This window comes from Triticum urartu, chromosome 2 (assembly GCF_003073215.2).
Source record: "Triticum urartu cultivar G1812 chromosome 2, Tu2.1, whole genome shotgun sequence".
In the NCBI taxonomy this organism is placed as follows: Eukaryota; Viridiplantae; Streptophyta; class Magnoliopsida; order Poales; family Poaceae; genus Triticum; species Triticum urartu.
In genome coordinates this window covers 596,610,132-596,682,220 of record NC_053023.1, presented here as the reverse complement: position 1 = coordinate 596,682,220, position 72,089 = coordinate 596,610,132, and positions in this window count along the sequence as shown.

The window sequence follows — 72,089 nt, the reverse complement described above, 5'->3', positions numbered from 1 at the left end:
GATTTGTCACTCCGTATGACGGAGAGGTATCTCTGGGCCCACTCGGTAATGCATCATCATAATGAGCTCAAAGTGACCAAGTGTCTGGTCACGGGATCATGCATTACGGTACGAGTAAAGTGACTTGCCGGTAACGAGATTGAATGAGGTATTGGGATACCGACGATCGAATCTCGGGCAAGTAAAATACCGATTGACAAAGGGAATTGTATACGGGGTTGCTTGAATCCTCGACATTGTGGTTCATCTGATGAGATCATCGAGGAGCATGTGGGAGCCAACATGGGTATCTAGATCCTGCTGTTGGTTATTGACCGGAGAGCCGTCTCGGTCATGTCTACATGTCTCCCGAACCCGTAGGGTCTACACACTTAAGGTTCGGTGACGCTAGGGTTGTAGAGATATGAATATGCAGTAACCCGAAAGTTGTTCAGAGTCCCGGATGAGATCCCGGACGTCACGAGGAGTTCCGGAATGGTCCGGAGGTGAAGAATTATATATATGAAGTGCAGTTTCGGCCATCGGGAGAGTTTCGGGGGTCACCGGTATTGTACCGGGACCACCGGAAGGGTCCCGGGGGTCCACCGGGTGGGGCCACTCATCCCGGAGGGCCCCATGGGCTGAAGTGGGGAGGGGAACCAGCCCATAGTGGGCTGGTGCGCCCCCTTTGGCCCACCCCATGCGCCTAGGGTTGGGAACCCTAGGGTGGGGGGCGCCCCACCTGGCTTGGGGGGCACTCCACCCCTTGGCCGCCGCCCCCCTAGGAGATCCCATCTCCTAGGGTCGCCCCCCCCCTAGGAGAGCCTATATAAAGGGGGGGAGCGAGGGGCAGCCGCACCCTTGACTCTTGGCGCCTCCCTCTCCCCTGCTACACCTCTCCCTCTCGCAGAAGAATGGCGAAGCCCTGCTGCGGTGACTGCTGCATCCACCACCACGCCGTCGTGCTGCTGGATCTTCATCAACCTCTCCTTTCCCCTTTCTGGATCAAGAAGGAGGAGACGTCACGCTGACCGTACGTGTGTTGAACACAGAGGTGCCATCCGTTCGGCGCTAGGATCTCCGGTGATTTGGATCACGTCGAGTACGACTTCCTCATCCCCGTTCTTTGAACGCTTTCGCTCACGATCTACAAAGGTATGTAGATGCAATCCGATCACTCGTTGCTAGATGAACTCATAGATGGATCTTGGTGAAAACGTAGGAAATTTTTTGTTTTCTGCAACGTTCCCCAACAGATTGTGAGAGGCAAGGAGTTGTTTGTAAATAGGGAACAAGTGCGGGCATCTTTTTGCAAAAATGGAGAAGCTTGGTTTGTACGTGTCAGATCTAGATCCGACAACTATTGGTGAAAGATGGGAGGCACAACATCATCACCAACTCAGGACCTATTTGATTCACAGGATTTTGAAAACGCAGGAATAGGACACGGCAATATTACAAGTTTCAAACTGATATTACAAATGTTAGGAGTAATGCCGCACCTACGAAGAAGGAATTACTAGGAATTTTACGTAAGAACTTTCGTTACTTTAGGTGGATGCAGCATTATCGTACAAACTAAAATCCACCGCCCTGACAAGTCACTAATGGGAAAATAAGTTTTCGAGTCTCTGGCCACTTGATGTTTCAAAAACAAATTCAGCTTCTGCGGAGAAATGAGCTCCACCGTGTACCCGCGCGGGTGTGGCTGGGCATGAAGCATGAGTACGTGCACGGTGCACCTATTCTTTTCTTGTATACGTACACCACCTACGTGGGGTTGTGTGAGAGAGATACAAACCTAGAGAGATATAGTGTGTGGGTTCTTGAGAGTTTTTTTTGTGGGTGGGGGGTCAATCAAAAAATTTAACATATGCAATGTGTGTGAAATAGAGTCCTGGATATAACATATATATAGAGGGGGCGATCCATGAGAAGAGAGTCGAGGTATTATTGGCTTGAGGTGTCCATCGAATCGAAGAGAGGGATGATGTGTGTGTGTGTGTGTGACCACGCGCGCGATCGATAAAGAGTGCCATCGAATTTGTGTGTGCCCACGTCAAAGATATAGAGTGGCTAGCCTACTGGAACGTGAGATGGGACATGTGCAGTTTGTCTCTGTGGCATGGATACCTACCTGCAGCGCTCGACTATCGGTGTGTGGTGGGGGAAGAGGGAGGCCCAATTAACTATAGAGGTACAATGGCTGGTATATGTGTGGTGGAGGAGAGAGGCCTACCTCATGTATTAAGGAGATTGATCTGCCTCATGTATTAAGGGAGATCGATCGGCATCCATGCATATGTGCAGGACATGAATAAGGTTGGGAGATAGACAGAGCTAGAGTGTTGGAGGGGGTGGTAGTGGAGTTGCTTCTAACAAATGGTGTGATAGGCTTGCTAGACAAACAGAGGGCACGCCCACAATATCAATAAGAGAGGAGATGGTTGCTTGTTGTCTGTGCACGTGCGTGTGAGATACGGGTCAGGAGGCATGCACGAATGATCAGGGGGGACGATGTGGCTGTGGTAAGCATACGTAACTACATAGGAAGATCAATCGCCCTTTGTAAGAGAAAGGAGAGACACAACTTGTGAGGTACGTCGATCGATGGGGGGTAGTTAAAGTCGATCTAGGTATATGTTGGGAGATCGATCGGTATACATGCATGTGTGTGTTAGAAGCAAATGAGGCACGAGAAGAAGGATAGAGAGAGAGGGATGCATGTAGGAGGTGGTACGAGAGGCATACTATATCGAGGGGGAGGAGTGTGCGAGTACGAGAACGATGAAAAGAGTGGTGCGAGTGAGGCATGGACGGTGACAAGAGAAGAGGGGAAGCTTGTGTTTGTGCTAGGCACACCTGGCTAGAGAGGCATATCGATCGATGTGTGCCGTAAAGAAGGAGTTGGGGGGCCTACACACACCGTGGGTGAACGACCTAAAGTGAAAAGACGAATTTGCGCGATGGAGCTAGAGAATGCTGAGGGAGGGTGAGAGGGATGCGGGCGTGTGCATGCACAAGAGAAAGTTAGCGCTAGCTACAAAGATAAGAGGGTTGTGTGGGTGTAAAAGACAAATAGAGATCATATATACTTCATTATAAAAAGCGAATTCGGATATTTGAAGAATTTATCATAGTGTTTCAAACCGACGGATGTGTGAATATATATAATGGTGATACACATGGTGTGGTTATGAACATGGTATACTACATTTAATATATTTTATCTCTACTCTTATAAAAAACGGAGTTGTTGATGATGGTGTGCCTGCCATCCTGCATTATAGGCCGTCTGCTTTATATCAGGTGGATAGCAAGGAAACTATGATCGTTGAAGTTGGCAACAATCATGATTGTAGATTCTTATTGAAATAGAGAAACGAATTCAAATTTAGTTCGAATTGCAGCGGTAGTATAGACATTTGGAATGCACTAAAATATTGGTATGAGTAGGTTACATGCATTATACACCAAGCGAAAAAATTTAATCGGACATAACATGGATTCATACTCCCTCCTTCCATCTATATAGGGCGTAATGAGATTTTTAAGACCGCCTTTGACTATTGAAAAGATTAATAGTACATAACATGCACAATGTGAAAATTATATATTGAAAGAACCTTTCACAGACGAATTTAACGGTGTGCTTTGTGTAAGTTGCATGTCATATATCATTGCTCTAATATTTGGTCAAAGTTAGCATCGAAAAACGCATTAGGCCCTATACAGATGGAAGGAGGGAGTAGCTTTGAATAGCATTTGTATAGTAAAACGGGGCAAGACTCTCTCTTTGTGTGGTGTGAATAGTTTTATTTTTTTCGTTTTCTTTTTGGTTGAGGGAAGTGCGAATTGATTTGGTACGTACAAGTACAATATTACTACACATTAGGCTTGTCCCTAAAATTCAACCCGCGTCTTGTTATATCCCGCAAATTCAGATATCGTGCTCCCAAAACTGGCACATTCACAACCCGCGCCTTGCTATTCTGAAATTACAACGCGCGCGAAACTCCCTCCAGCTGCCAAATCCCAACACGCGAAATCCCCCTTCTAACCCTGAGCCGAAAGGGCCGCTAGTTCAAATCGGTGGGGGGGTACTTTTGTAACACACCCTACATTTTGGACAAGCATGTTCCTAAGTCATGCTTCACCCCCTCCCATCGCCCCCTTTTCGCCATTCGAAATCCCAGGCCGCCATAACCTCTTCGCTCCAGCCGCGAAACCCCACCCTCCTCCGTCCGTCATGTCACCGCTGCCCAGCCGGAGCCTCTTCCCTGACAACGTCGTCCACCGCAACAACTCAACGTCCCTCATCCACCTCCCCGGATGAGGATCCGTCGTCCATCTCGTCGTCCCGCCGGTGCAGCCGCCCCATCATCCACCTCCAATGAGCTGCTCCGACGATTGCCTCATCTATCGCGGCTGCTCCATCCCCACAGCGCCGCCTTAACCTGCTCCACCGGAACCGCAACATTCTCACCGACTCCTCGGACGAAGCCGAGGCCTACTCGGCGCCACCAAAGAGGTTGTACAATCATCGCATCGCACCTTCTCCTAAACTCAACCTCCCGATGCTGACGGTGCTCCATCCCGCACCCCCATGGAGCGGCTACCTTGAAGCCAACGCCGCGGGCGACATCTCCACGGCGGCTCTCCCCCAGTGCGAGGCCCCTTCGGCGGCAGCGTCCATACGAGCCGGATCTGCTGCTGCTGCTCCGGCTCTCGCTCGATCGCTTGCTCGCCCAGCTGCTGCTGCTCTCCCCCTCGCTCGTGCTGCTGCTCTGCTCCGATTAAGCCACACTTCAGTCGACTGAATCGACTTTTGGGTTAGTCGATTTTCAGGGGTTAGGGGGCTCGCCGGAGTTAAGGAAGAACCACCCGCAGCGGGGACGGGGGCTCGCGGGAGAGGTACCCCACTATCTATCTTAGGGTCCAGGGTGGGGGCGGGGGGCCTAGAGGGCTGGCCGGGGCGGCGGTGGTGAGTTGTTTCGGGGCGGCGAGGCTGCACTGGGGCCGGCGGTTCGGCCGGTGGTGGCTGGCGGCTCAGGAGGGGTGCAGGTTGAAGATGAAATGCAGGCCCTCCCTAAACTACATGTCAAGTGCCTCTCTGCTACCATTGCGTTCAGTTTCGACAGTAGCATTCAGATTCCATAGTAAATTTCAGTTTTGACAATTAAGTTCAGAGTCAACAGTTTTTACCTCATCTTTTGTAGTCAGGTGGTTTATGGTGATGTTAATTTTACATCCATTTTACATCATCTATTGGAGATGCTATTAGAATCCCACTTGAGATTGACGATGTCTGTCTTGTGCTGCTTTAGCCTTGACGTCTTACGGCTCACCGGAGCTGCTCCAACGACAGAACGATCCATCACAACAGAGCAGTGCCTGGACGCCGTCTACAGATTCCTCAGATCTTCCTCCACACCTCCGACAGCCACCTCTGCCTCAACTGCTTCAGCGACCAACCCAATGATGCTGAGGTCGACACGGCTACGACAAAGAGGTTATACACTTGTTGCATCACTTATTACTATACATTCACGTCGATCCATTAGGGCTATTTTGGTTCAACGGAAAAACATCAATCCACTGGTTGTTACCATCACTCTAAATTTCTGCATGCTCTCCTTACATAATCTCACCATATTTTTTTCGCATGCATGTCAGATATTGTACACAGTCGTGCTGAACATGTAGAGAAAAAGAGAAGAGTTTTGCACGGCAATACAATGTCATGCAGACATCGCTCCATGGTGGGCTCAATGGCAAACCCTCCCCACCCCTCTCCAGATTGTAATCCAGAGGAAGATATCTATTCTGAGGCGGATTCGGACACCGCTGACCACTCCTATTTACCCCCCGAGGTGTTTGCTCTACCTTGGCATGATGATGTTAGTCATATCATGCATATGTTGCCTTGCAGTGCCTACTTTTGACATCATATATGTCATCTGCTTAGTTTAGACATGTTCTGTAATGCCACCTGTTTAGTTTCTATATCATATATGTGAATTATGCAGTCTTATGTCTGTTATCCAGCTATAATATATGTGAAATGTGCAATGCCATCCTGTTTAACCATGCATCATATATTTGAATGATATCTTGCCCATCCTTTTCTTCATTACATTTCCATTTGTCGACAATGTTTGTACATTAAACTACTCTTCCTGTGAATCAGCCATTTGGGTGGGAGATGGAAAAATCTGGAGTGAAAATAAGGCCTTCAGAGAAGACAGTGCTACCTGTCGAAGCAGATCTCTTGTTGGGTCCCGATAGCTCCTCAGAGATGGATTCAGCGGCCGATGACCAGTCCTATTCCCCCACTGAGGTGTATGCTCTAACTTGGCACGGTTATACTGCTCATATCATGCATACGGTGTCTTGCATTGCATAGTTTAGACATCATATACACAATATTCAACACCATGTTCTTAGTTCAGATATCATATCGAATGCCCTCTGTTTAGCATATAAATAACATATGTGAATTAAATGATGCAATCCTGATTACTTAAATAACATGTAGGTGAATTATGTCATGCGATCCTGTTTAGTTATTCATCATATCTTTGAATTATGTTATGCTATGCTATCCAGTTTAGATAGACATCATATATGTGAAATTATGTCATGCTATCCGTTTTAGTTAAACAATATAAATGTCAACTATTTCATGCCCTCTTTTTTCCACACTATCTATTGCATCTGTCTCTGATACAATGTCTGTACATTCAACTATGTTTCCTGTTTATCAGCCATTTGAATTGGAGCGGGTGATGCCAGTATCTAGCAGACTAAAAAGACGGTCTTCAAATAAAACAGTGCTACCTCTTGGTGGAGATAGCACCCCGGTTGTACATGCACAAGAACCAGCCCTACCACACATAACCCAAACTCTCACAGATTGTACCCCTACTACGATGGACAGAGAACTAGCTTCACCCAATCTAACCCCAACCCGAGCCGATAGTAACCCAGTTCCTATTGACACAGCACCATCTCCACCACAGAGCTCCCAAACAAGAGCAGTTAGTAAGGTATCTCCAGTGCCCAAAGGGCCAGTACTATCACGGCGAACCCCAACTCCACCAGTTAGTACGCCTATTCTTGTGGAGGAAGCACAACCAGCTAGTCGTAGTTTAGCATCTATCGCATTTGATGTTGTTAAATCGTATGTGCGTATCATCCCAACTTGGAAATATTATACTGAAGATGAAGGAAAATGCCAGTTGTAGGTGTTTGTCCAGGAGTTATGTGTAAGTAATGTTATTCATGGCAATTACTTTGCTTCTTCCCATACATCCTACCTCCATGATGGTTATAATACAACAAATTTTCCCATTTTTCTCTATAGAGAAGGACCGATTTGGAAACTCAGGATGAGGTAACCTGTGCTAATACCTCTGCTATCTTCGAGAATGCTTGGTGGTAGTATCGGAATTACCTGAAGAAAACGTACTTCACCGGCAAAGAAACTCATCAAATTCCCTTTCGTTCTCCTGAGACACATTTACTGGACGATGACTGGGAACGCCTTGTTCTGTACTGGTCCTGAACCAAGAATGTGGTATATGAGCTCATTTTCTATTTTTAAGTATTATATTCTTGCGTCTTATTGTACTCTGTTCATGTAGAACAAGTGCCTAAACCTAAAGAACAACTGTTCTAATTTAAAGATTCCATTGCTACCATAGGACATAGATATAAGTTTGTTTGATGCTTTTATTATGTACTAGTACTTGGCAATAGAAGACTTGGTAGTTTAATCATTTCCACCTTACTAATGAACTGGTTCACCAAAATGAGTTTCATATAGTAGTACATGCTAAACTTGTTATGTGTCTGCTTGTTTCTTCTTTTAGAATACCGACAGAATATTGGGGAAGAGTGCCTTATTAAGCAACGGTAAAGGAAGTAATGCAGATAAGGTTCAGGATAGTGACACATCCTGTCTTGGTTTAGTGTTGGAGTTACTGGCCACTACCGCTTGCACAAGCTATTCAAACTCACTGTCTGAACCAAATCGGTTTCTTGAGTCTCAACTACAAGCTGAAAGACATCGATCAGATGTGCTGCGACAAGAAGCGGAAGGACTGTGGAAGTCCCTAGAGCATCCAGATGCATACTTTTTGGTGCAACAGCAAGCGTTGGAGGATTTTAGTGCCAAACAGAACAAAGCTAATCAGCTTGCTAAGCTTATTGCCAGCATGATGGATACCCAGGATAACATTTCTTGAGCTCTTCTGAAGTTTTTTCAGTTATGCTCTTGTTTTGCTTCCGCATTTATTTGCACTGGTGGCCAATTTTGACGGCCAGTGTATATGATATGCTGCTTTGTTCCCTATATTTGCACTGGTGGCGAACTTTGATGCCCAGTGGATGTAATATGTGTAATAGCCGTGATAGCCTAGCGTTAGTTGCTTGCTTATTTATTTCCTTGTTGTCTTGTTTATTTGTTTGCTTGTAGCCATTGCATTTCTTTTTCGCGGTTAACTAGTGGCTGCAATAACCTATTTTTTAAAACTAGGCCACAATAACCATGGGCTAATATTTATTGTAGTGACACTGGGCCTCCTACGGGCCGTAGAAACAGTGGGCCTTCTACGGGCCGTAGAAACAGTAGGCCTTCTACGGGCCGTAGAAACAATCGGCCTTCTACGAGCCGTATCATCAATGGGCCTTATACGGGCCGTATGATCGATTGGCCAAACACGGGCCAATAACAGGCCGCATTATGGCCGTAAACGGGCTAGAGTTGGAATCGTCCGTTCATGGGCCGACCGTAATGGGCCATCGTTAATAGGCCGTATTTGATGACGCTATGAAAATGTCCCAACTTATTAACGGACCACAAACGGGCCAACTGTAACCACAGGCTGAATTTGGCCCACAAGCAGAAAATGACAGTAATGGGCCGTAAGTAAACGAATGCTGGAAATGAGCTCAAGAATAAATGGGCTCTGAGAAGGCCGGAAGATAACACGGGCTGGAAACGGCCCAACGGAATAATGGGCCGTTAATGGGTATAAAGTGATACACTGTTCATTACGGGCCAGTTTCACCACGGGCCGTTAATGGGTGTAAAGTGATACACTGTTCATTACGGGCCAGTTTCACCACGGGCCATTAATAGGCCAAGAGTTACGTAGGGCCTCATATGGGCCGAAAGACGTCATGGGCCATACATGGGCCAGAAGTGAAAATAGGCTGGAATCATATTGGATGGCCCAGATGATGCTACTGGGCCTAATTCGGATAGGGCGTAACGGGCCTTGGGTTAGCGGGCTGTAAATGGGCTATATGCGAACAGGCCGTTCAGGCATTACATGGGTCGGCCCGCCACCTTTTGACCAAGTCAAACAAGCCGACCTTTTCACAGGAATGGGCCTCTGTTGGGCCACGCCACGTGTCGCCGTATCATAGGCGCCTATCTGACCCACTGATGAGCTGACACGTGTTTCGTCCGGCCAATTAGAATTTTACACGTGGAAATTTCCCATTGGTTGGGGCTGTTAACAGGTTATCGGATCCAAAACCCGACCCGATAGCTTAACGGCGTTCCGTTATGGTGGATGCCACGTGTCGGTTACCCTTGACGAAAGCACTTCTGTGACGCACGATTTATCGTCATGGAAGTGGACACTTCCATGATGATAATTTTGGTAATGTCATGGAACACTTCTACGATAGCACAGGTATGACTATCTTGATTTTGTCATAAATTTGTCATGGATGTACATACATGACAAAAAACGCGACCTACTGTGACAAACACGTATCATCACGGAAGTGTATTTTTTTGTAGTGGAGGTTCAGTCAACATTATTGAGAATGATTCGAGAAGCTCAGAAGGATGACAAAGAAATTGCTGCAATAAAGGAGAAGATGAGTGATGGAAAAGCCAAAGGTTTTCGTGAGGATGAGCACGGCACCTTGTGGTTTGAGGATCGTGTTTATGTGCCTAATAATGCAGAGATAAGGAAGTTGATACTTCAGGAAGCTCATGACTCGCCATACTCGATACACCCCGGAAACACCAAGATGTATTTGGATTTGAAGGAGCGTTTCTGGTGGACTGGAATGAAGAAGGATATTGCCGAGTATGTAGCCGTATGTGATGTATGTCAGAGAGTGAAGGCAGAACATCAGAAGCCAGCAGGATTACTGCAGCCTATGCCGATACCCGAATGGAAGTGGGACAAGCTTGGCATGGATTTTATCACCGGATTGCCCAGGACCCGATCAGGATATGATTCTATCTGGGTAGTAGTGGATCGTTTGACCAAAGTAGCTTACTTTATCCCAGTGAAAACCACTTATACAAGTGCGAAGTTGGCCAAGATATACATGACCAGGATCGTATGTCTGCATGGAGTTTCGAGGACCATCATATCAGATAGAGGAACACAGTTTACTTCAAAGTTTTGGCACCAGCTGCACCTGACTTGGGGTACCAGGCTGGAGTTTAGTATAGCTTTTCACCCGCAGATAGATGGACAGACCGAGAGAGTCAATCAGATTCTAGAGGACATGTTAAGATCTTGTGCATTAGATTATGGATCTAGTTGGGACGATAATTTGCCCTACGCAGAGTTCTCATACAACAACAGTTACCAGGCCAGTTTAAAGATGGCACCGTTTGAAGCCATGTATGGAAGAAGATGCCGAACACCGTTGATGTGGGATGAGGTTGGAGACTGTCAGTTGGTCCGGATTTGATTAAAGAGTCAGAAGAGAAGGTTAAGCTGATTTGAGATAGACTGGAGGTAGCTCAGTCCAGACAGAAGAGTTATGCAGACTCGAAACGCAAGGAGGTAGTCTATGAAATCGGAGACAGAGCTTATCTGCGAGTGTCAACCTTGCGAGGAGTTAAATGTTTTGGAGTTAAGGGAAAGTTAGCCCCGAGATTTGTAGGACCGTACCGTGTCTTGGAACGCATAGGAGAGGTTGCCTACAAGTTGGAGTTACCCGAAGGACTGTTGGGAGTTCATGATGTGACATATGAGGAGAAGCCTGTCTAGATTCTCGAATTTGCCAGCCGAGTTACTCGCAGCATGGTTACCAAGTTTTGCAAAGTTCAGTGAAGCCACCATACCGAGGATGAAACCACTTGGGAATGAGAGGATGATCTACTTAAGGACCACCCACACATATTTTCTAGCCAATCCGAATCTTGGGGACGAGATTCATTTTAAGGGGGGTAGGTTTGTAACATCCCAAATTTTCAATTAGGAATGTTATACATAGGTCATTCATGCATATCATATTTCATTGCATTTCGTTTCGAGATCCTCGAAATTCTAAGCAACTCAAGGACCCACGGAGAGAGTTGGGGATTTCACGTTTTTCATATTTGAATTTTATCAAATATTGAAACAAGGATCATTTTGGTTTTAAATAATTTTTCTCTCCGAAAATATTTCGTATTAAAATATATGAGAGGAGATCATATGACTTCTCCAAAATAAATGAAATATTGGAGGAAAAATATTAAAATCAATAAATAAATTTTATTTGGAGTTTATTGCAATTTTATTTGAATTAGGAAAAATATGCGTTTTTCAAAATTGCATTAGAGGCCCAAATAAATGTTCACTTTGTCCACTTTGTTCACCGTCGGCAGCGGCAGCGTCCGCAGCCCCAAGCCGTTGCCGACGCCGCCGCCTCGCGTCGCCCGCCACCGACCCCGCCGCCGCCGCCGGAGCCGCCCCGTCGGAGTAGCCCGCCGCCCCGCCGGAGTTCCTGCCGCCGCCGCTGACGCGTTTGCCGAGGTAGCCGCCGGTTTTATTTAAAAACCGTTCGGTTTTATTTTGAAAACCCTAGATCTCGTTTTTTATTTTAGATCAATTTTGTTTCGGTTTTTCCTGGTTTAGTTAAATATCGGACGTTTGTCCGTACATTCGTTTTACCGAACAGTGTTCATCCGTTAGTCACAGACAGCGGACGTTTGTTCGTTAGCCTGTTCGTTAGTTTTTCTTTTTCCAGGGTTTTTCCGCGATTATTTTCGATCGGGATTTATGCCCTGAGCTTCGTTTTAGTTTATCTTTTCGCTCGTTTATCAGAATCAGGCCATTCAAGCGCCTAGATCTTCGTCTCGAAGCCCTCTTTCTGTTTAACCAACTTGAACAAGATTTTGGTACTGTAAAATTTGACTTTAGTCCTGATTAGTAATCGGATCTTGTTTGTTTCGCAGTTTGAGTTTCATTGCTCCATTTGATTTGATTATTTTTGCAAATCGGAGTTCTTCAGTTGAAATTTATGGTAGTTACTTATACATTATGCTTATATTGCTCTTTTATTATCAAACCCTATGAGTTACTTCTATGTTATGCTTATATTGCCCTTTTATTATCAAATCCTGGGAGTTACTTCTACGTTATGCTTATATTGCGATGTTATGCTCGTAGACGTGGATTGGGTTTGCGTGTATCCATGACAGATGTGAGTTGTTAATTAATGGTTCAAATTAAGGTGGCAACTTTAATACACATCTGGGTGGATTGCTTGTGGCACTACTAGGAAAAGGCCTACTAATGGCGCACCAGTTTTGCCTACTAATGGCGCACTACTGGTGCGCCATTAGTATCACGCCACTAGTATTTTTACTAATGGCACACCACTGGTGCGCCATTAGTATACCAGATACTAATGGTGCACCAGTAGTGCGCCATTAGTATGCCTAGAGGTGCGCCATTACTATCTGACTTAGTAATGGCGCACCACATAGAAGTGCGCCATTAGTAATAAAAAAATTTCAATTTTTTTTCATTTTTTTAAAATTAAGAAAAAATTCATTTTTTAAAAAAAATTCAATTTTTTTATTTTTTTCTTAATCTCGGGTCACTATGGCTTAATCTCGAGTCAATATGCTTAATCTCAAGTCAAATCACACTCTGTGGTCAAACTTCCCGAAAGGTCACCCATCCTCACACTACTCCAGCCCAAGCACACACTCTGTGGTCAAACTTCCCGAAAGGTCACCCATCCTCACACTACTCCAGCCCAAGCACGATTTACTTCATAGTTCTATCCAACCCCAGCACCACCTCACTTCACAGGCACTTGTTGATATATCTATCATATCAATCCTATTAAACCTTGCTGATGTCTAGGACTTTGTTCATGTTCATGAGTATGATGAAATTTTGAAAAAATATTTCAAACTTCCCGATCATATTACGTATCATATTTTGAAAAATAATTCAATTTTTTTTCAAAACCAATTTTTTTCTGTTACTAGTGGCGCACCTAGCATACGGTGTGCCACTAGTAAGTTTGAAATTTTTTGAATTTTTTTGCCTCCGGATCTTAGAAGCCCTGTAACTTTTTTTCTGTTAGGTTTTTGGGGATTTTGAAAATGTTTAACGAGGTTCCCCGAGTTAAATTCGGATGTAACTCTTCGAGTAGATGATTTTTCATATAAAAAACTTTTTCATCCGAGTTCGTATGCAAAAGTTATGCTCATTTTACAAATTCTCGAGAGATTTCGCAAATAAATTCGAAATTCATATTTGTAAATTTTCACAACAACTAGACCACATATCACATGGGAAACTTATTTTCTTTTATTTTTTTGACATTTCCATCATTTATTTTTATTTTTTTAACTGAAAAGGCGGTCCACAGGGGGGGTGTGTGCATTCGGTGGAAGTGCTGGCCAAGTTACTAATGGCGCACCGTGGGAGTGGTGCGCCATTACTAGTTCAACTAGTTCAACTAGTAATGGCGCACCACTCCCACGGTGCGCCATTAGTAGTTTCGAAAATTTTTAAAAAAAATTACTAATGGCGCACCGTGGGAGTGGCGCGCCATTACTAGTTCAACTAGTAATGGCGCACCACTCCCACGGTGCGCCATTAGTAGTTTTGAAAAAAATTTAAAATTTTTTTACTAAATTTTTACTAATGGCGCACCATGGGAGTGGTGCACCATTACTAGTTCAACTAGTAATGGCGCACCGCTCCCACGGTGCGCCATTAGTAGTTTTGAAAAAAAATTTACTAATGGCGCTAATGGCGCACCACTCCCACGGTGCGCCATTAGTAGTTTTGAAAAAAAATTAAAAAAATTTGTGTTACTAATGGCGCACCGTGGATGTGGTGCGCCATTAGTATTTGGACACTAATGGCGCACCAACACATGGTGTGCCATTAGTATATACTAATGGCGCACCACATGTCTGGTGCGCCATTAGTGTCATTTCCATCTATAGCCCTTTTCCTAGTAGTGTGGGCACCTGGAGAATCCAGTGTTGTCCTAGGATATCCCGGAGGACCCTTGTGATCATCCTACGGTCCGCCACCCAGGCTCAAAGGGATCATAAGATTATTGATGCTAGAAACTTACGTGTGTAGCCACAAGCCATTATGGGCTCTGGCATAGTTGAGTATGTTGCATGACCTCTTCTAGTGGTAGGCTAGCAGATGTAGGGGATGTAGGTTGGTACTGTCTACCCGGGGTTAGAGTTAATGCTTTTGAAAGACTGTGTCTCGGTCATCCGTTTCTCAAACACCATGCAGTGCGAGAAATCCAACGGAGGAGATCGAGTCTTGTGGGGAAAAGTGCTCAAACCTCTGCAGAGTGTATAAACTAATCATGGTTAGTCGTGTCCCCGGTTATGGACATCTTGAGTATCTGGTACTTGAATTATTGATTTGATCTCATCACTCTAAATTAATTTGTTGGGTTGTTAATGATTACTTTAATGGGGATTGAGTTGGAGGAATCTTCTCAGTGATGTTTAGGTTAGAGAATGTTCTTGATGACCCACTACCTATTGATAATAGCTTTCCCGATGAACAATTAGCTGTCATAAATGCTTCTCGTAAAGGACCCACACCTATATAAAGAAGGAGTAGATGGTGTTATTAGACATTGTGTACATCAGCATGAACAAGAACAGATCCTACGCAAGTGCCACTCCGAGTCTTACGGGGGGCACCACGCTGGAGATAGAACTGCACATAAGGTATTTCAATCTGGTTTGTATTGGCCTACTCTCTTCAAGGATGCTCGTAAGTTTGTATTGTCTTGTGATGAATGCCAGAGAATTGGTAATATTAGTAGACGTCAGGAAATTCCTATGAACTATACACTTGTTATTGAACCATTTGATGTTTCGGGCTTTGATTATATGGGACCTTTTCCTTCCTCTAATGGGTATACACATATTTTAGTTGATGTTGATTATGTTACTAAGTGGGTAGAAGCTATTCCAGCTAGTAGTGCTGATCATAACACTTCTATTAGGATGCTTAAAGAAGTTATTTTTGCAAGGTTTGGATTCCCAAGATATTTAATGACTGGTGGTGGTTCACATTTTATTCATGGTGCTTTTCCGTAAAATGCTTGCTAAATATGATGTCAACCATAGAATTGTATCTCCATATCATCCTCGGTCTAGTGGTCAAGTAGAATTGAGCAATAGAGAGATTAAATTAATTTTGCAAAAGACTGTTAATAGATCTAGAAAGAATTGGTCTAAGAAACTTGATGATGCATTATGGGCTTATAGAACTGCTTATAAGAATCCTATGGTATGTCTCCGTATAAAATGGTTTATGGAAAAGCATGCCACTTACCTCTGGAACTTGAACATAAGGCATATTGGGCTATTAAAGAGCTCAATTATGATTTCAAACTTGCTAGTGAGAAGAGGTTATTTGACATTAGCTCACTTGATGAATGGAGAACCCATGCCTATGAGAATGCCAAGTTGTTTAAACAAAAAGTTAAAAGATGGCATGACAAAAGGATACAAAAGTGTGAGTTTAATGTAGGTGATCATGTTTTGCTATACGACTCTCGTTTAAGATTTTTTGCAGGAACGCTTCTCTCTAAATGGGAAGGTCCTTACATTATCGTGGAGGTCTATCGTTTCGGTGCCATAAAAATCAACAATGCTGAAGGCACAAATCCGAAGGTGGTAAACGGTCAAAGAATCAAACATTATATCTCAGCTACTCCCATAAATGTTGAGACCAGTATTATTAACACCGTAACACCGGAGGACTACATAAGGGACATCTACCAGAACGTTTCACACTCCGAAAAGGAATAGGTACGTGGTACGGTAAGTAAACTGACTCCAAAATGTTTCTAGTAGCAAATTTTCTCTGTTTTGGCATATTTAAAAAATTAGGAAAACTAAAAGTATTCTGAAAGAGACACGAGGCCACCACAAGGGTGGAGGGCGCGCCCCCGTCCTTGTGGACACCTCATGTGCCCTACGGACTCTGTTTTCTTGAACGATACTTCTTTTGGTCGATAAAAATTCATTATATAACCTCCCGAAGGTTTTGACCAACGTACCACGACAATATCTCCTATTTTTGTTCCAAGCTATTTTTGCCAGAGTTTTCAAGGCTAGGCATCATGTCGTCCCCCTCCTCCAACAACATGGGTGATGATGCGTGGCTAATGAAGATAGCAATGAAGAGAGAAGAACTCGGGGAAATCAACAGGGGTGATAAGATCAATAAGGCCTCGTAAGATCAAATTCCGGCAGCAGAAGATGAATACATCCTTCAACCTTACTACAATCACCTTACTCCTACTGAAATTGAAGTTTTCAAGATAATTGAAATAGTTCATGTGCAAAACAAGTATCTCACTCGTGAAAATATTCTGTTGCAAGAGCATATCACCGCACTCAAGGGCATTATTCGTAAATTGGAGCATCTCCTGCGGTTGATGTGTGGCACTACTTCACCAACAACTCCTTCATCACCACCTCCGAGGAAAGAGGCATAATTACATGGGTATGGGCACTCCCCTTGGCAACTGCCAAGCTTGGGGGAGGTGTCCCGGTATCGTATCACCATCACATCTTTATCTTTATCATTTTTTAGTCCGATCCTTTTGGTTATATCTTGATCAAATAGAATAAAGTTTTTAGTTCTAGATTTGAGTTTTGATTCGATCTCTATCTATGTAATCAAGTCCATGAGTTATATAATAAAGAGGAGTTTCGAGTTGAGGGCTTTGCTTTCTTGCTATGATCTTGAGGGAATTAAATAAAAGAAAGAATAAAAAGGAATAAAAATATCATATATTGATCCTATGGAGCGTAATGACTTCACATATAAAGAGTATGATGAATAAAAGTTGTTGAGAGTTGACAAACATAGTTTTGGTCATTGTTGCAATTAATAGGAAGTAATAAAGAAAGAGAGGCTTCGCAGATAAATATACTATCTTGGACATCTTTTGAAATTGTGAGCACTCATTAAAATGTGACATGCTAAAAAGTTTGGACAAGAAAGACAACATAATAGGTTATGTTTTCTTATATCCGAAAGTTATATTGTCATGGATTATCCAACATATCGAGCTTGCCTTTCCCACTCATGCTAGCCAAATTCTTTGCACCAAGTAGAGATACTACTTGTGCTTCCAAACATCCCTAAACCCAGTTTTGCCATGAGAGTCCACCATACCTACCTATGGATTGAGCAAGATCCTTCAAGTAAGTTGTCATCGGTGCAAGCAATAAAAATTGCTCTCTAGATATGTATGATCTATTAATTTGAAGAAAATAAGCTTTATACGAACTTGTGATATGGAAGAAATAAAAGCAACGGACTGCATAATAAAGGTCTTTATCACAAGTGGCAATATAAAGTGACGTTCTTTTGCATTAAGATTTTGTGCATCCAACCATAAAAGTGCATGACAACCTCTGCTTCCCTCTGTGAACGGCCTATCTTTTACTTTTATCTTCTATCCTTATACAAGAGTCATGGTGATCATCACCTTTCCTTTTTACACTTTTTCCTTTGGCAAGCACTATGTGTTGGAGAGATCCGGATATATATATCCTCTCGGATGTAGGTTATCATAAAGTATTATTATTGACATTACACTTGAGGTAAAAGGTTGGGAGGCGAAACTATAAGCCCCTATCTTTCTCTGTGTCTGATTGAAGCTTTGAACCCATAAATATCACGTGAGTGTTAGCAATTATGAAAGATTAAATGATAGTTGAGTATGTGAACTTGCTGAAAAGCTCTTATATTGACTATTTCCGATGTTATGATAAATTGCAATTGCCTCAATGACTGAGATCATAGGTTGCTAGTTTTCAATGAAGTTTCTGATTTATACTTTACCTTATGAATGAATTGTTACTTTAACATAATAAATTATATGACAATATACGTTGCTGTTCTAAAGATGATCATGATGCCCTCATGTCCGTATTTTATTTTATTTTATCGACACCTCTATCTCTAAACATGCAGACATATTTTTTGATTTCGGCTTTCGCTTGAGGACAAGCGAGGTCTAAGCTTGGGGGAGTTGATACGTCCATTTTGCATCATGCTTTTATATTGATATTTATTGCATTATCGGTTGTTATTACACATTATATCACAATACTTATGCCTTTTCTCTCTTATTTTATAAGGTTTGCATGAAGAGGGAGAATGCCGACAGCTGGAATTCTGGCTTGGAAAAGGAGCAAATATTAGAGACCTATTCTACACAACTCCAAAAGTCCTGAAACTTCACGGAGAATGTTTTTAGAATATATAAAAAATATTGGGCGAAGAAAATACCAGAGGGGGCCACCAACCAGCCACAAGGGTGGAGGGCGCGCACTACCCCCTGGGCGCGCCCCCCATCCTTGTGGGCCCCCTTGCAGGCCTCTGACGCCCATCTTCTGCTATATGGTGTGTTTTGACCTGGAAAAAATCAGAAGGAAGTTTTCGGGACGAAGCACCGCCATCTTGAGGCAGAACCTGGGTAGAACCAATCTAGCGCTCTCGTGGAGCTGTTCTGCTGGGGAAACATCCCTCCGGGAGGGGGAAATCGAAGCCATCGTCATCACCAATGATTCTCTCATCGAGAGCGGGTCAATCTCCATCAACATCTTCACCAGCACCATCTCCTCTCACACCCTAGTTCATCTCTTGTACCCGATCTCTGTCCCAAAACCTCAGAGTGGTACCTGTGGGTTACTAGTAGTGTTGATTACTCCTTGTAGTTGATGCTAGTTGGTTTATCCAGTGGAAGATTATATTTTCAGATCCTTAGTGATAATTAATACTCCTCTAATCTTGATCATGAATATGCTTTGTGAGTAGTTATGTTTGTTCCTAAGGACATGGGAGAAGTCTTGTTATAAGTAATCGTGTGAATTTGGTATTCGTTCAATATTTTGATGAGATGTATGTTGTCTCTCCTCTAGGGGTGTTATCTGAACGTCGACTACATGAAACTTCACCATTAATTGGGCCTAGGGGAAGGCATTGGGAAGTAATAAGTAGATGATGGGTTGCTAGAGTGACAGAAGCTTAAACCCTACACTACAAAAAAAAGACACATCCGTGACATTTTGGGCTGAACGAAATTTTTTTCTGTCATGCTTATGACACTTTTATGACGATAATTGTGACAAAACCCGGTATCATCATAGATGTGGTGGGCTCCTACTTCTATGACAAAAAATCATGTTAGAAACCGGGCTTTTCGTCCTGGTTGGGCCGGAGACGCAGCTGCATGACATTCTTTGGGCCGTCCATGTCGGAAAAAACCATGGTAGAAGCGAGGGCGAGGAAAATATCGGGGAGTTCCCGGTTACAGTGGGTTGTTGGGGCCGAGCGATGCATGAAGGTTTGCGCGTTTCTCTCATACACGTACGCGCATGTGTGCGAGGTGTTGCGCTCTAACGCAACCCGAGCGAGGCGTTGGGCTCTAACTGAACCCGAGCGATTGCACTAGCTACGTTACTGAACCCAAGCGATCGATCCCTTGATGTTAACTGAACCCGAGTGATTCCTTCGCTACTACTGCTAACTGAAGCCGATCGAACCCAGCTCCCTCATTCCCTTGATGAACAGTGAGCGTTGTTCGGGGGGTGGATGAACAGTTCCTGGTTGGGGGTTGGATGAACAGAACCCCGTGGTGTTGCCGCTGGATGAACAAGACCCCGATCGATCAAGGCAGTTGGGGGTGGATGAACAGTACCCCGTGGAGGGCTGGATGAACAGGACGACCCCGTGGAGGGCTAGTTGAACAGTAGCCAGTGGAGGGTTGGATGAACAGTAGCCCAAGGAGGGGTGGTTGAACAGGACCCCATGGAGAGGGATGGTTGAATAGTAGCCGGTGGAGGAGCGGTGGAGGCTGGATGAACAGGAGCCCATGGATGAACAGTCGCATGTGGAGGCTGGAGGAGGTCGACGGTGGATGAACAGTAGCCGTGGAGGCAGTCGACGGTGGAGATGAACAATATCCCGTGGAGTCCCATTTTGCGGTACGCCTGTCATGCCTGATCTGCGACTCTATCCTAAAGCGACTCGAAGGTCCCACCAAGGATAGAACCGCATATTGACACGCTTTTGCAAGGTGGATATCATTACATCATACCATTACATAATAGTTGGAGATACATACAAAGGCATACAAATGCCACAAGAATACATCACACATCATACATGAGAAGAACATCCGACTATGGATGAAACACAAACAGAAACTCAAACGACATCCACCCTGCTAGCCCAGGCTGCCGACCAGGAACCTAACCCAAGATCGACGAAGAAGAAGAACTCCAAAACATGCAAAAATCGCTCTCACGTCATGACCATCGCATTACCTGTACCTACAACTATTGTTGTAGTAATCTGTGAGCCACGAGGACTCAGCAATCCCATTACCATGGGTATCAAGACTAGCAAAGCTTAAAGGGTGAGGAAGGGGTAAAGTGGTGACGTTGTAGCAAGCGACTAAGCAATGTATGGTGGCTAACTTACGAGAACAAGAGTAAGATGAGAAACTACGCAATGGTTGCAAACTAGTAATGATCAATAAGTGATCCTAAACTACTTACGTTCAAACATAACCCAACCGTGTTCTCCTCTCGAACTTCCCCGAAAAGAGGCAGTCACGGTTACGCATGCGGTCGGTGTATTTTAGTTGAGTTTACTTCAATTTCACTACAACCAGATATTAATAAATTCCCATCTGCCACATAACCGCGGGAACGGCTCTAAAAATTTTAAACCCTGCAGGGGTGTCCCAACTTAGCCCATGACAAGCTCATGATCCGCGGAGACAATCCTCCATCACGGGACCCTCCGATCAGACTCGGAATCCCAGTGCACAAGACATTTCGACAATGGTAAAACAAGTCCCGCAAGACCTCCCGGCATGTCGACACCCTGATAGTAGCCACGCGTATCTCGTCTCAGGCCACAACCGGATGGGACAAGCTACGAGTAAAACCAGCCCTCGAGTTTCCCCGAGGTGGCCCCGCAGGCTGCCCGTTTGGGACCAACACCATCAGCACTGACCCCATGTTATGTAGAAAGAATCCTCGGGTTCATGACGCCCTATACCAATTAATTATTTAGTTCAAGTATTATTATGGCAAATGTTAAAACCAATGTTGGGCCTTGCTAGAAGAGTTTTATTCAAAGCGAACTGTCAAGAGGGGCCCATAAACCCTCACCGTGTTAGGGATATAAAATCAAGGAACATAACACCGGTATGATAGAAACTATGGTGGCAAGAGTGGAACAAAACACCAGGCATAAGGCCGAGCCTTCCACCCTTTACCAAGTATATATGTGCATTAATTAAATAAGAGATATTGTGATATCCCATGATATCCATGTCCCAACATGGAACAACCTACAACTGCACCTGCAACTGGCAATTCTATAAGAGGGGCTGAGCAAAGCGGTAACATAGCCAAACAAAGGTTTGCTAGGAAGGGTGAAAAGGTTAGAGGCTATCATGGCAAATTGGGAGGCTTGATAAACAAGTGGTAGGTAGCGCGACATAGCGATAGCACCGAGACAACTAGCATAGCAAAGATAGTAGTGAGATCCAAGGTGACGGTCATGTTGCTTGAAATCTCGCTAGGCAGAAGAACGAGTCCATGAAGAAGATGAGGCCACGTAGACGAACCAAGCGTAGTCGAACAAATCCTCACGATCGCAACGAAACAGGAACTAACGAGAAGAAACACAATCGGAAAGAAGCAAACAACATGGTAAACACACAACACATAAACATGACATAATGCTCAACCAAGTATGATGCATGTCAAGTCTAAATGATGCTACTCATGGCAAGAGATGACACATACAAGAATGACACAACAAAGCAAGTTAATGAGGCCGTAAACAACATATAACAATTACGGTAAGTCCTCATATGCAAATTTCGAAATTGGTCCAGATCTGTATAAACCTTAAAGTTAAAGTTGTTAAACAGCAACTTAAGATGCACCATGATGATCTACGCGGTCTTCTAGTCAAGTTACATATAAAGTTCGTTTAGTTCGGAGCTACGGCCTGGAAGATATGAGCAAAACAAGTTAAACATGGCATTGATGCAAATGTAAGCAAAACAACATCACAAACACTTTAAAACATGGATGCAACAAGGTAAAATGAAACTACATGCAAAACTAAGCAAGTTTCATATAGAGCATGCTCCAAACCGAGCCACGGTTCAACACATACACACGAAACAAGTTTCAAACACAATCTGCGCAAAACAGCATCTAAGCACTTTGCAATCAAGGAAACAACATGCTACAGGAAACATATGAGCACAAACTTGATATGCACTTCAAGTACAGATGACATGCTTCAAATATCATTAAGGTTCAGGTTCATAGGCATCAAGATTAATCCAAGATGATCAATGCAAAAATCAACTTGATAACACAGATTATGACTTGGTGAAAAACAGAGCATATGCATGAGCAGACTTTATACGATGGCATGTTGGAGGCAACAAATAATTAAGCTACAATGCAAGAACATGGCAAGCAAAATCATGGCATGCTAGTACATATCATGGATCTCAAAACACACAACATGGCATAACCATATGAGCAACATGTTCATGAGAATCATCAAGACAAGATGCAAACATGACATAAGATAATTCTCAGACTTGGAGAAAATCTAGGAATGCAAAACAATAACATTATGATGCTGACTTTGGAGGCACATAACAACAAGCATATCAACTTTAGTAATATGCAAAAGGCATGGACATGTAGTACACATGGTATACTTCAACTTAGTCCATGGGCACAATTTCATATGGTGCATTGAGTAAATACTGTGATTTTTGCAAAATGGAACATACTGTTAACAGGTTGACAGATTTGGCAGGATGGCAACTTGAGAGCAAGAAAGAGACAAACTACAGAAAGTTATATGGCAACCAAGGGCATGGCATCAAAGTACACATAACAGGGAGCAAATAACATCAAGGCATCATAACCATATGGCTCATGGACTAGTGGGAACCATCAAGACAAGTTTGAATGTTGTAACAATTTCAGCAAGTGTAAAACAACAACATCAGCACAGCATGTTTGCAATCTTGGAAAAAAGGTCATATGAAGGCCAAAATTATCAAGCTTGGCATGTGGACAAAGTACTCATAGCATACTTCAATTCATGTAATTGGAGCATCTCCAAAAGAGGCATAGATTAATTAATAACAAGCTCACAACATGGCAACATGAAATTAACAAAAAACTGGAACATCATTTAGGCATGTTCATGGCAATGAAAACATATGCTACAGGACATATATGAGGCATCAAATGGTATGGCATGATAGGGCATAACATGGACATCAAAACATGTCAACTAGGCATCTCCAGATTATGCACGGAAATGATGGTAGCATCAAGTTAACACGGCAACATAATGTAACAGTTATAGACTTAGGAAAATCACAGTCTCAGAAAACAGCAAGCATCAAGTAACCTACTTTGCATGCTTGTGCTAGTCAACATAGGGCACATGAAAATACATGGATTGCACCACTATAAAGATGGCATGAATATGTTTCTAAAACATGCAGACATGATGCTCAAAAGATAAACACACAAAATGCTATGAAAAAGACAAATCAGCAAGTTACAGCAGTTTCCAGTAGATTATAACATTTAGCACTTTTGCAACAGAGATTAAGGCATCAAAATGAGCAGCAACATGCGTGCAAACTACACCACCACATAGAGCATTCAGAGGTGAACATTTGGACATATTATACACACAAACGGACAAGCATGCACAGAGTTATGACACGACAAACATGCATACATGAGATGGATTTCCAAGGACTTAGCCATATCTCTAAAAAACAGGTGAGCACTAGATAGCAAAATGCGCGTGGGTGGAGGATAGACGGGCTGCTCACCACGGGTCTGGCCTAGGTTGGTGGAGGAGGCGGCCTGGCAGGCCTGCGGGCTTGCTGGGCCTCGGGCGGGCCCACAGACGAACGAGGCATGCCCGAGCGGGCGCTCATCCTCTTCCTCCCGCTCGAGTAGGAGGGAGGTTGCCATGGCAGGGACGGTGGCGCAGCGGAGCTCTAGCTCCGGGCAACGGCAGGCGACGGTGAGCGAAGGAATGGACGGATCGGGCCTCGGGGGCGCTGGATCTGACCGGAGACGGGGCAGAGGCGACCAGTGGTGACTCCTGGACACGGGGTCGGGGAGAGATGGTGAGAGGGAGAGGGAGATCGGCAGACGAGGGGAAGAAGGACGCAAGCGGCGACGAGGGGCTGGCCTAGTCACCGCAGTTTGTCGCCGGCGGCGTGGTCCAGCGAAGATGACGGAATGGCGGGGGGCCAGGGAATCTCGGGATCGGGCTCCTCCCGATCCAGATCGAGTGGAGTAGGGGCGCGCGGGCTCGCGCGCTAGCGGCTCGGCCGTGCGGGCCTCCCACAGGCTGCGGCAGGCCTCGCGGCAGCAGAGGAGAGAGGAGGCCAACGGGGACCATGTGGTGGCTGCGGAATGGATGAGGGAGGTGGTAGACATGTCCGGCGGCGGCACCGACGCGTCCGATGGCGCGAAGGAGGTAGGATCTAGGGTTGGACTGCGATTTGGACGGGAGAGGGCCTATTTATAGGTAGAGAGAGCTAGGAGAGGGCTATTGAGGTGCGGTTTGCGCCCACACGATCGTGATCCAACGACGGCGAGCATGGAGGGGGGTTTAGATGGGATAGCGGGCTGTTGTGGAGGGGTATTGGGCTGCAAAGAAAAAGGAGGGTTTCGATTAACGCGGTTAACCGTTGGGGCATCAAACGACCTCCAAATGGAACGAAATTTGACAGGCGGCCTACCAGTGATGTACCAAGGCCACTTGACAAATCTCAACCCATTCCGAGAATGTTTTTATCCCACTCACGAAACTAGATCTGGGAGGTGCAGCGGGTGCATGTGAGAGTGTCCGATACCGAAACAGACAACTGAGAGAATTACCGGATGCAAGTTTTGAAAAAAATGAGGATGCAATGCACATGATGACATGGCAAAATGCAACACGCAAGAAAATGACATGGCAATGACAGGGAATAACTGGAAGACACCTGGCGCATCAGACTCGGGGCGTTACAACGCCACACCCCTCCTGATGAACAGGACCCCGTTTCGACCGTAGCGCTCCAACACAAGTCCGTTTCCTCCATTTTGTGGTACGCCACACCCGTCCCGATCAACAGGACCCCGTTTCGACCGTAGGAGGTCCAAGAGAAGTTCGTTTCCTCCGTTTCGCGGTATGCTAGACCCCTCCCGATGAACAGGATCCCGTTTCGACCGTGGCTGGTCAAACACAGGGCCATTTCCTCCGTTCTATGGTACGCTAGGCCTCATTTCGATCGGATGTCCATCCAAGCCGGTTGGCTCCTGATGAACACGACAATGACGTGGTTTCTCCGTTTTGACCCAGCCATGTACACGAGCCCTGGCCGTACGTATGCGCGAGTAGGCGTTCGAGACCCCGCCCGGATGTACATATGTGGCTGTATTTACTTTCTTGCACCCTAGCCGCTATACGTACGTGTACACGATATTAATGGGACTGCGTGACACACTATGTGTGCGCCTCTACTATGACACGTGCGCGCGTCTACTATGACACGTGCCCTTCCTTACACGGCCATGGTTCATCACTGCAGCCTGCAGACAGACCGATTGACCAGTATGTACGTACATGTTCGCGACCAGAATGACAACGCTATGTACGCTTCGACTAGGTGGGTCCCGACTGTCAGGTACTTCCTTGCATGCGAAGATGTAGCTAGTGGGTCCCAGCAGTTAGGGGGGAAACATTTTTTTGCGAAATATGGTGGCCCGTCCAGTGGGTCCCTGCTGCCAGGTGGAGGAATCATTATTTTCCGTGTAATAAGGAGGCACTTCCTTGCTGTTGCCATGGACCTAGCTGTCAGCCTCTCCACATACAGTACTCTTCCGATGGAAGTCATTCCTTGACCACGTTCACCACGCCACGCCGAGAGCACCAGGGCAGTGGACAACGGCAAGGCCTAGGAAGGGGACAACGCGGAGCCGGGGAAGACGCAGTAGTGGAAGCCCACGTGGAGAGGAGTACGAGGTTTCCCTGGTTCGACTGCGGTGTGAGGTTGTCGTCGGTGCAGAATAACAGGGGGTGTGGGTGAGTGGATGTCCTGGCCAACGATGGGAGTAGTAGGGGCGGTGAGGCCTCCGCGGCATCACAGCCAGCCACGGGAGGCAGGAGCACGCGTCACGACCGGTGCTGGTTTGGGCGGCTGGAGCAAGAAGACCAGAGGTTGAAGAATCACTACGGCCATTGGATGGACATCATATGGTCACTGGAGCTGGAATTATTCATATTGACTAATTTGACAAAGCCCTCCATCTGCGTCAACTTAGTAGGCCCACAAGTCAGCCTCCCATATGGTAGGTCCCAGCTAGTAGGGGGAGTATTCATTTTCTGTGCGTAACAAGGAAGCACTTCCTTGCGTGCGAAGATATAGCTGGTGGGTCCGAGCTATCAGCGGCAGGGACGTTTTTCTTCGCGAAATATAGAGGCCCTTCCGATGGGTCCCAGATGTCAGGTGGAGGAATCATTATTTTGCGCGTAATAAGGAGGCATTTCCTTGTGTGCGGCTGTGGACCCAGCTGTTAGCCTCTCCATGTACAGTCCACTTCTGATGGATGTCGTTCGTTGACCATGTTGACCATGCCGCGCCGAGAGCACCAGGGCGGTGGACGACGGCGAGGACTACGACGGGAACGACACGGAGCTGGGGAAGACACGACAATGGCTGCCCACGCGGTGGGGAGTACGAGGGTTGACTGGCTCGGCTGCCGTCGCCGGAAAATAATAGGAGGTATGGGTGAGTAGGGGGACAGACAGGCCAGGGATGCGAGTATGGTGGGGCTGTGAGGCCTACCCGGTAGCACAGCCAGCCATGCGAGGCGGGAGCAGGTGGTTCCACCGGCTCTGGTTTGGGAGAGCAGGAAGATCAGAGACTAAAGAAGCACGATTGCTGTTAGATTGACATCTAAAGGTCTGACGCTCGTAGAGTCAATTGTTGACTAAGTTTCTTTTTTTAGAAACCTTGTGTACGCATGAACTTAGTAGGCCCACAAGTCAGCCTCCAAATATGTGGCAGACAACATAGAGCCCATTTGCTATTTTTTTTAATAATTTTCAGCCCATTTGCTAATTCTTAAGTAATTTATCACAACCCATTTTCTGCCCAGGACCACGGTCAAAAAGTTCAACCTTGTTTCGCATATTTCGGTGGAGTCCGAACTGTTGTAATCCCGAAATGATAAACATTTTTTAAGAACTTATTGATTTGCCAAAAAAATCATTTTGTTTTTATAAGCAAATAAGACGTGGGACAATTGAGTTGGTTTAAGGGAAAACCAGTGGTAAAAAATCAGCGCTGGGAGGGAAAACAACAACAAAAATAAGGATGTAAATATGAAAAGGGAACTTTATGTATTTTTAATATAATGATACGTGTATATGAACTAGTAAAACAATAGGCAGAGATTAGAAAACGGAAGTAGGTCATGGCATTTCAAGAGGAAAATAGAACTGGGATGTGTGTTTGATTCAGTAAAAAACTGCCTGCGGATGTTGTAAGACAAAATATAACTAACGCTGGTGGGCCAGAGGACAGTAGATACCTGCTGGATCCTTGTGCCCCATTGTCGTCATGGGCTGGGCCTATTAAAAACAAAACCAAGCCTGGGCAGTCTACATCCCAGTTGAAACTTGCTTGACCTGCAAAACAATATACCTGTTCAATAAATGAGAGAATTCTGCAAGTACAGACTGATAACTGGGATGCAGCAGGTATATTGTTTTTCCATCGTGATAATAAGTGCATGCACTTGTTTCAAAAAAATTGGAGAACTGGGAATTCGAATGGCAGGTGGTTATGCTACCCATCAAATAAAAATTAGGTGCCTGAAAATTCGTTTCGAAACAAATGATTCAGCTTTATATCGATGTCGATCCTCGGCATGATGGTTGGAAGCAAATGCCAAGTTCATACCGAAAGATCGTTAAAAACAATACTAACTTGTGGACGACAAGGTAGTACAAGTACCAATACCAAACTAACTTATAATCTTTTTACTCCTAGCCCTAGTGTTCGTCTGGTAGAAAATCTTGCAGAGGACTAGCTCCCGCTCCTTCTCTTGCTCCATGTCCCCGAGGTGGTACTGGTGCATCACCCAGTTGGTCCTCTATTGGTCGAAGTTCTTGTTAGAGTGCAACACCAGAACCTTTTTGCTGCCCGTCTATCGGCCGTTGACCATCACCGGCAAGGTATTTCCGGTCTTGTGCCACATCGCGTGCATGACGCATTCCGACTGTATCTTGTGACGCGTCCACGTGCCCCTTTTGAACGCCCTGTAATTGCGCTGGAGGAAATGCTTGCTTAGGCCACTCAGTGTGATACCTGTAGTATTGTCGAATACAGGTTTTAGTGCACATAGTTGGCATTTTCATAACATCTTTGGCATGTTGCAGTCACTTGTTTCACTTTTTATGAACTGTCAAATTGCAATTGCTTCACTAGGTCTGCGTCTAAAATGAAAAATAAAGCTATAAACAAAGGAATATGTTTGTGCAAGTAGACGGCCAATCGGTGTCTTACCTGGAAGTTTCTCAAGATGGGTGTAGCATATGTTGTGCTCGTTGTCGATGGTTGGTATGAACAAATCGATGAGAGGGTGAGATCTTGCGCTGTCAGCACTCACTTTGGCCTCAAGGTGCTCGATCGGCTCCTGATCCATGGGATCGAACTTGGCGCCAGCCGGCAGCACCGGCCAATCCTTCTTGGAGTTGCATCGGTTTATTCCAGTTATATGGTACTCAATATATGATCAATCGACTGTTTTAAGTGAATGATGAAAGATTTCGACAGATAAGTGGTACTCCAAATCTGAAGTCCACAATACCCGAACACGCCGCCGGGATTCTTGTGTCACCTCACGCGTAGCGTGTTGTCACGTCAATTCAATGTGTGGACATGATGAATAATTTGACTGATGTATACTAGTACTGCTACTGTACTACTTACTGTTCATATTTTGTGTCACATTTTAACCATAGGTTTAACTAACAAGTACGCACTTGAAGCCTAATTGATATATGTGTGTGTGTGTGTGTGTCTATGTGTGTGTGTCTATATATATATGGCTTCTGCACAACATCTCCATCATCATTATCAGTACATCCTACGCGGGTGAGTTAGGATGCACTTGATCCCAGAAAGGTATCTATCCTTCAAACCAGAGAAGTGTTTCAAACTAACAACAGTACATAATATCCAATAAAAGAGGGTTGTGCGACAGCAGCAGGATACATGGCTCGTTCTAGATATCAGTACAAATCAAGTTGTGCATATTTGCTGTTGGCATGAACCACATCGGCGCATGTTGGGTTTGCAAAACCCATCCATCGCATGGAAGCTTGATGCCTTTCACACACTGAAGATTATCTGGCAACAAGCTATGTCGACGAATCTCTGGATATGGTGATTCATGAAACCCATGGTATGATGTGTAAACACAGTTCCCCCTAGCGAATGGAAGTTGCATAGCACGGTGATATGATCGATGATTGGTTGGATGATCGGATAATTGAGCCCGAGGAACATTGAGTGGTTGCCAAGGCTGTAAGCCCGTTGAATACACCTGGCCCAAAAGAGCTGGGATCTTTCTCGACCACGAAGCAGCCATAGCCATCAATGTCATGAACGCCCCAGGCATTGTACTGCATGTGGTTTGATGTAATGGTTTGGTCAATTTGTTATGTGCGAATGAGCATCAAATCACCGTCGTCAGCTGAACCAGCGATAAACCACCACCCATCAGCTGGTTTGATTCCAGGTCCTGGAATCATAAAGGCCAGCGCATTTGCATCTGCTACAACAATTCAAATTGGAGACCAAAGGACAAAAATAAACAATCATGTTTAGAGTATGTGTGGAATTAAGATTATTATAACAGTGACACATATCATAGACAGAGAATTGCAATGACATGGTCATAATCATACACCCAAGTTAAAAAATAAGGCAATCGCTTTCATATTCTAGCAATATGTCATGGTTAAAACATCATGTAACAATGAGAGGACAACAGCTATGACAGGGCCTACTCATATTCTACCATAGCACTTACTACTGTTCTCAAATCAACTCTAAGCAATAACGTGCGTTGTTATAAAAATCTTGGAAATGAGAGAAACATATAGCAATCATGAGGTTATGCTCATAATATCTATTCTAACAATCATTAGATGCCAATTGTTCTCATATCAACTCTAACAATAACATGTGTGGTCATAAAAATCTAGGAAATGAGAGGAACATATAGCAATGATGTGGTTATAGACATACTATCTATTCTACATTTGTTACAATGAACAAGCAGTCGTATTCATAAGGTAAAGACGAGATGAGATAGAACAATTACATGACGATAGATTACACTAGTATAGGCAACCAATTTGTGTGTCGACCGCGCAAACGATGCCATCGTGCACTATAACATCAGACAGAAATATTGCCTCAACAGGATTGACGATGAGCCATGACCATGTATGGCGACCGGATTCCAGATAGACTAATCCCATGTTGAACAAGGCAATGAGCTTGTAATCCATGTAGTCTTCTAATGGTGTGGGTACTTCGTAGATTACAACCTTCAGCATACAGAGGTCGAGCCAAAAGCTCGATGCATCCCGTGCATAGTAGGCAGGAGTGTACGGCAGGCCGCGAGGCTCGATGGCGGCGGTATCAAATGATGGAAGGGTGATCTCTCGCTGGGTGTAGATATCCACGAGACGCCACAGACTACCAGATTGGTGGATGAGGACGATCCAGTTGGCCTTCATGCCCGCCCAGTAATGGTCGTGCATGAAGGACAGGTGGACAGGTAGTGGTAGCATGTCGAGGGGCACCACGACAACCTCCGTAGGATCGTCAAGTCGGTGTCTGGGCCACCTGCGAGGATCGGGCATCAGTAAACAGGGTGCCTCAAAAAGAGTCGGTCGGTTGCAGACGAGTAGATGGTACAAAGACACCGAGCATGCGGCCAGATGGACGGTGCTGAGCAGGTCCATACGATTACAGATCTGCTCCAAGAGAACATCGGGGAGGGAATTCCAATCGCGGCTCTGCGTGTCAGTCGGTTCTGCCATAGGGTTTTTTAGGGCGCTGAGTGATTGGTTTTTTCGGTGCCTGCGAGCCAGCGGGGAAGTGTATTCGGGCTGGCGAGCGAAGAAGATGGCGTGTGTGGCCGAGCAGTGAGCAGGGGATATTGTACGCGCGAGCTACCAAGGAAGATGGCGCGGGCGGGCGAGCGAGCAGTGAGTGGGGGGAAATGGTGTGCGGCCGAGGAAGGGGAAGAGAGGAGGAAGAAGAGTGAAATACGGGGAAGAAAGTGCATTAAATATCAATTCTACTAGTACTACTACCCAGATATACCGTCCTTCGGAGTGTAAATAGTTACGCCAATGACATGTGGGTCTACCTCAAGAGGGCCCATATGTTAGTTAATGGAGGAGTGAGGTGCGTAGGCGTATTTGCGGAAGCGTGCTCCACTGGCAAACATGATGGCAGTACTGGATAAGTCTAATTTAGTAACACCAACACGCTGGTTCATCTTATTAATTAAGTGTCCCATCTGCTGCAGCATGTATTGTCACTCCACTATGAAGACTAGTTGAATAGTTCTCTCTGACCGAGATGGGGAATAATGGATCGCGAAGACTTCCTATCTACAGTATCCCTATGCCTCTACGCTCACTTCACTCATTTTGCTCCGTACGTAGTCACTTGTTGAAATCTCTAGAAAGACAAATACTCCCTATTTGGGAACAGAGGGAGGCTTTTACTTCGTATTTGGGAATATAGGGAGTATCACCATATGGAGGGAACAGAGGAAGCTTAAAATATGAACATGTCAATGGGAGGGAGTAAAAGCCTCATGCATGCATGCAAAATGCAACACTCACACGTACACATGGATGCACACAACACTCACGCACCCATGCGACACACAGCACACGACGCAACACACACACTCACGCTCAAGTGCTCAACCTACTCCCTTCGTCCGTGAAAGACTATACATTTAGAGATTTACACATTGACCAGGGCATAATTAACGCCCAAAAGTAGCACACTTATGTGTGCATGCTACCATTGAGAGATGAAGATTAAATGAAGGTTGTTGCATGCTGTAATTAAGGATAGACATGTAGCCTATAGCTAGAGCACAAGTTGGTGCATTAGTCAATCAATATCAATTTAGATTAAAGGCTAAATGCATTGTAAGTGTAGATGTACACTCTTTGTTTTTTAGCCGATGAACACTCTTTGTTGGAAGACCGAGGGAGTACATGTGCATGCACTTACATACACAACCATAGTGGTTCGCACGCAAGGGTTGGACTCCAGTCGCACCTGCGTAAACTTTTCTTTAACTAATTTCTTTGCTCTGCCAACTGACAGGTGGGACCCAGAAACCAGGTGACAATTTAACCAGTCAACAAAGTGCCACGTTGACTATGTGGCCGGTCAGTAGGGTGCAATATGGTGCTCTATGATGAGCTAGTGATCGTATAATCACCGCAAAACTGTATATAGTGACTGTAAAGGGCATATTGTTACATACGTTGACCGCCAGTGTATTTTCTCATTTCAAATTAAGCCATATTAACCGGAAAGGACGCACTATGGACTAGTACTAGTACTGCTTTGATGTGTCCCCTCAACTCGTCGAACGAGGAGAAGCTTGCTTACTACGCCTCTCCCTCGCCCACACGCGTGGTTGCTCGCAGGACGAGGAGAGGGTTTTGACCACAATGCCATCTCCCTCTCTCTCGCCGTCGCCCTCGCGGTGGACGTGTAGCAGTTCAATCAGTGTCAGATTGCCAGAAGCATATTGTACTATAGTATCATCAGTGTTGGACCTTTCGAAGAGGCGAAGAGCCAAGTGCAAGGTTCACACAAGTACGAAATGTTGAACCTCCCGAAGAGGCAAAGAGCCAAGCACAAGGTTTTATATGAGTTGTCGTCCTAGTAGGAGTATACTACAACTATAGTGAATGATGCTACTATATGATTCTGCCACATCACCTATATCCAAAGTTGTGCCACCTTTTTTTCTCAAAGAGCGCGTTGGAGCCCGTGCAACAACCACACAAGTTGCATGTACACATAACACATTTACTAGTAATAAATTCTAAAGGACAAATGCCAGTATGCCACACAAGTTCATCTCCAATTCATGTGATAAATTCAAGCACGGCTAGTCTACATATATTCACAGCGCTACCGTTCACAATTTTCCATACTCCACTTACACGTTATAGATGGGCTACATGTCCTCCTCCAGGTTCCAGTCCCAGGTGTTCTTCAAGAATGGCATGATCCATAGCGGTGGGCAACGGAATCATTGTCGCAGCCTTCTAGTCCGGTTCCACATGATGGAGACTCATCCAAGCTGAAGCGGCAGAAATCAGGGATAACGTGTCCCAGCATGTCGTTCATCCGGTGGTGCGCACTGAAGACACAACCATGCTTCACGAACGAAAGGCCTTCGGTGTCGTGCACGGAAGGTGGCATCCGCTTCACAATGGGGTAGTTGTCCCCAATGAAAAGCGAGTACACTCCAAGAGTGTTCCTCGGCACCCACGTAGCATCACGGGGGTCGAACTCGGCGTCGTTCATCTGGTACACGCGGCATCTCAGATCTGGACACATGGTGACATACATAGTCAAGGTCCATGCATAATAATGTTGTGCTCAAATATGGGGGTCAGTAATACTGTGCAGCAAATAGTACTACTCCGATATAGAGGAAGTAAAATAACTGAATTATTATATATATAGACACTCTTGGCTACATGGATGAGATAGTAAGACATGGAAAAACAAAAATGGTGGCAGCTAGTGGGTCCAAGTCTTCAAGGGCCTAGCTAGCTATATGTGTCCTCCAAGGTAAAAAGTACTCCTACTAGTACTAGTAAGTAGTACAACAATGAAAGAGAAGGTGAGAGGGTTAAAAAATATAATACTAAATGGAATACCTGGGTAGATGGTGACGGTCCGATCGTGGTAGATTGTGTGACCATGTTGCACATCAGTGGTACCATGGGTAACAACTGCTAAGATAGTTGATCCCAATATGCCAAAGTCAGCTACAAGGTTCTAGGTTAGACCGAATCACGGATGCAAATGCACATCCAGGATTGGCGATCTTATTTTGATCGGGGGATGACTGGTCCCTGCAAAATAATGGAGTACCATTAGGGATGCAAATGATGGTTTGTGCATTCCGTTTGTAATCTCGTACCGTAGGATGGCAACTAGATGAAACAAGTCCCCTGGCTTTTCACCGCGAAGATGCGGCCTAGATGGCGCATGGCGTCTTCGAACATGTAGGGGTACAAATCTGTCGCGACCAACATGCACCAGCCTCTGCCGTTATTGCCTCTTGCATTGATGGCAATCCTTATGTCGAACACTACGATGAGATAGTAATCATCGTAGCCGTGTTGCTTTATCGGCAAGTCCGCAATTTCTATCTTCTTCAATCTCATGTAGGAATCATCATACGTATTCAAGCCCAGCCAGTCCGGAAGGCCGATCCCAATGGTGGAGAAGGGGTCTACGGGAACGGCCGCACTGCTGTGGATGGTGTGCAAAATGATGGTGGTATCCGGCCGGAGGTATGCAAGCCAATCTTCGTTGGCACCGGCCTAGACCTATATATAAGATGGTGGGCAGCGGAGAAATTACGGGATGGAAATGGAATAACTAAGTACTACATGATCAAACTCCATGACTGACCTGCTCATCGGAAAAATCCGACTACCTCTCAACGTCGGCAACTCTAGCGGAGTCAACGTGCAACCATCGCCAGGGAGCGGTGGACTGTTCGAAGGATTGGCCCATAGAAGAACCTTCTCCTCGAGGATGCATGGAAGACCAACAAGCATGGCTTTTCCCAAGCCTGTTTAAGCACCATATTGAAAAAGTTGGTGCAGGAAGGATCGAGTCTTGCGCCGGTGAGGACATCGGAGCGGCGTGCGATTTCCCATAGAGGATCGTCGTCCAAGGTCTCCCAGCCCTGATGAGGAGGAGAACCACTTGGCGAATCCATAGTAGCAGCGACGAACTGCCTTCTCTTCGGGGGGAGGGGAACTAGCGAGGAGGAGATAAGAGCGTAGTAACCGCAGGGCCTCGTCCCTTCCAACTGTAGCTCATCGATCGTTCCTTAGCGAAGGGGTGAGGCTATTATTTACCACGTACTCATACTGTAGTAGTACCAGTACTACTTTCTCAACAAGTAGTGCGATGTACTATACTTCTAGTATAGTGCACCGGTTTTGAACTCTTGAATCTCAAGGCCAAGGAGCTACAGTTGGAAGTGGAGGGGAGTACTATTCTCTAGAACCATCTCTGTACTATCCATGCAGGGAAAGTACACCTGCATAGTGGGTACTCTCGGTGCTCTATTCAAGCGCGTAGCTGGCCTACTCAGCCGCTCCTCTCACGCACACACTAGCAGCCTGTTTATCAGCGACGGTTACTGCGGGGGCAGAACATTTGAGTTATTTGATATAGCAAGACTAGGCTTTTCGCTTCCATTTGTGGAGATGTAATGGATCACGTCGAACTTTGTTAGTAGTTCCTTCTTTATGAATGAGATGAGGCAAAGCTTTTGCCTCCGTTTCAAAACAAAAAAATCATATCAAGAGGAATTTCTTTTATAGAGCTGATAATGGAGTGAAGTCCATGCATGCAACACCACAAGCTACAGAGTAGTAGAGTACTAGCACTTTACGAACATAGCCATATTGCATAGTTCCCAATGTCGCGCCAGGCTTTTCCAGCTCCTCGAGCTTAATTGGGAGGCGCTAGTTCAAATATGCTACTAGCCGATGAGGAAGCTGCAAGTGAGGTGCGGCTAGGGCAAGAAAGCGAGCCACGAGATGATGGGAAGGAAAACTTGTTCACGTGGCTGGGCTATCCAGTGCACCCAGATTGTGATGCGACACGTCTGTTCGACTTCAAAACTCAAACTAACCATGTACAATATTGTCTTGCAATGAAGTTACTATTTAAAAAAAAGGCCAATGTGCGTTTGGTCGGGATCGAACCCACAAAACTAGGTATACACTCTCGCGACCACTAGTAGTACTCGTTGGAGTAGAACACAACCTAGAATCGCCTTTTGTCACTAGTAGTACATTATTCCTTACAAGAAACCACTAATGATGCCAAGAAACTACTACCACTTGCACACATGGCAGACTTAAGATAAGACTACCTTATCAACCATTGTACATGCCCTTACCAACCAGCCCTACCAAGAAACAACTACTCTACAAAGTGGCATTATAGGCACATTTCAACCCATGTCACCCCTTAAGTCAACGCCTTCTATTCGACCGACAACTTAGGCGTTATGACTTGTGGGACCTACATCCCAGTCGGCACAAAAATCCTCGAGTGACCTCCTACCTCCGGCCCATCCACCTAGTCATCCTCGGCCATGGGACACAGCTACCGCCGCCGGTAGAAGGCGAGGTCAAAACCGCCGGTGATGCGGAGCCCATCTTGCGGCAGCCCGGATGCCAGCTCCTTCCGGCGCTCGCGGCCGCTAGCTAGCCAAGATAGCTCCGTCCAGCTGCTTGCCTGCAAGGTTTGGTAGCTAGATTGGCATAACGGCTTGCTCGCGCGCGCCGCGCTAAGGCCAGCCATCTGGCTTGAGCGAAGGCAGTGCGGCGGCTTGCTCGCGCGTGAGTCACGCTCGGGCCAGCCTGCCAACCCGTGTGGAGGCTAGCGCGGTGTCTGGCCCGTCCGGCGGAGCGGCGGCCAACTCGCTCATCACTGGCGCCACCGACGAACGCGCATCAATACTGTTTGAAGTAATGTTCAGTAAAAATAATGATTTGAGGGGGAATAACAGGATAGAAGGTCAGATGTGGGTCCCTCATGTCAACGGTCAAACAAAATGTGTTGGTTAAAGTGCCTCGTCAGCATGGATTTGTGGGCCAACCCTGTGATAAAACGGGTTTAAACGAGCCTAATCGACACTAGGTAGTAGTTTTTGGCGCGGATTAAGAAATTTTGGGTATGTTTTGCTATTTTTTGTACAATAGTTTCTTCCTAGGGCTGGTTGAAAGTGTTAGTTTTTTGTTAAATACTCTACATATTGTAAGTAGGAGTGAAAGTTAAGCTTTGGAAGCCAATAAGCAAGGCTAGTTACATAGTGTCTATGTGTACGTGATTGAAAGTAAATATCAACCATGAGTCACTAATATCTTGATGGAAAACTTGAAACTATGGAAATACTAGCATTTTTTGCATGGTTGGAAATACTAGCAATGTTCACGTGTGTTGCAACGGATCATAATTAGAATAATACTTATTCACAAACTTGATACAAAACACTCTAATTTTGATATACATATATCACTAGAGATATATTATGTTTCAATCAGAATATATTCCTTGGGTTGTTTTGGTGAGGTGAGGGAGGGATGTGGTTGGTTTTAAGATACTAATTATGGGTTTTTCTGCAAATTGGTAGAGGAGTGGGATGTTGGTGAGAAAAGGCAATAACTTACCTCATAGTCGTTAGATGTAGATCTAATGGTTAGAAATGACGGATGGCAGACACACCATCATCACCAACTTAGTCTTCTGTGGGAGTACTAGCAAGATGTCCATGCATTGCACGGAACATCAAGATGCATTTTTTTTATAAAACACTTGTTGTGATTGACCCATGCGGGAGTAATCCCATGTGTAAAAAATAATGATATCTCGAGAAAGAGGAGATAAGGTGAAGAGGAGTGGGGTGTGGTGGTGATTGGTGGTTGGGCTGAGCGGAGGCATGGGGATGGACGACGCCGGCAGCGGCCACCAGGCCAGTTTGTTCCAGAGGCTTCCTTTTTTAATTGCTCAACAATGAGGTTGTCGGAGATAAGGATGAACGAGGGAAGGCCTTGTCTGCAAATGTGGAGAGAGGTGCGGGTATCTTTTAGTTTAATTTCCATCCGTCAGATATAGATCGGATGGTCTATATTGCAAGATGCCACACGTACCATCAGCACCAACTCGGTTTTTTATAAGAGAAGAAATATAAGTATGGAGATACAAATGTATTATCGATACTTGTTTCCGTAAACTAGGATCTACATTCTATTCAATGCCTCAGCATGTGGGGCCTTAGCACAATGACTTCTCGATTGTGTAAACCAAAGGTTTTCCCATCGCCGATAAGGAGGGGTGACGGCAGCGTGCTTTCGGCTTGCTCTAGTCCTAGTAGTCATACTAGGTGGTCTATGCACGTGTAGATTTATTCTTTTTCACGTCTCGTGTTCGCCGTGCTGCCACGACTGTTGATGAATAGATGGAAAGTTATTCACAGGGAAACCTTTGTTGAGTGTGTTTGAGAGAGAGCGTGCGTGTGTGCTATGTCTAGAGACTGAGGCAATGATAAGAGATTTTTTGTGTCTATGTGTGTGGAGGATAGAGAGAGACATGTACATGGGGCTTTGTGTTGTGTAACGAGGAGACACATAGACATAATCAGAGAGTGAGTGTGTGAGATACACATGCGGACATGGGGAGAGATGTGTGAGTTAGAGAGATGGAGAATTTTGCTGTGCATCTGAGCTAGAGACAGGGGGGATATATACATACCTAGAGCTGGAGAGAATATGCAAGGGTGTGTGTCTTAAAAGAAGGATCCAGATAGATGGGTGTTTGTGCGTGTCAGTGTGCATTTGTGCACGCGTTTTGTCTGTGAGAGGGAGTGTGTGTATGTGGAGTAGAGAGACCACTAATGATGTAAACCTAGTATAAGGGAAGGGGGAATGGTGTGACATGTGTGTCAAAGAGAGACAAAGGCATGTGTAGTAGCGGGATAGCATGGGTGCGGGCGGGGAGCAGACTATTGGAAGAGACATCGATTGTGTGTGGGATAGGGGTGTGAGAGAGAGCGAGAGAGAGAGAGAGATCTAGTGATGGAGAGAGAGAGGAAGAGAGGGGGAGAGAGGGGTCGTTTGTGTCCATAAGTGGCGTATAGATAGGGAGATAATGTTGATGTTGTTCAAAATTGACCTATGTACGGAGATGCAAGGGAAGCGAGTCATCATGTGTGTGATAGGGACTTCATGAGAGATCTAGAATAGATGGTGTAGAGAACAATGTGCGAGATTGAGAATGATGATACATTAGGGATCTATGGAAAGAGTCGTGGCATATATGTATACAGGGAAGGAGTTGGGGCGGGTCCGCATGTGGGAGAGATAGAAAGAGGAGAGTGGTGCACAAGGATACAAAGTGTGCTTGTTTGCAGTGGGGGTGGTGTGTGAGGTGAGTGTGCGACAACCACATAAATAGGGAGATAGATTTTTGGGGGCGACGTTTTGTGTGTATGGGAAAGATACACTCTACATAGTGTGTGTGCTTGGGAAAGAGAGATGCCGGGAGACCTAGAGAGTGGGGGAAGACATGTGTGCATGCCCGAGAGACAAAGTGATAGAGACCTATATTGGGGTCCGGACTTTAGAAGAGAGAGGAGTTAATGTGCTCGTGTGTTCGTGTCTGGGGGAGAGAACGACTTGTGTGTGGGGGAGTGGGGGCGACGGAGTGGGGGGGGGGGTTGGCTTCAGATAAAGAGTGAGGTGTCTATATTTGAGGGACTTCAGCGTAATTGAGATATATATGGTCAATAGTGTGTGCACTCATGGTTGATCAATTTGTTTTACAGTTTGATGTATGAGATAATGATACTTCTGAACATGCGTGATATACCTTGATGTACCAGAATTACAAACGTAAGATTGGAATTTTGGAATTCGACTCCATCAATAGCTTTTGTAATTCATTTAAATGGAGGTACATTTTTAAGCCGGGATTTCGTGATTTCAAATTCATATATCAAACCTAGAGATATACACATACGGGCATGTTCAAACTTTATAATCATCCACTTTATTCATACACATGCACATTTTTGCTTTTGTCATCATATTTATGATAAACACATTTGGAATTTCATTTGAATTGGACCATATGATGGTATTTGCTTGTACTAGCTCAATGATCCATATTTGAATTGTATGGGAAATCTAAGTTTTGAGTTGGAGACATTGATTTTCAAAACTTGCACTTTTTTACATGCAAAACAAATAAATTCTCAGCCATGATATCATAGTCCGTCGCACAAGAGTAGAACCCATATAATTTCAGGTGCCAAAAGCTTTCAAACTTCCCGCTCACGTCGAAATATCTCGTGCCCGAAAATTTAGCCCTATGATATTCATGTTTTACCCCTGCCACATGAACAGAAAAGGGTTGCTTTGGTAACTCCATTGTTTTCCCCTCTTTGCCCTCAACATTCTTCCTTAGATCTCACACCCCGTCGGATCTACCTTTCGCACCTTGGAACCCCCAACTTCCAATTCACCACTTCACCGGAGCCGCTTCAGCGACTGGCATGAACATCGCTCCTGATCTCCTTGACCGCCATCATGGTCCACCACACCGGATCTGCTTAACCAGCGTCCTCGTCCACCACAGTGTAGGCCCTTCACTGACTCCCTCGTCCGCCCCATCGCCGGCCCTTCATACAAGCCCTCGTCCGCCGCAATAGACCCGCCTCACCGAAAACACTGTACACCGCGCCCGCTGAAGCCTTCGTCCACCACACTGGACCCGCTCCACGGACGCCATATTCAACTCCACCGGCCCTGCTTTACTAACACCACAGCCACATTAGGTTATTTCGATTTGTACTCCTTCGGTTTTTCTCTTCTTTATCATGCAACTGTCCACTTACCATAGATGAGCTTTCTTGTATGTCGACAGGCGCCGCAACCCAAGCACCGGAGCCGCTTCAGCGATGGCGACAGCCGGCCCAAACTCAACCGCAACACGAGCACCATCGATGATCCTTAGCTATCATGTATGACAACGATACCCATATGCCGCCGAGAATCAGGTACTATTGTCCAACTGTCGGTGCCTACGTTCACTTTCTTAGCATAAGCACCGCACCTTTGAATTTCTTCAGGGCATCATTCAATTTTTCATGAGATGCATTATTCTGCTTGCACCTGTAGGGCCATACTTCTGTAAGTGAACATGTTACATGTGCTAAATTACATACTAGTGCACATATAGTTAATATGCTTTAGCTTTGTCCTAAGTATTACTATACTTCCTAGATATCACTGCCTACTACTTTACTTCTTGCGTGCTATATTTATGATAATGGTGTTGTTCTGAAGCCACATGTTGGTTCCATCAGACTGCTTCATGTTCTGTATGCTTAATTACACATCAGCAAACTAGCATGTGGTTCTGCTACTTTTCGTTCGTTTTACCCTACATTTTCTGATGCTAGCTATTACATCACTACTTCGAGCCTTTATTCATTACTTTTTTGTGTGTTCTTGATCTTCCCAAGTTGCATGACTAATTTGATGCTTCTATTAATTATGGAGCTGCCAACCCCATCAAGCAAAAAATGTGTTCTTTTGGGGTTGGCACCTCGAACAAGCATAAATATAGAGTGAAGCGGATATTTTGTCGTGTAAGCACACACCCTTCTTTCATTAGTTTAGATGAACCATTGATGATCAGTTCGAACCTATGCATGCGATTAAAATTAATTTTACCTAAATACATGGTGCAGAATAAACTACAACAACTAGATTTGCAACCACGGGATGCTGACGATATCTTCAAAGAACATTGCAACAGCAGTGAGGCTTCACAGCAACATATGGTATGCCAATGTGTTTTAGTACATGTGAAATGTAATGCGTGTGGGCTGCTTTCTTGGCTTGTGCCCTCAACCGGTAATCCTATAGAATTACAAATAGTTCAGTTGTCTGCTTTTGCTATATTGCTTGATTCGAATGCTTGTTTGTTACTTGTTAGGCTATACCTGAGTTGGCCAATATGTCAGCAGTGCCTGCTGTACTATCGTAAAGAAATGCATGCCTAGTTAATTTGAGTCCTTAACTTTTCCTCTGAACTACATCACAAGACTGTCTTCATAGTTTATATGAGGCCACACTGTTAATTGCTTTCTCAGATTATTTCAACTGCTTAGATGCTTTGGCAACTTAAATATAGCGGTGGTACACTCCCTTTCAACTAGGGATGTCAACTGGGTCCCGTTTAATCCCGATTAAAGTCCACTAGTGGTATGATAGTTCAAAAGAGTTTTTGTTTTTTGAGGAAAATGAACTAGGGAGCTAGCAAAAACTAACTAGATGGGACTGGCGGATGTCGTTTTTTTCCCACTTACATCTCTAGTTTCATCTTACCATTTTAATTTCTTTTCGGCTGATGCTACTTAGAACCATTTAAATATAGCTTGCCATGCTCGGCAATAATTCATATGTCGTTTACCATGTAAGCTTACTACCTGGATCATGCGATAACTATCTCTTACTTATGTCCAGCGAAAACCTTTCAGGATGCCGTTCACACTAGGACACAATGTACAACCCCAGAATCTACTTGTGGAAGCAGTGCACCATCCATGTTACCAGATGGTATCAGTTCAGAGGCAACACCGCCGGAGAGCAGTATGAGCACAAATATTATAGTTCTTGAGGCTCTACTAGAGGCAGAAAGAGATGGTGTGGCTGCCATGAATGAGGTAATCTTCAACCGCAAAAAAAAGAATGAGGTAATATTGAACTTGAGGCTGGAAATTATGCAATTAGCGGCATGCATTATGCAAGCAACCCAAGAATTGGAGGAAGTAAGAACGTTGTATTTCAAGACGGAGGAGGTCCTGCTGTTTCTGCTATCTGAAGCCCAGGGTAATCCCAGTTCTTCTTTAGATACCAGTTGAAATTGTCATTAGATTATTGTACTTGCATGTTGTGTCATGTCTCTGAATGGATTATGTTGTAAGACCCCCTATGTTGACCATGTGTTGTAATGATCTGAATTTTTTAGGTGAGGTAATCCTCAGTACTTGTATGATTAACATAAGGTGAACTGTTTTTCGTGTGAGCATATTGTATTGGATGAAATAACTGTTTGACTCAAAGTGTATCCAACCTACTGAATTAGAAGATCATGGAATTTATAAATCATAATCATATATAAAGGTGGAATACATATTTGTTGTGGTTTTGAAGAAATAAACAACAAAACGTATAATTATCTGTGGATATTCGTAATCGAATACAAATTGGATTTGAATTTAGTTGCCAGGGCCCAGGGCAAACGTGAATGCTAATTCTCATTTTGAATGAAGCGGCTAAACACCCACTATCATTTGTGGGCTGCCCGAACCAAGTGTTTGCGAGATGGAAATTACTGGCTACCCCTGACACTTGACATCCTTATCGACTGGATTTACACTGCTGTCGATTGGGGTAGACTAGTAACTTCAATCAGATGTGGCACGACCGCCTCTGAGCCCATTCAGACACGGTGGGCGGCAAAACACATTTGATTCAAGATCGTCTGAAATACATGTGTCTCTCCCTCCATTTCCCCATTCATACATGGTGGGCGGCAAAACAAACTCTCCTTGTCCGAAATCGATTTAGGCAAATATTTTAAATAGGGGCATACATGTAACTTCCATCAGTCATGACACAACCGCCCTACCTGTCAGCCCCTTTAATACACCATGGGCACAAACCGTGGGTGGCAAAACACCCTCTCCTCGCCCGAAATTGTTATCGGCAAATATTTGCGAGATGCGAGATTACCGTCCTATCCCCAACTGACGTGATGTCCGAAATTTTGAATGGGGGATAAGTTCGTAACTTTCCCACATTTCATACAAGCGCGACCCAAAGTTTGTGATCCCCCTCTCCCCTCCATTTCCCCATTCATACATCGTCAGAGCCACGACAACCTCCCCACTGCGGCCAGCCTCCTCCATCCGCCACCCCATCCTCCACCTTGCCGGAGCCGCTACCCATACCTCGTCATCCACTTCAAGATATGGACGTCTCTCATCCATGGCGCCGGATCAGGATCCTTTTATCACGTCCTCTCGCTTCATCGACGGCATCGTCCACGTTGTTGTTGCCGCTCCTACGAAACCTCGTCCACGGCAACAAGATTGATCCCCCGACCCGGACGTTTGCTGTCTAAAGTCTTCTTCCCCACCGCCGACAGCCATCGCACCCGCAGCACCCTCAATGTATCAGCAGGGGCCTACACAGCATCGCAAGAGACGTGGTACTCTTCCATATGTGCTTAAGTTATTGATCTCACCCAGAAAATAGATCGTAAATTGTTTACTGTACTTTTCTTGTCTGTACCAAATCATAGTGGCTAGTTGAAAGCAAACAGTGATTGCGAACTAGCTTTGTCCGGTTTGCACCTTCAGATCCGCCACGGCACGGTCACTATACTCGTAAAGCTTATGGTTTCCCCCCTTTATATTCACTACCATCATCGTAGGTGCTTCGAGTCGTGCTAGCGCTGCTCCTGAAGACCACAACCCATCAAGCGAAACAACATGCCACTCATAATTCCAAAGTTTAGGTGTTGAAATATGAATCTGATATGATGCTCATATCAGTACAACAGAGAACGTTTAATTTGTCACCTAATGTTCCTATATTCATTTAGAAAAGCATGTGCCCCACCCACTGGTCCAGCTAGTTCCACTTTCCTGATTTTACTCTTGATGCTTAGGGTTTTCCCCTTTTATCTACTCTACTATGATCTGCGTAGGTGCTTTCTGTCGTACTAGCATTACTCCACCCTTCAAGCTAAATAACACAACACTCAAAATTCCAAAGCTTAGTTCTTCAAATATGATTGTGATATGATACTGATATTAGTTAACAGACACATTTAATTGGTTAGCTAAAGGTCCCACTTGAGTTCCTAAATGCATGTCGCGACATATAGAGAGACAGCAAAATTGCATTTCTTTGTCACTTGTTGACTGTACTTTCTTGTCCATACCAAATCTTAGTTGTTATTTCAAGGAAAACATCGGTTGCTAACTACATGATAACACACAAGTATAGGGGATCAATTCTAGCCTCTTTCGATAAGTAAGAGTGTCTAACCCAACGAGGAGCTAAAGGTAGAACAAATATTCCCTCAGGTTATATCGACCACCGATACAACTCTACGCACGCTTGACGTTCGCTTTACCTAAAACAAGTATGAAACTGGAAGTACTTTGTAGGTGTTTTTGGATAGGTTTGCAGGATAATAAAGAGCACATAAATAAAAGCTAGGGGCTGTTTAGATAAACAAGCAATAAAGTTAGTATAGCGAGTGTGGAAAAGTGGTGGTAGGAGTTGCGAAATTGTCCCTAAGCAATTGACTACTTTACTAGACCGATAGCAAGTTTTATGTGGGAGAGGCCACTGCTAGCATGTCATCCCTGACTTGGAATTCTATGCACTTATGATTGGAACTATTAGCAAGCGTCCGCAACTACTAACGTTCATTAAGGTAAAACCCAACCATAGCATTAAGATATATTGGTCCCCCTTCAATCCCGTATGCATCAATTTCTATGCTAGGTTGAAGCTTCTATCACTCTTGCCCTCCAATACATAGTCCTATCAACATACAACTAACCCTATGGTGTGATCCACGTGCGCGCTCATATGATGGGAACCAAAGGACATCAACATAACCACAAGCAAATTAAATCAATCATAGTAATTCACCAATCACGGATAGGACAATGAAAATCTACTCAGACATCATAGGATGGCAACACATCATTGGATAATCATATGAAGCATAAATCACCATGTTTAAGTAGAGGGTACAGCGGGTTGCAGGAGAGTGGACCGCTGTAGATAGACGGGGGAAGGTGATGGAGATGTTGGTGGAGATGGCATAGGTGTTGGTGAAGATCGCGGTGATGATGATGGCCCCGGCGGTGTTCCGGCGCCACCGGAAGAGAGGGGGACAGAGCCCCCCTTCTTCTTCTAACTTGACCTTCTCCCTAGATGGGAGAAGGGTTTCCCCTCTGGTCCATGGCCTCCATGGCGGCGGAGGGGCGAGAGCCCCTCCGAGATTGGATTTGTCTCTCTGTCTCTCTCTGTTTCTGTGTTCTGGGATTCTGCCCTTTCACAGTTTCTTATATATCTGGATATCCGTAACTCCGATTGGATTCAAACCTTCGCCCAGATTTTTCTCTGAAAATTAGCTTTCTTGCGGCCAAAGAAGAGCAGCAATCGCCTTACGGGGGCCCACGAGGGTCAGGGGCGCGCCCCCTGCCTCGTGGCCCCCTCGGGCTCCTTCTCGCGTTGATTCTTCTTCCCATATTTCACAAATATTCCAAAAATATTCTCCGTCCGTTTTATCCCGTTTGGACTCCGTTTGATATGGATTTTCTGCGAAACAAAAAACATGCAACAAACAGGAACTGGCACTGGGCACTGGATCAATATGTTAGTCCCAAAAATAGTATAAAAAGTTGCCAAAAGTATATGAAAGTTGTTGAATATTGGCATGGAACAATCAAAAATTATAGATACGACGAAGACGTATCAGCATCCCCAAGCTTAATCATTGCTCGTCCTTGAGCAGGTAAATGATAAAAAATAATTTTTGATGTGGAATGCTACCTAGTGTAATCTTGATCATGTAATCTAATCATGGCATGAATATTAAGACACGAGTGATTCAAAGCAATAGTCTATCATTTGACATTAAGACAATGATACTTCAAGCATACTAATAAAGCAATCATGTCTTTTCAAAATAGCATGGCCAAAGAAAGGTATCCCTACAAAATCATATGGTCTGGCTATGCTCCATCTTCACCACACAAAATATCCAAATCATGCACAACCCCGATGACAAGCCAAGCAATTGTTTCATACTTTTGACGTTCTCAAACCTTTTCAACTTTCATGCTATACATGAGCGTGAGCCATGGACATAGCACTATGGGTGGAATAGAATATGATGGTGGAGGTTGTGTGAGAAGGCAAAAGGAGAAAGTCTCACATCGAGGCGGCTAATCAACGGGCTATGGAGATGCCCATCAATTGATGTCAATGTGGGGAATAGGGACTGCCATGCAACGGATGCGCTAAGAGCTATAAGTGTATGAAAGCTCAAACTGGAAACTAAGTGTGTGTGCATCCAACTTGCTTGCTCATGAAGACCTCAGGCATTTGAGGAAGCCCATCGTCGGAATATACAAGCCAAGTTCTATAATGAAAATTCCCACTAGTATATAAAAGTGATAACTCAAGAGACTCTCTATATGAAGAACATGGTGCTACTTTGAAGCACAAGTGTGGTAAAAGGATAGTAACATTGCCCCCACTTTTTTCTTTTTCTTCTTTTTTTTGCGGGCTTCTTTAGCCCCCTTTTTATTTAGGCTTCTTTGGCCTCTCTTTTTTTCTTTTTTTTCCATGGGGCAGTGCTCTAATAATGATGATCATCAAACTTTTATTTACTTACAACTCAATATTACAACTCGATACTAGAACAAAGATATGACTCTATATGAATGCCTCCGGCGGTGTACCGGGATGTGCAATGATCTAGCGTAGCAATGACATAAAAACGGACAAGCCATGAAAACATCATGCTAGCTATCTTACGATCATGCAAAGCAATATGACAATAAATGCTCAAGTCATGTATATGATGATGATGGAAGTTGCATGGCACTATATCTCGGAATGGCTATGGAAATTCCATGATAGGTAGGTATGGTGTCTGTTTTGAGGAAGATATAAGGAGGCTTATGTGTGATAGAGTGTATCATATCACAGGGTTTGGATGCACCGGCGAAGTTTGCACCAACTCTTGAGGTGAGAAAGGGCAATGCATGGTACCGAAGAGGCTATCAATGATGGAAAGGTGAGAGTGCGTGTAATCCATGGAGTCAACATTAGTCATAAAGAACTCACATACTTATTGCAAAAATCTATTAGTCATCGAAATGAAGTACTACGCGCATGCTCCTAGGGGGATAGATTGGTAGGAAAAGACCATCGCTCGTCCCCGACCGCCACTCATAAGGAAGACAATCAATAAATACCTCATGCTCCAACTTCGTTACATAACGGTTCACCATACGTGCATGCTACGGGAATCACAAACTTCAACACAAGTGTTTCTACAATCCACAACTACCCACTAGCATGACTCTAATATCACCATATTTATATCGCAAAACTATTGCAAGGAATCAAACATATCATATTCAGTGATCTACAAGTTTTATGTAGGATTTTATGACTAACCATGTGAATGACCAATTCTTGTCATCTCTCTAAATAGATATAATTGAAGCAAGAGAGTTTAATTCTTTCTACAAAAGATATGACCACGCTCTAACAAATATAAGTGAAGCAAAAGAGCATTCTACAAATGGTGGTTTTCTACGTGAAGAGAAACAGGCAATCCAAACTTCAAATGATATAAGTGAAGCACATGAAGCATTCTATAACGCCATACTCAAAAGATATAAGTGAAGTGCAGTGAGAATTCTATAAATCAACCAAGCACTATCTCATACCAGCATGGTGCGTAAAATAAAAATGAAAACTAAATGCAAAAGATGCTCCAAGATTTGCACATATCGCATGAACGAAACGAATCCGAAAACATACTGATACTTGTTGAAGAAAGATGGGATGCCTTCCGGGGAATCCCCAAGCTTAGACGCTTGAGTATCCTTTAATATTTACTTGGGGTGCCTTGGGCATCCCCAATCTTGAGCTCTTGCCTCTACTTATTCTCCTCACATCGAGACATCCTCGATCTTTGAACACTTCATCCACACAAAACTCAACAGAAAACTCAGTATGATCCGTTAGTATAATAAAGCAAATCACTACTCTAAGTACTGTTGAAAACCAATTAATATTTTGTTTTTGCATTGTAGCTACTGTAATATAACTTTTCCATGGCTTAATCCACTGATACAAATCGATAGTTTCATCAAAACAAGCAAACTATGCATCAAAAACAGAATCTGTCTAAAACAGAACAGTCTGTAATAATCTGAACATTAACCATATCTCTGTTACTCCAAACATTCTACCAAAATTATGAAAAATAAACAATTTGTATATAAATACAATGCAAAAAGTTTCAGAACCGTTTGACGTTCCACTAAAAAAATGTAAAATCTCGGACTACAGCCAAAGTTTCTGTCCTGCACCGTACAAACCAACAAGTAATCTAAAACATCCTAAAGGCAAACCTTGGCAAATTATTTTTATAATACAATGGAATTTTACAAGGGTATAACTATTTTTGTTGAAAATTTTCTATAATCAAGATTCAAAAAGTTTTTGTGAGCATGAACAAACTTCAAGGAGCTCCCCCACTTCAACAATGCTTGTCTCTCTCACTTTCACTTTCCTTTTTGAAGAAGTTTTGGGTTCCCCTCTTTATTTTTTCTTGTTTTTAAACTATATGAAAGCACTCAACAGAAATAAATGACTCTCTAAAACTTCCGGGTTGTCTCCCTGGCAGCGCTTTCTTTACAGCCATTAAGCTAGGCATATAGTGCTCAAGTAATGGATCCACCCGGATCCCAAGGTATATCAAAGCCAATTTGAATTAGCAATGATTTGGCATTTAGTAGTGAGCAAAAAGCAACATATATCAAGTAATGATGAAGTCTAACTCTCTTCCTTGCATCAGCATGTCATACAAGAACAATTCATGCACACATAGTAAAGGCGAATGCATAGTATAAACCGTTTCTTGCAATTTTATCATATTGGAAACATGGAGAGGCAGAGATGTAGTTCCTCTATCATAATTATTGCAAGTAAGAGCAGCAAGCACATGCATATTATATCTATCAAAATGATCATGTGTAGTAGTGAAACGCAACCCATCAATATAATCCTTAATAAGGGCAAACTTCTCCGATATAGTGTAGTCGGGAGAATTCAAATATATAATAGGGCTATCATGCGTGGGTGAAATAGCAACAATTTCATGTTTAACATAAGGAACTATAGCAAGTTCATCTCCATAAGCATAATTCATATGGGCATCTTGGCCACAAGCATACCAAGCATCATCAAAAAGGGATATTTCAATAGAATCAACGGGATCATAACAATCATCATAGCATTCATCCTTCGGTAAGCACGAAGGGAAATTAAACAATGTATGAGTTGAAGAGTTACTCTCATTAGAAGGTGGGCACGGGTGATCAATCCGCTCTTCCTCCTTTTGTTCTTCGCTCTCCTCCTCATCTTTTTCATCCAATGAGCTCACAATGTCATTAATTTCTTCTTCCATAGACTCCTGCAAAATATTAGTCTCTTCCTGGACAGCGGTAACTCTCTCAATAAAGTCATCAATATCGGAATTGAATTCATAATTCTCATAGCAATATTTAAGGATAGCTAAATTTTCAGGTCTATAAACCGAATCATCAAAATTTTCACACTCTTTAAACAAAGATTCAATTTCATAAGCACCCATAAAAGCAACAAATTCTTCTATTTGTTCCACATCATAGTAATCATATATACCATTAGCATAAGAAGCCAAGGTTTTATCATCATTAAATTTTCATGAAAAGGGAAGGTGTGGAGCCTTCATCCTGGAGCAACAAGTATAGTCATATCTCAAGCATAGTTCGCGACCATACCAATGCAACATATGAATTTGATACCATAATAGTTTCCCTTTTTGAGTCAAGCGATAATCCCTAAAGTATTCACGTTGATCCAACATGTCTCCCATTACATAATTGAATGGGGTTTTCTTAGGATTATCAAAGTAGTACATAATATTTTTCACATAACCAGCATCGAGGGTTTTAGGAGGTTCCCCATCTCCATGAGTAGCAGGTACACCTAATTTTTTGGTATTTCTTTTTCCATATCCATAACTAAAGATAGAGAACAACTTAGAATAGAAAATAAAAATTACTTTGTGATAAAGAAAACAAGCACACGCAAGAATATTCACCCCACGCTATAAATCCCCGGCAACGGCGCCAGAAAAAGGTCTTGATAACCCACAAGTATAGGGGATCCATTGTAGCCTCTTTTGATAAGTAAGAGTGTCGAACCCAACGAGGAGCTAAAGGTAGAATAAATATTCCCTCAAGTTCTATCGACCACCAACACAACTCTACGCACGCTTGACATTCGCTTTACCTAAAACAAGTATGAAACTAGAAGTACTTTTTAGGTGTTTTTGGATAGGTTTGCAGGATAATAAAGAGCACGTAAATAAAAGCTAGGGTCTTTTTAGATAAAGAAGCAATAAAGTTAGTATAGCGAGTGTGGAAAAGTGGTGGTAGGATTTGCGAAATTGTCCCTAAGCAATTGACTACTTTACTCGACCGATAGCAAGTTTTATGTGGGAGAGGCCACTGCTAGCATGTCATCCCTGACTTGGAATTCTATGCACTTATGCTTGGAACTATTAGCAAGTGTCTGCAACTACTAACTTTCATTAAGGTAAAACCCAACCATAGCATTAAGATATATTGGTCCCCCTTCAATCCCGTATGCATCAATTTCTATGCTAGGTTGAAGCTTCTGCTACTCTTGCCCTCCAATACATAGTCCTATCAACATACAACTAACCCTATGGTGTGATCCATGCGCACACTCATATGATGGGCACCAAAGGACATCAACATAACCACAAGAAAATTAAATCAATCATAGTAATTCACCAATCACTGATAGGACAACAAAAATCTACTCAGACATCATAGGATGGCAACACATCATTGGATAATAATATGAAGCATAAAGCACCATGTTCAAGTAGAGGGTACAGCGGGTTGCGGGAGAGTGGACCACTATAGATAGAGGGGAGAAGGTGATGGAGATGTTGGTGGAGATGGCATAGGTGTTGGTGAAGATCGCGGTGATGATGATGGCCCCGGCGGCGTTCCGGCGCCACCGGAAGAGAGGGGGACAGAGCCCCCCTTCTTCTTCTTCTAACTTGACCTTCCCCCTAGATGGGAGAAGGGTTTCCCCTCTGGTCCATGGCCTCCATGGTGGCGGAGGGGCCAGAGCCCCTCCGAGATTGGAAATGTCTCTCTGTCTCTCTCTGTTTCTGTGTTCTGGGATTCTGCCCTTTCACCGTTTCTTATATATGCGGAGATGCGTAACTCCGATTGGATTGAAACCTTCGCCCAGATTTTCTCCGAAAATTAGCTTTCTTGCGGCCAAGGAAGAGCAGAAACCGCCTTACGGGGGGCCCACGAGGGTCAGGGGCGCGCCCCCTGCTTTGTGGCCCCCTCAGGCACCTTCTCGCGTTGATTCGTCTTCCCATATTTCACAAATATTCCAAAAATATTCGCTGTCCGTTTTTATTCCGTTTGGACTCTGTTTGATATGGATTTTCTGCGAAACAAAAAACATGCAACAAACAGGAACTGGCACTTGGCATTGGATCAATATTTTAGTCCCAAAAATAGTATAAAAAGTTGCCAAAAGTATATGAAAGTTGTAGAATATTTGCATGGAACAATCAAAAATTATAGATACGACGGAGACGTATCACTATCCTTTGCGTGGTTTGCAGCTTCCCACTACCATGGTCAACACTATACTCATCATGCTTACGGTTCCCCCATTTTATGATGACCACGATCAGCCTAGGTGGTTCATGTCATAATAGCACTGCTCCACCCATCGAGCTAAGCAAGCTTAGTTGTACAAATTCAAATCTGATATTATGCTGATATTAGTAAAACTGAGAGATGTTTTATTGGTTAGCTAAATGTTCCTACTTTAGTTTCGAAATGCATGTGAGCCACATATGGAGAGACCGGAAGGAATAGTATTTCTTTGTGCGCTTTGGTTCATCATGGGTGGCCAACCAACATTGTATAGAAAGACTTGTAATATCTTCAATCTGCTTGCTCTTCTGCTCTTCTTTAAGATGATCCTCTTCTCTTCTTTAATAAGTATGTTCCTTGTTGGGAAGAGTAGCAGAGACATTTGCAGTCGACTAGTCAGGTCGAGTTGTTCTCCCTTAGTATATTTTGAATCTGTCAGGTCAGGTCGACTTGTTCTTCTTTACTATATGTTGAAGCTGTCATCTGCGAAGTATCATCACTTCTGGAGCTCTCATATTTTGAGTAGTAGGCCACATTATATTAATGCACACACCAAATTACAGCATGCATGGCATCTCTCAGAAGAATTGCAGAGATAGCACAAAGGGGTTTACAGGGAGGCAGTATTGGATTAGAATCACTTCTGCATTACAAAGATAATCTCACTTTTTTATGTTTTCATGCATGTCAGGTATTGAACATTATCAAAATGAATATGAGAATGGGTGCACGAGAGAAATATTGCGGAACAATCCACTGGCTAAAAAACTTGGCATGGTGGAGGATGGCCTATCTTATTCACCCATCAAGGTGCTTGCTCTAACTTGGCAAGGTTGTATTGGTCGCACATATTTTGCATCTGACCTCTTGCATTACTTCTACTTTGTTACACCATCTGCTTAGTTTAAGCATCATATATGAGTATTCCATACCTATCAATTTTCTGTACCTATTCCATGTGTCATCATACTATGTTTTTCCAGTCAAATGTTGTTCTTTCATAATAGATGTCCAAAAGGAAGAGGGTGAGTGCAGATCCTCAAGGAGTACAAACTAGGTATTTGGAAAATGTAGTGATACATATTAAATCAGATAGATCAGCAGCCACAGAAAACACAGGCCCAACTGTACCACACTTTACCCCTACTCCACTGGCCAAACCCCTATTAGAACCACTGAGAGCCCAGCGTCGGGTACTGACTATGATATCAATTCAAAATTTGAACTCCTAAATTTTTGCATGTGCCTTAACTTCTCTCTTGTATGAAAACTAATTTCAGATGAATCTCCTTGCTCAAAGGATCAAGGATCTCACAACAATACTGGGCTCTGCATTGCTCTTGTCAGTACCTCTTGCCCTTTGTTAGCATACTTACACTCATCGCTGTTTGGTTATGTAGCATCACTGTAAATGTTCGCTTCTTTATCCTCCCTTTGCTTGAAATTATAAGATCTATATTTACTCTTAGATAAATGTAGAATTAACACAATGCTTATGAAGTTTTGGATTGCTCATGTAAGTACTGTTGTCATGTACTCCCTCTGTATCGAATTAATTGTTGATCAATTGGATGTATTTAGAACTTAATAGTGCTAGATACATCCATTTGAGTGACAAGTAATAACGGACGGTGGTGGTATTACTATACTTGCATCGTGAGATAGTTGATTATTTAGCATTACTCTGCATCTTATCTTCCCTGCCCTCCACTTTCTCCAAATTATCATATCTACATTTACTCTTACCAAAATGTTGAATAAAGCCAATGCCACTGCACACGTTTATGTCTGCATTCCTCTTGTCAGTACCTTTTGCCTTGTAACATTGTACTTAAACTTTGTTCTAGTATAGATTTGGATAGGCATCATTTCCTCCACTGATGTTTACTTTGTTGTTTACATCTGATTGGATGTTTGCAACAACTACCGGTTTTAAATTGTAGTTGTAAAAACATGTTCCTTATCCAGAACAGATCCATTTATTTGCTTATATAATTTTGAAACCTGTTACGTGTCTCCTTGTTTCTCTTTCAGGGTCGTATGTATTATGCCAGCCAGAACTTTAGGGAAGATAGTGAGCCAAACCATCTTGAGGACAGCGAGATGACCCCAAGGTCCTGTCTTGATGAAGACAGTGAGTTGAAGCTACTCGCGAGCAGGTGTGAGACAACCTCTGTGTAGTCGCTGCCTCAATCAGTTCGAATTCTTCACTCTCAACTTAAAGCAGAAAGGCCTGCTTCAGCTTAGCTCCGACTTGAAGTCAAAGATGCAATGAAGATGTTAGAGGACTGCCTTGCGCACTATGGTGCCATACAGCTAGGGATGGAGCATCTATCGTTGACACAACTGAGGTCTCATCAGCTTGTTCGGCTGCTTGTGGGGCCCCTCTTGGCCAGGCCTAGTGCCTTTTGAAGTGCTCTCAGTTTTGTATATTCTTCTGTCGGCGCGTTTATATGCACTGGTGGCGACCTTTCATGCCCAGTGTATGTAATCTGCGGTCATGTTGCGCTTTATTATCACCAGTAGCGAACTTTGATTCCTAGTGGATGTAATATGCCGTAATTTCTTTATTGTATAGTCTAGGTTTATTCTTTGGTCGGTATGCTATAATTTAGGCCGGAAGGTTCAGTGGACCTCAGTGTTGTCGGTCTTCAGGCCGGCCCGTTACTCATATGGGCCAAAACATGGGCCTATAATCATCTTGGGCCATTAGCATGTCTAAACCTATAGTAGTTTCCCGCCTTTAACAGGCCGAGTAAAGTTCTAGCCAGCTGGGCCAGAGAATACCATGGGCTTTTAACAGGCTAAAACCTAGATTGTGCTAGCGTTGAGCCGAAAAATTCACGGGCCAATACAGGCCGAAACTGCCTAAGGCCCATGTTGGGCCCAAATAGGATGAGCAGTTAATAGGCCAAAATATATCTCAGGCCTGTTTGGCCCAATAAAATAATGGGCTTTAAGCAGGCCGGTGTCCACATGGGCCATAGTCCCAAAAGTGTCACGGGTCATTATCGGATGGGCTGTAAGCAGGCTGGATTCAACGCGCGTTGTAATTAGGCCCAGCTGTTACACGGACCATTAATAGGCCGATAGGCTAGTTGGGCTGAAATTTATCCACGAAGACTACGGGCCGTTAAGAGGCCTAAAGTTACTTCGGACAAGAAATGGCCCAGTTTCTGCATGGGTCGTTAAATGGCCTAAAGTTAAATCGGGCCGACAACGTCCCAGATGTACCACAGGCCACTAACAGGCCGAAACTATTATCGGGCCGAACTGGTAAATGTGCATTTAATAGGCTAAAATACAAACCTGTTTTAGAATGGGCCCAAAAGAATAGTGGCTTGTTAACACACCTGATCCGATATGGGCCGTAATTTGGCCCAAAACACGGCAAGTTGTGAATGGGCCTGATCTAGTATGGGCATCAATTTGACCCAAAACATGGCAGGCTGTTAACGAGCCAGCCCACGAGTGTCTAAAAAACATGGTGGGCCATAAGCTGGGCCGGCCTTTTACCTAAAATGGGCCACTGTTGGGCTGTGCCACGTGTCAACATATCATAGGCGTCTTTCGTCCATTGTAGGAATGACATCTGTCCCAACGATTAGCTGACACATGCACTATCCGGCGAATGAGAATTTTACACGTGGAAAATCCCCATTGGTCAGGGCTGTTAACGGGTTATCGGATCCAAACTAGAACCTGATAGCTTAATAGCGACCCGTTATGGTGGATCCCACGTGTCGGTCACCCTTGATGAAAGCACTTCCATGCCGCGCGATTTAACGTCGTGGAAGTGGACACTTCCGTGGTGATAATTTTGGTAATGTCATGGAACACTTCTACGATAGCATAGGTATGACTATCTTGATTCTGTCATAAAATCGTCATGGATTTACATGCATGACAGAAAACGTGACCTACTATGACAAACACGTATCATCACGAAAGTGTATTTTGTAGTGCTAGTTTAAGTGTTGCTTCATAAGGGGTTGATTTGGATCCATGTGTTTCATGCTATGGTTAGGTTTACTGTAATTCTTCTTTTGTAGTTGCGGATGCTTGCGAGAGGGGTTAATCATAAGTGGGAGGCTTGTCCAAGGAAAGGCAGCACCCAAGCACTGGTCCACCCACATATCAAATTATCAAAGTAACGAACGTGAATCATATGAGCATGATGAAAACTACTTGACAACAATTCCCATGTGTCCTCGGGAGCACTTTTCTTTATATAAGAGTTCATCCAGGCTTGTCCTTTCCTACAGAAAGATTGGGCACCTTGCTGCACCTTGTTTACTTTTGTTACTTGTTACCTGCTACGAATTATCTTATCACACAACTATCTGTTACCGATAATTTTAGTGTTTGCAGAGAATACCTTGCTGAAAACCACTTGTCATTTCCTTCTGCTCCTTGTTGGGTTCGACACTCTTACTTATCGAAAGGACTACGATAGATCCCTTATACTTGAGGGTCATCAGCAGGACCTCCTTGAGTTTCAATAGGCAAATTGTGTTTAAGGAGAGGTCGTTGTTCAAAGAAAATTTTATCTATTTCATCTCTTTCATGCATATGCATATCATTTTTCATGGTCTAGCAAATATTGTTCTAGTGGATCAGTAGGAGGTACAGAAATGGAAGCAAGACCAATTATTTCATCCTTACTAGGAAATTCTTTCTTATGATGTTTTCTACTTAACTTAGAAAAATTAAACTCATGAGATTCATCACCAAAACTAACACCGACGGTTTGTTTCTCGCAATCTATTTTAGCATTAACGGTGTTCAAGAAAGGTCTACCAAAGATAATGGGACAAAAGTCATCTTGTGGGGAACCAAGAACTAGAAAATTAGTACGGTATTTTATTTTCCCACACAAGACTTCAAACTCTCTAACAATCCCAAGTGGCGTGATGGTGTCGCTATTAGCAAGCTTAATAGTAACATCTATGTATTCTATTTCTATGGGTGCTCTGTCATTCATAATTTCTTGATATAAGGTAAAGGGAATAGCACTCACGCTAGCACCTATGTCACATAAACCATGATAAAAGTGATCTCCTATTTTAACTGAGATAACATGCATGCCAACAATAGGTCTATGTTTATCTTTTTCATATGGTTTGGCAATTTTAGCAGCTTCATCACAAAAGTAAATAACATGCCCATCTATATTTTCTACCAGGAGATCTTTAATCATAGCAACACTAGGTTCTAGCTTGACTTGTTCAGCAGGTTAAGGTGCTCTAATATAGCTTTTATTGACCACAGTTGAAACCTGAGCATGTTCCTTTATCCTAACAGGGAAAGGTGGTTTTTCTATGTAAGCAGTAGGAACAACAAGGTCAACATTATAAATAGTAGTTTCATCTTTAGCTACAACTGGTTCGTTAATTTCTTCTTTAATAGGTGGATGATATTTAAACCACTTCTCCTCAGGGAGATCAACATGAGTAGCAAATGATTCACAAAAAGAGGCTACTATCTCAGAGTCAAGTCCATATTTAGTGCTAAACATTTGAAAAGCATCGGTATACATAAAAGATTTAACACAATCAAACTCAAGATTAATACCTGACACTTTACCTTCGTCGAGTTCCCAATCTTCAGAGTTGTGTTCAATTCTCTCTAAAAGATCCCACCTGAATTCAATAGTCTTCTTCATGAAAGAACCAGTACAAGAAGTATCGAGTAGGGTGTCAGTGTCAAAACCGGCGGATCTCGGGTAGGGGGTCCCGAACTATGCGTCTAAGGTTGATGGTAACAGGAGATAGGGGACACGATGTTTACCCAGGTTCGGGCCCTCTTGATGGAGGTAATACCCTACTTCCTGCTTGATTGATCTTGATTAATATGAGGATTACAAGAGTTGATCTACCACGAGATAGTAATGGCTAAACCCTTGAAGTCTAGCCTGTATGATTGTGATTGCCTCTATGGACTAAACCCTCCGGTTTATATAGACACGGAAGGGCCTAGGGTTGTACAGAGTCGGTTTACACAGGAAGGAATCTTCATATCTGAATGCTAGCTTGCCTTCCACGCAAAGGAGAGTCCCATCCGGACACGGGAGGAAGTCTTCTGTCTTGTATCTTCACGACCCATCAGTCCAGCCCACGTCACATAGCTCGGACGCCCGAGGACCCCTTAATCTAGGACTCCCTCAGTAGCCCCTGAACCAGGCTTCAATGACTATGTGTCCGGCGCAGATTGTCTTCGGCATTGCAAGGCGGGTTCCTCCTCCGAATACTCCAAAACAGCCTTTGAACACAGAAAACGTGTCCGGTTCTTCAAAGTAGTCCTCGAACACAGAAAACATGTCTGGCTCTACAAAACAAGTACCACACACAACCGTAGAGAGTATAATATTTCATGAGTCCCATCTACTGACAACTTTTTTAGCGAGACGCCACATCTCCACCCGGTCATTATTTCGAACCGTTTTTAGCCTCCCGCTCCACATTTCGAGATGTGGTTTTCATTGGCACTGTTGGGTTACGTAGTAATTTCAAAAAAATTCCTACGCACACACAAGATCATGGTGATGCATAGCAACGAGAGGGGAGAGTGTTGTCTACGTACCCTCGTAGACCGGAAGCGGAAGCGTTAGCACAACGCGGTTGATGTAGTCGTATGTCTTCACGGCCCGACCGATCAAGCACCGAAACTACGGCACCTCCAAGTTCTAGCACACGTTCAGCTTGATGACGATCCCCGGACTCCGATCCAGCGAAGTGTCGGGGAAGAGTTCCGTCAGCACGACGGCGTGGTGACGATCTTGATGTTCTACCGTCGCAGGGCTTCGCTTAAGCACCGCTACAATATTATCGAGGATTATGGTGGAGGGGCGCACCGCACACGGCTAAGAGAATGATCACGAAGATCAACTTGTGTGTCTAGAGGTGCCCCCTGCCCCTGTATATAAAGGAGCAAAAGGGGGAAGGCCGGCCGGCCCTTGAGGCGCGCCAAGGAGGGGGGAGTCCTCCTCCTAGTAGGAGTAGGACTCCCCTTTCCTAGTCCAACTAGGAACGGGGAAGGGGGTAAACGATCAAGTGCTAAGCTAACGAAAAGGGTCAAGTCAATCACATCATTCTCCTAATGATGTGATCCCGTTAATCAAATGACAACTCATGTCTATGGTTAGGAAACATAACCATCTTTGATCAACGAGCTAGTCAAGTAGAGGCATACTAGTGACACTATGTTTGTCTATGTATTCACACATGTATTATGTTTCCGGTTAATACAATTCTAGCAAGAATAATAAACATTTATCATGATATAAGGAAATAAATAATAACTTTATTATTGCCTCTAGGGCATATTTCCTTCAGTCTCCCACTTGCACTAGAGTCAATAATCTAGATTACACAGTAATGATTCTAACACCCATGGAGCCTTGGTGCTGATCATGTTTTGCTCGTGGAAGAGGCTTAGTCAGCGGGTCTGCAACATTCAGATCCGTATGTATCTTGCAAATTTCTATGTCTCCCACTTGGACTAAATCCCGAATGGAATTGAAGCGTCTCTTGATGTGCTTGGTTCTCTTGTGAAATCTGGATTCCTTTGCCAAGGCAATTGCACCAGTATTGTCACAAAAGATTTTCATTGGACCCGATGCACTAGGTATGACACTTAGATCGGATATGAACTCCTTCATCCAGACTCCTTCATTTGCTGCTTCCGAAGCAGCTATGTACTCTACTTCACATGTAGATCCCGCCACGACGCTTTGTTTAGAACTGCACCAACTGACAGCTCCACCGTTCAGTAGAAACACATATCCGGTTTGCGATTTAGAATCGTCCGGATCAGTGTCAAAGCTTGCATCAACGTAACCATTTACGATGAGCTCTTTGTCACCTCCATATATGAGAAACATATCCTTAGTCCTTTTCAGGTATTTCAGGATGTTCTTTACCGCTGTCCACTGATCCACTCCTGGATTACTTTGGTACGTCCCTGCTAGACTTATAGCAAGGCACACATCAGGTTTGGTACACAGCATTGCATACATGATAGAGCCTATGGCTGAACCATAGGGAACATCTTTCATTTTCTCTCTATCTTCTGCGGTGGTCGGACATTGAGTCTTACTCAATTTCACACCTTGTAACACAGGCAAGAACCCTTTCTTTGCTTGATCCATTTTGAACTTCTTCAAAACCTTGTCAAGGTATGTGCTTTGTGAAAGTCCAATTAAGCGTCTTGATCTATCTCTATAGATCTTAATGCCCAATATGTAAGCAGCTTCACCGAGGTCTTTCATTGAAAAACTCTTATTCAAGTATCCCTTTATGCTATTCGGAAATTCTATATCATTTCCAATCAATAATATGTCATCCACATATAATATCAGAAATGCTACAGAGCTCCCACTCACTTTCTTGTAAATACAGGCTTCTCCAAAAGTCTGTAAAAAACCAAATGCTTTGATCACACTATCAAAGCATTTATTCCAACTCCGAGAGGCTTGCACCAGTCCATAAATGGATTGCTGGAGCTTGGACACTTTGTTAGCTCCCTTTGGATCGCAAAACCTTCTGGTTGCATCATATACAACTCTTCTTTCAGAAATCCATTCAGGAATGCAGTTTTGACATCCATTTGCCAAATTTCATAATCATAAAATGCGGCAATTACTAACATGATTCGGACAGACTTAAGCATCGCTACGGGTGAGAAGGTCTCATCGTAGTCAATCCCTTGAACTTGTCAAAAACCTTTTGCAACAAGTTGAGCTTTATAGACAGTAACATTACCGTCAGCGTCAGTCTTCTTCTTGAAGATCCAATTATTCTCAATTGCTTGCGGATCAACGGGCAAGTCAAACAAAGTCCACACTTTGTTCTCATACATGGATCCCATCTCAGATTTCATGGCTTCTTGCCTTTTTGCGGAATCTGGGCTCACCATCGCTTCTTCATAGTTCGTAGGTTCATCATGATCTAGTAGCATGATTTCCAGAACAGGATTACCGTACCACTCTGGTGCGGATCTTACTCTGGTTGATCTACAAGGTTCGGTAGTAACTTGATCTGAAGTTTCATGATCATTATCATTAACTTCCTCACTAATTGGTGTAGGTGTCATAGAAACTGGTTTCTGTGATGTAGTACTTTCCAATAAGGGAGTAGGTACAGTTACCTCATCAAGTTCTACTTTTCTCCCACTCACTTCTTTCGAGAGAAACTCCTCTAGAAAAGCTCCAAATTTAGCAACAAAAGTCTTGCTTCGGATCTGTGATAGAAGGTGTACCCAACAGTCTCCTTTGGGTATCCTATGAAGACACATTTCTCCGATTTGGGTTCGAGCTTATCAGGTTGAAGCTTTTTCACATAAGTATCGCAGCCCCAAACTTTCAGAAACGACAACTTTGGTTTCTTGCCAAACCACAGTTCATAAGGCGTCGTCTCAACGGATTTCGATGGTGTCCTATTTAACATGAATGCAGTCATCTCAAAAGCATAACCCAAAATGATAACGGTAAATCAGTAAGAGACATCATAGATCGCACCATATCTAATAAAGTACGATTACGACGTTCGGACACACCATTACGCTGTGGTGTTCCGGGTGGCGTGAGTTGCGAAACTATTCCGCATTGTTTCAAATGTAGACCAAACTCGTAACTCAAATATTCTCCTCCACGATCAGATCGTAGAAACTTTATTTTCTTGTTACGATGATTTTCAACTTCACTCTGAAATTCTTTGAACTTTTCAAATGTTTCAGACTTATGTTTCATTAAGTAGATATACCCATATCTTCTTAAATCATCTGTGAAGGTGAGAAAATAACGATATCCGCCACGAGCCTCAATATTCATTGGACCACATACATCTGTATGTATGATTTCCAACAAATCCGTTGCTCTCTCCATAGTACCGGAGAACGGCGTTTTAGTCATCTTACCCATGAGGCACGGTTCGCAAGTACCAAGTGATTCATAATCAAGTGGCTCCAAAAGTCCATCAGTATGGAGTTTCTTCATGCGCTTTATACCGATATGACCTAAACGGTAGTGCCACAAATAAGTTGCACTATCATTATCAACTCTGTATCTTTCGATTTCAACATTATGAATATGTGTATCACTACTATCGAGATTCATCAAAAATAGACCACTCTTCAAGGGTGCATGACCATAAAAGATATTACTCATATAAATAGAACAACCATTATTCTCTGATTTAAATGAATAACCTTCTTGCATCAAACAAGATCCAGATATAATGTTCATGCTCAACGCTGGCACCAAATAACAATTATTTAGGTCTAATACTAATCCCAAAGGTAGATGTAGAGGTAGCGTGCCGACCGCGATCACATCGACTTTGGAACCATTTCCCACGCGCATCGTCACCTCGTCCTTAGCCAATCTTCGCTTGATCCGTAGCCCCAGTTTCGAGTTGCAAATGTTAGCATTAGAACCAGTATCAAATACCCAGGTGCTACTGCGAGCATTAGTAAGGTACACATCAATAACATGTATATCACATATACCTTTGTTCACTTTGCCATCCTTCTTATCTGCCAAATACTTGGGGCAGTTCCGCTTCCAGTGACCAGTCTGCTTGCAGTAGAAGCACTCAGTTTCAGGCTTAGGTCCAGACTTGGGTTTCTTCTCCTGAGAAGCAACTTGTTTGCTGTTCTTCTTGAAGTTCCCTTTCTTCTTCCCTTTGCCCTTTTTCTTGAAACTGGTGGTCTTATTGACCATCAACACTTGATGCTCTTTCTTGATTTCTACCTCCGCGGCTTTTAGCATTGCGAAGAGCTCAGGAATAGTCTTATTCATCCCTTGCATATTATAGTTCATCACGGAGCTTTTGTAGCTTGGTGGCAGTGATTGAAGAACTCTGTCAATGACACTATCAACAGGAAGATTAACCCCCAGTTGAGTCAAGTGATTATGATACCCAGACATTTTGAGTATATGTTCATTGACAGAACTATTCTCCTCCATCTTGCAGCTATAGAACTTATTGGAGAGTTCATATCTCTCAATCCGGGCATTTGCTTGAAATATTAACTTCAACTCCTGGAACATCTCATATGCTCCATGACGTTCAAAACGTCGTTGAAGACCCGGTTCTAAGCCGTAAAGCATGGCACACTGAACTATCGAGTAGTCATCAGCTTTGCTCTGCCAAACGTTCATAACATCTGGTGTTGCTCCTACAGCAGGCTTGGCACTTAGCGGTGCTTCCAGGACGTAATTCTTCTGTGCAGCAATGAGGATAATACTCAAGTTATGGACCCAGTCCGTGTAATTGCTACCATCATCTTTCAACTTTGCTTTCTCAAGGAACGCATTAAAATTTAACAGAACAACAGCACGAGCCATCTATCTACAATCATACATAGACAAGCAAGATACTATCAGGTACTAAGTTCATGATAAATTTAAGTTCAATTAATCATATTACTTGAGAACTCCCACTTAGAAAGAATCCATCTAATCCTCAAAGTGATCACGTGATCCAAATCAACTAAACCATGTCCGATCATCACGTGAGATGGAGTAGTATCAATGGTGAACATCAATATGTTGATCATATCTACTATATGATTCACGCTCGACCTTTCCGTCTCCGTGTTCCGAGGCCATATCTGTTATATGATAGGCTCGTCAAGTTAAACCTGAGTATTCCGCGTGTGCAACTGTTTTGCACCCGTTGTATTTGAACGTAGAGCCTATCACACCCGATCATCACGTGGTGTCTCAGCATGAAGAACTTTCGCAACGGTGCATACTCAGGAAGAACACTTATACTTTGATAATTTAGTGAGGGATCATCTTATAATGCTACCGTCAATCAAAGCAAGATAAGATGCATAAAAGATAAACATCACATGCAATCAATATAAGTGATATGATATGGCCATCATCATCTTGTGCTTGTGATCTCCATCTTCGAAACACCGTCATGATCACAATCGTCACCGGCGCGACACCTTGATCACCATCATAGCATCGTTGTCGTCTCGCCAATCTTATGCTTCCACGACTATCGCTACCTCTTAGTGATAAAGTAAAGCATTACAACGCAATTGCATTGCATACAATAAAGTGACAACCATATGGCTCCTGCCAGTTGCCGATAACTCGGTTACAAAAACATGATCATCTCATACAATAAAATTTAGCATCATGTCTTGACCATATCACATCACAACATGCCCTGCAAAAACAAGTTCGACGTCCTCTACTTTGTTGTTGCAAGTTTTACGTGGCTGCTACGGGCTTAGCAAGAACCGTTCTTACCTACGCATCAAAACCACAACGATAGTTTGTCAAGTTGGTGTTGTTTTAACCTTCGCAAGGACCGGGCATAGCCACACTTGGTTCAACTAAAGTTGGAGAAACTGACACCCGCCAGCCACCTATGTGCAAAGCACGTCGGTAGGACCAGTCTTGCGTAAGCGTACGCATAATGACGGTCTGGGCCGCTTCATCCAACAATACCGCCGAACCAAAGTATGACATGCTGGTAAGCAGTATGACTTATATCGCCCACAACTCACTTGTGTTCTACTCGTGCACAACATCAACGCATAAAACCTAGGCTCGGATGCCACTGTTGGGTTACGTAGTAATTTCAAAAAAATTCCTACGCACACGCAAGATCATGGTGATGCATAGCAATGAGAGGGGAGAGTGTTGTCTACGTACCCTCATAGACCGGAAGCGGAAGCGTTAGCACAACGCGGTTGATGTAGTCGTACGTCTTCACGGCCCGACCGATCAAGCACCGAAACTACGGCACCTCCGAGTTTTAGCACACGTTCAGCTCGATGACGATCCCCGGACTCCGATCCAGCGAAGTGTCGGGGAAGAGTTCCGTCAGCACGACGGCGTGGTGACGATCTTGATGTTCTACCGTCGCAGGGCTTCGCTTAAGCACCGCTACAATATTATCGAGGATTATGGTGGAGGGGCGCACCGCACACGGCTAAGAGAATGATCACGAAGATCAACTTGTGTGTCTAGAGGTGCCCCCTGCCCCTGTATATAAAGGAGCAAAAGGGGGAAGGCCGGCCGGCCCTTGAGGCGCGCCAAGGAGGGGGGAGTCCTCCTCCTAGTAGGAGTAGGACTCCCCTTTCCTAGTCCAACTAGGAACGGGGAAGGGGGAAGGAAAGAGAGGGAGAGGGAGAGGGAAAGAGGGGCCGCGCCCCCCTCCCCTAGTCCAATTCGGACTCCCCATGGGAGGGGGCGCGCCACCTCTTGGGCTGCTGCCCTGTCTCTCCCCTCAGGCCCACTAAGGCCCAATACTTCCCCGGGGGGTTCCGGTAACCCTTCCGACACTCCGGTTTTCTCCGAAATCACCCGAAACACTTCCGGTGTCCGAATATAGCCGTCCAATATATCAATATTTATGTCTCGACCATTTCGAGACTCCTCGTCATGTCCGTGATCATATCCGGGACTCCGAACAACCTTCGGTACATCAAAATATATAAACTCATAATGAAACTGTCATCGTAACGTTAAGCGTGCGGACCCTATGGGTTCGAGAACAATGTAGACATGACCGAGACACGTCTCTGGTCAATAACCAATAGCGCAACCTGGATGCTCATATTGGCTCCCACATATTCTACGAAGATCTTTTATCGGTCAGACCGCATAACAACATACGTTGTTCCCTTTGTCATCGGTATGTTACTTGCCCGAGATTTGATCGTCGATATCTCAATACCTAGTTCAATCTCGTTACGGGCAATTCTCTTTACTCGTTCCGTAATACATCATCCTGCAACTAACTTATTAGTTGCAATGCTTGCAAAGCTTATGTGATGTGCATTACCGAGAGGGCCCAGAGATACCTCTCCGACAATCGGAGTGACAAATCCTAATCTCGAAATACGCCAACCAACAAGTACTTTCGGAGACACCTGTAGAGCACCTTTATAATCACCCAGTTACGTTGGTTTGGTAGCACACAAAGTGTTCCTCCGGTAAACGGGAGTTGCATAATCTCATAGTCATAGGAACATGTATAAGTCATGAAGAAAGCAATAGCAACAAACTAAACGATCAAGTGCTAAGCTAACGAAAAGGGTCAAGTCAATCACATCATTCTCCTAATGATGTGATCCCGTTAATCAAATGACAACTCATGTCTATGGTTAGGAAACATAACCATCTTTGATCAACGAGCTAGTCAAGTAGAGGCATACTAGTGACACTATGTTTGTCTATGTATTCACACATGTATTGTGTTTCCGGTTAATACAATTCTAGCAAGAATAATAAACATTTATCATGATATAAGGAAATAAATAATAACTTTATTATTGCCTCTAGGGCATATTTCCTTCAGGCACATCTTGTCAAAGCAGAGATCATGTCCCCTTATTGCGGGATTCTCATCAATACGGGCGTGGGTAATCCAACCGCGCCGTTTGCACGACCCTTGGGGAATAGGCGAGTTTCAAGGCAAATGGGGAGGCGCTTGATATTCGCTACCTTTATAAAGATATAAGGATTCACCCTTTCACCCATGCCTTCTTCCTCTCTGCCCATCCGTTCTCGAGCTCCAGCGCCCAAGCTTCCATCCTGTCCACCTCCAAAAAAGCACTCCGACCATGTCCAGATCTAGAGCGCAGGGCAAGTGGATGGCCTCCTCCGTCCGTTTTCTCTCGCCCTTCGCTTTGTGGTCACTCAAGGTCCTTGGATTTCGTGCTCAATATAGTTGGAGAAAAAGTCCCTATGGATAGAATAAAAACCATTTTTATCTGGGAAGAGCGCCTTTGGAAACCCACTGCTGAAGAAGGGCAGATTGTCCCCACCCCGGAGCCTCATGAGAGGGTGGTATTCATCCCCCACTTTGTCTGCGGGCTGGGATTTCCTCTCCACCCATTCGTCCGCGAACTCATGTTCTACTACGGGCTAGATTTCCATGATCTGGCCCCCAACTCCTTCCTCAACATCTCGGCATTCATTGTCGTGTGCGAGGCCTTCCTCCGCATCCCACACCACTTCAGATTGTGGCTGAAGACCTTCAATGTGAAGCTGAAGGTGGTGGGCGGTCAACAGCAGAGTGCGGATGCGCTATGGTGAGGAAGATGTCCAACGTCTCATGGCCCAAAGGCACCTTTGTGGAGACCATCAAAGGGTGGTAGAAGTAGTGGTTCTATGTCACAGAGCCCCGCGACACCACCTGGGCTGCGGCTCCCGAATTCAAGTCCGGGGCCCCAATGCGACTCACCTCCTGGCTAGAAAAGGGCCTCGACTGGGTGTTGTTGGACTAGGTGTCCGTGCTGCAGACGCGCATCAAGAGCATGATGGACAAGAACATCAAGCTTGTCGATGTGATCCAGGTGATGCTTTTTCGTCGGATCCTTCCTTGCCAAAGCCGGACTTGCAATTTTTGGGAGTTCGATCCGGCCAAGCACCAGACCTTGCAACAGTTCTTCGGCGTTACACACGAAGGCATCTAGAAGGTGCTTTTTAAGGCCAATGAGACGTGGCCGAAGACGACCGAGGATCGTGGGTACAACCTGACCCATTCCACCAGTCCAGTAAGTTTTTCGTATTTCAAGGTGTATCCCTCACCTGTACATTCAAGGAAGATATCTAAGCTTCCCCATGTGTCTTTCTAGGGCTGGACAAGGAAGGCAGAGCGGATCCAGTGTTCGGCTCCGTTGCCGAAAACCTAGCAATCCCACTTCTGACGAAGATGCTAGTTTTGTCGCCCTACCATGCGCCGGAGAAGAAGGCCCAGAAGAAGGGCCAGGTGGGAAGAAGCGGCCTTCGCCGTAAAGGAACTTCAGACATGATGTCCGAAGATGCCGAAACCCACACCTCCCCCGCCACCGAGGACGAGGAGGAGGAGGAAAAAAGCAACTCTCCCCCTGAGGGGGGAAGGAAGAAGAGGACGGCCTCCATGGATCTGGAGGAAGAGACGTCCATGAACGGGAGGGTATCCCTCGCGGATAATTCCATGTTGGACACTGATAGCAGCTCCGAGTGGCGCCCCAGGGAGAAGTCCCTGGCCGAATTGTAAGTACTCAAAGGCACTTATACACACGTATATCCCACTTCTTTACTTTCATGGTTTTAATATGTCGAATCATGTGCTGCAGTCCGGCCCACGCCCGCTGAGGGAGTCCTGGATTAGGGGGTCCTCGGACAGCCGGACTATATACTTTGGCCTGACTGTTGGACGATGAAGGTACAAGATTGGAGGCTTCGTCCCGTGTCTGGGTGGGACTCTCCTTTGCGTGGAAGGCAAGCTTAGCGATTCGGATATGTAGATCTCCTTCTTTGTAACCGACTCTGTGTAACCCTAGCCTCCTCCGGTGTCTATATAAACCGGAGCGTTTAGTCTGTAGGACAAGAACAATCATAATCATAGGCAAGCTTCTAGGGTTTAGCCTCTACGATCTCGTGGTAGATCAACTCTTGTAATACTCATATCATCAAGATCAATCAAGCAGGAAGTAGGGTATTACCTCCATCGAGAGGGCCCGAACCTGGGTAAACATTGTGTCCCCCGCCTCCTGTACCATTAGCTTTAGACGCACAGTTCGGGACCCCCTACCTGAGATCCGCCGGTTTTGACATCGACATTGGTGCTTTCATTGAGAGTTCCACTGTGCCATCACGATAAAGGCTTGATGGCTCCTTCGATCATCGGCAATGATGCGATCCAGGGTGAGGTTTTTCTCCCCGGACAGATCTTCGTATTCGGCGGCTTCATACTGCGGGCCAACTCACGTGGCCATCTGCAGCAGATCGATAGCTACGCCCCTGGCCATCAGGTCAGGTTTGGAAGCTTGAACTATACTACCGACATCCGCGGAGACTTGATCTTCTATGGATTTGATCCCATGTCAGATGCGCCGCACAGTCACGACAAGCATGACTTAGCTCTGCCGTCGGACGGTATTCGGGAGATCACACCTGCAGCTACTCCGGCCCTCAATATGGAGCAGATCGTGTCGTCCGAGGATGGGTGGATGAACCCCGCCATGGAGGCTGCACACTCAGCGGTGATAGAGCCGAATACTGACTTCACCTCCTATGAGACCTGTGTCATCGGACCCTTGGATTCGTCCCTGGACACAGGCTCCGAACCGCTTGCGTCCGTGCCTATCAAATCTGATTGGGCACCAATCATGGAGTTTACCTCCGCAGATATCTTTCAGCACTCGCCCTTGGGTGACGTGCTAAATTCATTGAGGTCTCTCTCCTTGTCAGAGACCCTTGGCCGAACTATGTCCGACTTGAGTGGGAAGCGAACGACAAAGAAATTCATTCCCCACCCACCGCCCACTTAATAGCCACTGTCGATGACTTAACCGACATGCTTGATTTCTGCTCCGAAGACATCGACGGTATGGACAACGATGCAGAAGAAGAACAGGAACCACCGCCCACAGGGCGCTAGATAGCCACCTCATCATATGATATATATATATATATATGGTGGACACCCCCATAGAAAGCGATGGAAATAAGGCAATGGAGGATAATCCCCTCGAGAAGCAATCTAAGCACCGGCGTCATCGACGCCTCTCTAAGGCCCGCCATAGCAAAAGCAGCGATACCGGCACAAGAGACAATAACGCTGTGGATAGTGCCGAAGACGAAGACAATCCCCAACAGCCAGGTTTCGAGCGGGAGGATGGGCAAGCCATCACTAAGGAACATGCGACAGACAGAGAATCAGAGGATGACAATTACATGCCCCTCTCCGAAGACGAGGTGAGCCTCGGCGACGAAGAATTCATCGTGCCTGAGGATCCCGTCGAGCAGGAGCGCTTCAAGCGCCGGCTTATAGCCACAACAAAAAGCCTGAAGAAAAAGCAGCAGCAGCTTCACGTTGATCAAGATCTGCTAGCGGATAGATGGACCAAGGTCCTGGCAGCCGAGGAATAAGAACTCGAGCACCCAACCAAAAGTTACCCAAAGCGCAGGTTGCTACCCCAACTCGAGGAGGAAGCATTAAAGCCTACACTACTAGTGTATGATGCGGCTGACCGGCCACCTCACGGACGAGACAAAGCGGCGTATCAGCCCGAAGTCCAGCCCGCACCCCATCGCCAGTCAAACAAAAACACCAAGGCCCGGGGCTACATGTAGGACCTGTGAGACGTATTGGAAAACAAAGTAGGACATACAAGATCGATCTACGAATCACGGGGGCTCGCCCAAATGCGTGACGACGACCGTCACGCCAGATATACTAAAAGAAAATCCGGCCGGGCCGAATACAACAGACAAGACTCGTATCAACTGCGTTGTGATATAGCCTGGCACAGAGGTGCCTCACACCCCCTATGCTTCACCGACGAAGTAATGGATCACGAATTCCTAGAAGGGTTTAAACCCGTTAACATTGAATCATATGATGGTACAACAGACCCCGCGGTATGGATTGAAGATTTCCTCCTCCACATCCACATGGCCCGTGGTGACGATCTACATGCCATCAAGTACCTCCCACTAAAACTCAAAGGGTTGGCTCGGCATTGGCTGAATAGCCTGCCGGCAAACTCCATTGGCAGTTGGGAGAACTTGGAAGACGCATTGCCTGACAACTTCTAGGGCACTTATGTGCGACCACCGGATGCTGATGACTTGAGTCACATAACCCAACAGCCAGGGGAGTCAGCCAGGAAATTCTGGACTCGGTTCCTAACTAAAAAGAACCAAATTGTCGACTGTCCAGGCGCTGAGGCTTTAGCGGCATTTAAGGATAACATCCGCGACGAGTGGCTCGCCCGACACCTCAGCCAAGAGAAGCCGAAGTCCATGGCAGCCCTCACGTCACTCATGACCCGCTTTTGTGCGGGCGAGGACAGTTGGCTGGCTCGCAGTAACAACACATCAAGAAATCCTGGCAATTCAGATGCCAGAGATAGCAACCGCAAGCCATGTCGCAACAGACACAAGCGCCGCAACAATGATGACAACGCCGAACTGTAACATCCCAAAATTATAAATTTTGGGATGTTATATTAAATAGATAGATTTGATTGACTGCTTGATTGATTGACTGAAAGTGAGTGAAATTTGAAACCTTTTGAAAGTTAAATGAGAGGGAATAAAAGGACTTTCCCAAACTTTCATATTTGCTTTCTGATCTCCGTGAATTCAAATTCTTTTCACCACAAAACCCTGGAGAGAAGATGACATGACTTCTTCCATTTATTTAAATGATAAGGGGTGTTGAAAATATTTGAATTTCATTTGAGAATATTTCCAAATTCTGAAATTTATGCAACTAAATGATTT